The sequence below is a fragment of the Magallana gigas genome, chromosome 1 (genome assembly GCF_963853765.1).
Source record: "Magallana gigas chromosome 1, xbMagGiga1.1, whole genome shotgun sequence".
Lineage (NCBI taxonomy): Eukaryota > Metazoa > Mollusca > Bivalvia > Ostreida > Ostreidae > Magallana > Magallana gigas.
In genome coordinates, this window is record NC_088853.1 from 57,288,441 (window position 1) to 57,360,529 (window position 72,089).

A 72,089-nucleotide genomic window follows, 5' to 3' on the forward strand; every position below is an offset into this window, starting at 1 on the left:
TTTTACTGATATTACCCACTTTGAGCTGTAATTTTGGAAGATACTTCTGGTGGTATATCCATATATACGGATTTATATTCATAACGGGAAAGAAGATGTGCGGTGCGTCGTACTTTTTTTCAAAATTTTGTTCTTTGTCATTTTATTTCAGTTTTTAATTGGCAAAAATCGTGTTTTGAAAAAAAAGGGCAAAAAACTAAATCACATTACACATTTAATATCACCTGATCTGAAAATCAGTGGCCCAACGAGAACACTATGGGTGAATACGTCATGACATGGCGTTTTGTCACTAGTATAATGGATGATTACGATTTACCATTCTACTTGAAATTAGAAATTCAAAAACTTATGTTAATGAACTATATATTATAGTAGTCACATTTGGCCCCAATTACTCGCTGTTTTTAAAATGATTCAGGTACATTAATTTGTTGTGCTATTTTATAACATAGTTGACATAAAATATGTTTTTTGCCTATTTATTTGATTTATATGCACTCACTGGAAGTATATGACGTCAGAAGTGACGCTATTTTGATAATTCAATCAAAATCAGTCAAAATTTGACATTTTTCTTATCTTTTTTTAAATTGGAAATATAGAGCGACTCTTTGAACAAGAACAAACTTTTTGCCACTTATAAGTATTGGAGAGATACATCTTTGGTGAAAATATTTTGTTTGTTCAAGCAGTCGCTCAATGTTTCCTTTAAGAAAAACTGCTTCAAAACAAGCCGTTTTATGCTAAAAAGGAGAAAATGGCGGGAAAAGGTAAATTTTATGATGTCATATTTTTAAATTGTGGGCACTAGCATCAAAATGAAAATTATGAAAAAACTTCAAATGTATATTTGTACAAATAAAACAAAGAATTACAGTAAAATGACAGTGTTCATTTAAGGGGGCCATTTTAGGCTCAAACCATATATAGTCCTTTAGTATAATTTTCAAGTGGAGGGAGTGAACATTCGCTATGGCGTTTGTGGAGTCTTATTTTGTAAAATAATACACAGACGCATACTTAGGAATGCGCCATCTACACATTGAAAAGCACATTCTAATTAACAGTCAAGTAAACAGCATTTTTTATCAAACTATTTACAATGTATATATGGTATTGTATTTAACATGTTTTAATATTAACACTAAAACCTTGCTAATCAGTTACAGTTCCATTGGAGCTTGCATTTGGTAAACCTGCTGAACAATCGTCAACGTATTTATTACATGGGCCCGAGTATGCAGTAGATGGTAACAATGGTACAAACCTTATCCTAGACAACTGTGCACACACAGGTGATGGCGACACCAATCCGTGGTGGATGGTGGATCTGCAGGCTGTGTATTCCATCAAATCTGTCAGAATACTCAACAGAGGAATGGATGAGTACGGAACGGGTAAGCGTACTGAGGAATGACAATGCAAAATTGAAATATCTTGTGTATAGACATTTTTGTTTAATGTTATCTTCATTTAATATGCTGTTGTGATCTCAAATAAAACTTATTAAGAAATTATTGCAATCGTTTTCGTTTTGAAGAAGTAAATATTCTATATAAGTAATGTATTAACATGTAATTTTTGTTTTAAAATACTGCAGTTTTCTAAATTAGTTTTTTTTTATTTTTTTCATTGACATCTATAAATTGACTAATTTAAGATGTGTCATTCCGGCTGCAAGATGTCACCGTCACTGTAGGACTGACAGAATCTGATGTGAACACTCCGTGTGGTTTCTTTGCTGGTCCTGGTACTCTGTCACAGCTGGTCGTCATCGACTGTCCGACGTCACCACAGGGGAGATTCGTTAAGATCTCCAAGACAACTGAGTATCTCACTCTTTGTGACGTTGACGTGTTTGGATTCTCCCTTTAATCCTTATCACAGCATAAGTCATAGATTTAGGATATCGTTTACTCATAGCATAAGTCATAGATTTAGGATAACGTTTACTCAGCATAAGTCATAGATTTAGGATAACATTTACTCAGAATTTGAGATTTAAAATTTTTTTTTTTCAAAATTCAATATATGTAGTCAATTTTAAAAAAAAAAATTAAAAAAATCGGTAATAAAAACAATTATGTCCAAATTTTGTTTCAATTAAAATGTACCTTCGCCATGTTTGGTATTTTTTACAAACACAGGACCACAGACATAAAAAAAAATGTCAGTGTTGCAGCATGTTACTGTTATGAGTTAAGGGGAAGTGGGGGGGGGGGGGGGGTTAAAGTTTGTTTTGGAGATATACATGTAACCCCAGATTTTAAGTAGTGAAAAGAGAGGACATGCAGTTATATATCCATACGACAAATGATATAGGAGGAAGAAGTTGGACTATAACAGCAGAGTGCAATAGAAGCTTGTAAGAGGGTAACATATTCAACTTGTGTAATGTAAATATTTGTCCCAGAAAATTCGTCTTAACTTATGCTTGATTGTTCCTAAATAAAAACAACATTTGCAGGTTTTATACGAAAACCCAGAACCCAAGAATGCATATTTATGGAAAAACTTCCCAAATCAACCTTTTACAGAAGAATGTGGACAATATTTTTAATAAAATGTTCTACATGATGCAAGACATGACTATGACCATCCGTCCGATAAGACCACATAAATAAGGGATAGGGGTGTGATCTGTCGTCTATTGTGTCTATATGTTATCATGATCTACTTTTGTCAAAACATAAAAAGATGCGGAGGAAACAGTGTTTAATGACTTTGTCAAAATTTGCCATGAGAGATGTACATCAAAATGTTTTGCTAGATTTGGTAGATTGGTTAAAATATTTTTGTGAACGGAGCTTTAAACGATTATGTTTGTCTATTATTATTATTATTATTAGTTTAAACAAGATATGTTTGTGAAACACTTATGCCCCCCCCCCCCCCCCCGAAAACATTCAGAAAGAAAATGAATATAAACTGCAAATATTTGGAATTTTTGGAAGTCCAAGGGGCTTAATTTTTTCAAAAACATTCCAAAATCACACTTGACCTAGAAATTATATAGATAAACCTAGATCTACCAATTTTTATATCAACATGTGCAAGAAAAAAAATTAAAGCCCGTTACAATACTTAGTGGAATAGCGTTAATTCCAAAGGACATAAAAACTAATGTCTCTGTACGTCAATAAATTCCCGCGGAGCGAAGATATCTTTAAGCGAATCTGCGTTAAAAAAATATTCTTTGTAATTTTGTATAAATACTGTTCTTCACATTAAACGTAATCTTAAATTCAATTTAAATCTTGTGCTTTTTACTTGCACATTTCACCAGCCACTTGGTCATTCACTGGTTGAAACTGAAACACAGTGTTTGTCGCACCACAGTATCCGTCTACCGGATATGCCCCCACACGCTTATCGCGACCGGTGTTCATTTTGTGTTGTATCTGGACACCCAACGCATGCGCAACCCAATTTAACCAGTTATATTGGGCCATGTATTCCTCTCTCACCACCGGGCGAAAATTGTTTTCCTGAAGCCGTCATAATGTTTGAAATTAAAACACTTTGACGACGAACAGATATTAACCACTTAATTGTGCCAGCTCGTATAAATCATGCCTGAACGACATCTCTTACAATCTAATCAGATAATACTTTTATTATTTTAACATTTCGCTATTCTTTTCGTAATTGACACAAAGAAAAAAGGCAGATCTTATTCTTTTTCCCGTTCGATTCAAGCGTAGACATTTAAACTCGCCTGTTCCAGTAAATATGATTTTAATTAAACACGCAGTGAAAATTATTTAAAATATATAAGTTCTAAATAAATTCCTTCTTAACAGTCACAAGTCAATATTCAGCACATTTGTGTCTATTTTGTTTTTGTTTTTTTTAGTCATTTTTTCTTCACTGGTTAAACATCCCGTTTCCACTCATTATTTCATTTCTAACGTCCGTAAGTAAATATCCCAGCTTGTTCTTCCCTCTCCAGGTCTTGCTGCTGTTGATTTGGGGTTTATCTTGTAGTCCGAGCCCGATCCCCCACAGGCGATCAGACGGGGATGCCTCGGCCAGTATATTTGAAAAAGTTTCTATCAAGGCTCTCTCCAAGTGTGAATTTCGCTTGAACTTAAAAAAAAGAATATTTAAATCAAATCTCTATATTCAAGTCTAACTAGTATTTAAAATGTTTGGTTTACTTACATGTACTGTATGTATTAAGGTCTTGCCTTGGCTGTTACACCTCGCTTGACAATATTGACACATTGACTTGACCATACTTTTGCATCAAAACCGTTGACTTTTCTTCCAAGTCTTTTTATTGTTTATTGTTAGAGGGTCATTGGTCGACAAAATTTGCTGGGCTTTTCCATCGTCTTTAAACATCTATAAAATAAAAAAAATTTAAGAATTCAATCGTTTTTGCTCTTTAAATTATTGCTTGAATATATCGCTTATGCATATTTATAATAGTACCTGCTTTTTTGTGCATCATATACTGTTCACTACATCTGTATTCCACTCCTTCCAGAATAAACTTTGCTGGGCGGAAATTGGTAAATGATGATTCTTTTTGATAGAAATGATAATTTTTTGACTGGATTTCTTGTTACCAAAAAAGTGCTAAATTTCTTGATTTTTACCGAAACGTGCAATTAGCTCATCATTCGGGTTTTTCTCTGAACACTCCTTCAACGACACCGAATCTATCGCCAAAACCGTGCATTCTCTCGGTATGGTGATCTCCATGCATGGCAATTCATCATCACTTCAACAAAATAAAATAATGCTAAAAGTTCAAAAAGAAGCACTAATAAACATTTCTACTAACATATTATATATATATATATATATATATATATATATATATATATATATATATATATATATATATATATATATATATATATAAACACTTGCCTAATTTCTACCTTCTTCGCTCTTAAATTTAATTTTTCTCCAACCAGCGGGTGACTATTCAAACCATTTTTCTTGGTCCACCCTTAAACGGACACCACGAATTTAGATCTCTCAAGGACATCTTGATTTCCTCCTCTTCGTAGAACAAAACATATGAAGACAGCATTGTGATGTAGTCTCTAAGCGTGAAGTAATCGCACCTTCAAATTGTCTCCCTTTTTAGTGGTTCTCCCCTCTTCATCGGTAATGACTTGTTACTAAACTACGCCTTTAATATGTCATCACACAGTTAATTATAATTAATGCATGCCGGTTTCTTATTTATATTATTTCTCCCCATAATTGGTAAATGACTTTCACGCATATCCGAACCCGACAAATACACATGTTCGGACCTTAAACAAATCGCAGTCAGGATCCTGATTATCTCAGATTAAGATAATTCACTTGTCATGCTAGCCTTTTAAATCAGCTGTATGGTCAGTTCCATCATTCTGTTTTTCTCCTGTAACTCTGAAATCGAGTTTTCGGCCTCAACTGTTTGATCTTGGACTTTCTCAAGTCTCTAATTGATTCCAACTCTCGCTCTTATCTTCAGTGTGAGATCGTCTAGATGTTTACCTTGGCCGTCCACACATACTAAAATGTTCGCGTAAGTATTTTGTATACTAGCAATACCTTGCATGATATCCATGCTCTGGGAGATTTCACCTTTGTCTATAAGTCTTGGTTTCACTTTTTAGCTCACCTTAGCTGAAAGCTCAAATGAGCTATTCTGATCACATTTTGTCTGTCATCCGTCTGTCTGTCCGTCTGTCTGTAAACTTTTCACATTTTCAACATCTTCTCAAGAACCACTAGACCAATTTCAACCAAACTTGGCACAAAGCATCCTTAGCCTACGGGAATTCAAAGTTGTGAAAATTAAGGACCACGCCCTTTTGCAAAGGGAGATAATTAGGAATTTATGAAAATTTTCGAGAAATTTTCAAAAATCTTCTTCTCATGAATCAAAAAACCAGGAAAGCTGAAACTTGTGTGGAAGCATCATCAGGTAATGTGGATACAAAATTGTAAAAATCATGACCCCCGGGGGTAGGGTCGGGCCACAATGGGGGTCGAAGTTTTACATAGGAATATATAGAGTAAATCTTTAAAAATCTTCTTCTCAGAAACTAATCGGCCAGGATAGTTGACACTTGTGTGGAAGCATCCTCAGGTAATGTAGATTCCAAGTTGTGAAAATCATGACCCCCGGGGGTAGGAAGGGGCCACAATGGGGGTCGAAGTTTTACATATGAATATATAGAGTAAATCTTTAAAAATCTTCTCAGAAACTAATCAGCCAGGAAAGCTGACACTTGTGTGGAAGCATCCTCAGGTAATGTAGATACGAAGTTGTAAAAATCATGACCCCCAGGTGTAGGATGCGGCCCAATGGGAGATCGAAGTTTTACATAGGAATATATAGAGTAAATCTTTAAAAATCTTTTTCTCAGAAACTAATCAGCCAGGAAAACTGAAACTTGTGTTGAAGAATCCTCAGGTAGTGTAGATTCAAAGTTGTGAAAATCATGGTCCCCGGGGGTAGGGTTGGGCCACAATGGGGGGTCGAAGTTTTACATAGGAGTATATAGAGTAAACCTTTAAAAATATTCTTCTCAAAACTAATCAGCTGGCAAAGCTGAAACTCGTGTGGAAGCATCCTCAGGTAGTGTAGATTCAAGGTTGTGAAAATCATCATCCCCGGGGGTAGGGTAGGGCCACAATGGGGGGTCGAAGTTTTACATAGGAATATATAGAGTAAATCTTTAAAAATCTTCTTCTCAGAAACTAATCAGCCAGGAAAGCTGAAACTTGTATGAAAGCATCATGAGGTAGTGTAGATTCAAAGTTGTGAAAATCATGACATCGCGGTTGTAGGGTGGGGCCACAATGGGGGATCGAAGTTTTACATAGGAATATATAGAGTAAATCTTTAAAAATCTTCTTCTCAGAAACTAATCAGCCAAGAAAGCTTAAACTTGTATGAAAGCATCATGAGGTAGTGTAGATTCAAAGTTGTGAAAATCATGGCTAACTGAAACTTGTATGGAAGCATCCTCAGGTAGTGCACATTCCAAGTTGTGAAAATTATGAACAATGGGGGTAGGGTAGGGCCACAATGGAGGATCAAAGTTTAACATATGAATATATAGAGTATATCTTTAAAAATCTTCTTCTCAGACACTAATCGGCCAGGAAAGCTGAAACTTGTGTGAAAGCGTCCTCAGGTAGCGTAGATACAAAGTTGTGAAAATCATGACCCCCGGTGGTAGGGTGGGGCCACAATGGGGGGTCGAAATTTCAGATAGGAATATATAGAGTAAATCTTTAAAAATCTTCTTCTCATGAACCATATGACCAGGAAAGCTGAAACTTGTGTGGAAGCATCCTCAGTTAATGTAAATTCAAAGTTGTGAAAATCATGACCCCTGGGGGTAGGGTAGGGCCACAATGGGGGGTCGAAGTTTAACATATGAATATATAGGGTATATCTTTAAAAATCTTTCTCTCAGAAACTAATCAGCCAGGAAAGCTGACACTTGTGTGGAAGCATCCTCAGGTAGTGTATGATGCATTATTGTACATTGTCCAGATAGTTTGTACTATGACTCCATTAAGCTGATTTTATCATACCTGTTGTTTCTCATGTGAGCGATGTGGCCCATGGGCCTCTTGTTAAATGCCATAATGCAAAACAAGTTCTGAATATCGCTCACTGGTCCCCACAGCTTTAAGACACGTAATGTTTCGTTCTTCACGTTTTTGCCAGATGTAAATATTCCAGTCCGCTAAAACACTTTTAACTGTTATCTACCACTGTAGATTCGATATTGTTCATGAATTATACTTACATTGACGGTTTTCCCCTACTACAAACTACTGGGTATACAAGTGCATCACCCAGAATTAATGATGGAACCAAACTTATAAAAGGTTAACTCCATTGATAGGTTGATAACCATGCCGAATGTAACAGCCATTTACAGAAGCCAGTAAAGGCTAACGGCCAATAATGAAATTCATCAAAACACTGAAAGTACTTAAACAGATAGTATTATATTTTACTCTACTAGACTTTGAATAATTTTTTTTTTTTTTCAAATTCTTTTATTGATTTTATATAAAACAATTTACAAGATTGTGGTCAAAGATAGCTTATACATAGATATGAATTTCAATTGAAATCATTATTCATTATTATGCACACAGTGATAAATATAATAAAACATACATACTAACATACAATGTATCGTCCGAAAACATAATCATACATGCATATATTGAAATGTTACATTCATTGGTATACGTAGTAAAAAAAAAGTTGAACCCCTGGCTTACCCGGTGGACATAACACATACATATGCATACAGTCCATCACTACGTCCCCGGGTAAAGCGCTAATACACATAGACAGTCCCTATGTGTATCGGGTATATTATTGTTTTGAAAAGAATAACAAATATCAAAGCTTAGATATCAACAGTTGAAAAATTTTGTCTGTCATCCGTCTGTCTGTCCGTCTGTCTGTAAACTTTTCACATTTTCAACATCTTCTCAAGAACCACTAGGCCAATTTCAACCAAACTTGGCACAAAGCATCATTAGCCTACGGGAATTCAAAGTTGTGAAAATTAAGGACCACGCCCTTTTGCAAAGGGAGATAATTAGGAATTTATGAAAATTTTCGAGAAATTTTCAAAAATCTTCTCCTCATGAATCAAAAAACCAGGAAAGCTGAAACTTGTGTGGAAGCATCATCAGGTAATGTAGATACAAAATTGTAAAAATCATGACCCCCGGGGGTAGGGTAGGGCCACAATGGGGGGTCGAAGTTTTACATAGGAATATATAGAGTATATCTTTAAAAATCATCTTCTCAGAAACTAATCGGCCAGGAAAGCTGACACTTGTGTGGAAGCATCCTCAGGTAGTGTATGATGCATTATTGTACATTGTCCAGATAGTTTGTACTATGACTCCATTAAGCTGATTTTATCATACCTATTGTTTCTCAGGTGAGCGATGTGGCCCATGGGCCTCTTGTTAAATGCCATAATGCAAAACAAGTTCTGAATATCGCTCACTGGTCCCCACAGCTTTAAGACACGTAATGTTTCGTTCTTCACGTTTTTGCCAGATGTAAATATTCCAGTCCGCTAAAACACTTTTAACTGTTATCTACCACTGTAGATTCGATATTGTTCATGAATTATACTTACATTGACGGTTTTTTCCCTACTACAAACTACTGGGTATACAAGTGCATCACCCAGAATTAATGATGGAACCAAAATTATAAAAGGTTCAACTCCATTGATAGGCTGATAACCATGCCGAATGTAACAGCCATTTACAGAAGCCAGTAAAGGCTAACGGCCAATAATGAAATTCATCAAAACACTGAAAGTACTTAAACAGATAGTATTATATTTTACTCTACTAGACTTTGAATATTTTTTTTTTTTTCAAATTCTTTTATTGATTTTATATAAAACAATTTACAAGATTGTGGTCAAAGATAGCTTATACATAGATATGAATTTCAATTGAAATCATTATTCATTATTATGCACACAGTGATAAATATAATAAAACATACATACTAACATACAATGTATCGTCCGAAAACATAATCATACATGCATATATTGAAATGTTACATTCATTGGTATACGTAGTAAAAAAAAAGTTGAACCCCTGGCTTACCCGGTGGACATAACACATACATATGCATACAGTCCATCACTACGTCCCCGGGTAAAGCGCTAATACACATAGACAGTCCCTATGTGTATCGGGTATATTATTGTTTTGAAAAGAATAACAAATATCAAAGCTTAGATATCAACAGTTGAAAAATTTTGTCTGTCATCCGTCTGTCTGTCCGTCTGTCTGTAAACTTTTCACATTTTCAACATCTTCTCAAGAACCACTAGGCCAATTTCAACCAAACTTGGCACAAAGCATCATTAGCCTACGGGAATTCAAAGTTGTGAAAATTAAGGACCACGCCCTTTTGCAAAGGGAGATAATTAGGAATTTATGAAAATTTTCGAGAAATTTTCAAAAATCTTCTCCTCATGAATCAAAAAACCAGGAAAGCTGAAACTTGTGTGGAAGCATCATCAGGTAATGTAGATACAAAATTGTAAAAATCATGACCCCCGGGGGTAGGGTCGGGCCACAATGGGGGTCGAAGTTTTACATAGGAATATATAGAGTATATCTTTAAAAATCTTCTTCTCAGAAACTAATCGGCCAGGATAGTTGACACTTGTGTGGAAACATCCTCAGGTAATGTAGATTCCAAGTTGTGAAAATCATGACCCCCGGGGTAGGGTGGGGCCACAATGGGGGTCGAAGTTTTACATATGAATATATAGAGTAAATCTTTAAAAATCTTCTCAGAAACTAATCAGCCAGGAAAGCTGACACTTGTGTGGAAGCATCCTCAGGTAGTGTAGATACGAAGTTGTAAAAATCATGACCCCCAGGTGTAGGATGCGGCCCAATGGAAGATCGAAGTTTTACATAGGAATATATAGAGTAAATCTTTAAAAATCTTCTTCTCAGAAACTAATCAGCCAGGAAAACTGAAACTTGTGTTGAAGAATCCTCAGGTAGTGTAGATTCAAAGTCGTGAAAATCATGGTCCCCGGGGGTAGGGTTGGGCCACAATGGGGGGTCGAAGTTTTACATAGGAGTATATAGAGTAAACCTTTAAAAATATTCTTCTCAAAACTAATCAGCTGGCAAAGCTGAAACTCGTGTGGAAGCATCCTCAGGTAGTGTAGATTCAAGGTTGTGAAAATCATCATCCCCGGGGGTAGGGTAGGGCCACAATGGGGGGTCGAAGTTTTATATAGGAATATATAGAGTAAATCTTTAAAAATCTTCTTCTCAGAAACTAATCAGCCAGGAAAACTGAAACTTGTGTTGAAGAATCCTCAGGTAGTGTAGATTCAAAGTTGTGAAAATCATGGTCCCCGGGGGTAGGGTTGGGCCACAATGGGGGGTCGAAGTTTTACATAGGAGTATATAGAGTAAACCTTTAAAAATATTCTTCTCAAAACTAATCAGCTGGCAAAGCTGAAACTCGTGTGGAAGCATCCTCAGGTAGTGTTAATTCCAAGTTGTGAAAATTATGAACAATGGGGGTAGGGTAGGGCCACAATGGAGGATCAAAGTTTAACATATGAATATATAGAGTATATCTTTAAAAATCTTCTTCTCAGAAACTAATCGGCCAGGAAAGCTGAAACTTGTGTGAAAGCATCATGAGGTAGTGTAGATTCAAAGTTGTGAAAATCATGGCTACCAGGGGTAGGGTGGGGCCACCATGGGGTGTCGAACTTTAACATAGGAATATATAGAGTAAATCTTTAAAAATCTTCTTCTCAGAAACTTATCAGCCAGAAAAACTGAAACTTGTATGGAAGCATCCTCAGGTAGTGTAAATTCCAAGTTGTGAAAATTATGAACAATGGGGATAGGGTAGGGCCACATGGAGGATCAAAGTTTAACATATGAATGTATAGAGTATATCTTTAAAAATCTTCTTCTCAGAAACTAATCGGCCAGGAAAGCTGAAACTTGTGTGAAAGCGTCCTCAGGTAGCGTAGATATAAAGTTGTGAAAATCATGACCCCCGGTGGTAGGGTGGGGCCACAATGGGGGGTCGAAATTTCAGATAGGAATATACAGAGTAAATCTTTAAAAATCTTCTTCTCATGAACCATATGACCAGGAAAGCTGAAACTTGTGTGGAAACATCCTCAGTTAATGTAAATTCAAGGTTGTGAAAATCATGACCCCTGGGGGTAGGGTAGGGCCACAATGGGGGGTCGAAGTTTAACATATGAATATATAGGGTATATCTTTAAAAATCTTTCTCTCAGAAACTAATCAGCCAGGAAAGCTGACACTTGTGTAGAAGCCTCCTCAGGTAGTGTATATTCAAAGTTGTGAAAATCATGACCCCCGGGGGTAGGGTCGGGCCACAATGGGGGTCGAAGTTTTACATATGAATATATAGAGTAAATCTTTAAAAATCTTCTCCTCAGAAACTAATCAGCCAGGAAAGCTGACACTTGTGTGGAAGCATCCTCAGGTAGTGTATGATGCATTATTGTACATTGTCCAGATAGTTTGTACTATGACTCCATTAAGCTGATTTTATCATACCTATTGTTTCTCAGGTGAGCGATGTGGCCCATGGGCCTCTTGTTAAATGCCATAATGCAAAACAAGTTCTGAATATCGCTCACTGGTCCCCACAGCTTTAAGACACGTAATGTTTCGTTCTTCACGTTTTTGCCAGATGTAAATATTCCAGTCCGCTAAAACACTTTAAGTGGACAGGAATACTGACACTTGCGTGGAAGCATCATGAGGTAGTGTAGATTCAAAGTTGTGAAAATCATGACCCCTGGGGGTAGGGTGGGCCCACAATGGGGGATCGAAGTTTTACATAGGAATATATAAAGTAAATCTTTAAAAATCTTCTTCTCAGAAACTGATCAGCCAGCAAAGCTGACACTTGTGTAGAAGCATCCTCAGGTAGTGTATATTCAAAGTTGTGAAAATCATGACCCCTGGGGGTAGGGTGGGGCCACAATGGGGGATCGATGTTTTACATATGAATATATAGAGTAAATCTTTAAAAATCTTCTCCTCAGAAACTAATCAGCCAGGAAAGCTGAAACTTGTGTGAAAGCATCCTCAGGTAGTGTATGATGCATTATTGTACATTGTCCAGATAGTTTGTACTATGACTCCATTAAGCTGATTTTATGTAAATATTCCAGTCCGCTAAAACACTTTTAACTGTTATCTACCACTGTAGATTCGATATTGTTCATGAATTATACTTACATTGACGGTTTTTTCCCTACTACAAACTACTGGGTATACAAGTGCATCACCCAGAATTAATGATGGAACCAAAATTATAAAAGGTTCAACTCCATTGATAGGCTGATAACCATGCCGAATGTAACAGCCATTTACAGAAGCCAGTAAAGGCTAACGGCCAATAATGAAATTCATCAAAACACTGAAAGTACTTAAACATATATTATTATATTTTACTCTACTAGACTTTGAATAATTTTTTTTTTTTTTTTCAAATTCTTTTATTGATTTTATATAAAACAATTTACAAGATTGTGGTCAAAGATAGCTTATACATAGATATGAATTTCAATTGAAATCATTATTCATTATTATGCACACAGTGATAAATATAATAAAACATACATACTAACATACAATGTATCGTCCGAAAACATAATCATACATGCATATATTGAAATGTTACATTCATTGGTATACGTAGTAAAAAAAAAGTTGAACCCCTGGCTTACCCGGTGGACATAACACATACATATGCATACAGTCCATCACTACGTCCCCGGGTAAAGCGCTAATACACATAGACAGTCCCTATGTGTATCGGGTATATTATTGTTTTGAAAAGAATAACAAATATCAAAGCTTAGATATCAACAGTTGAAAAATTTTGTCTGTCATCCGTCTGTCTGTCCGTCTGTCTGTAAACTTTTCACATTTTCAACATCTTCTCAAGAACCACTAGGCCAATTTCAACCAAACTTGGCACAAAGCATCATTAGCCTACGGGAATTCAAAGTTGTGAAAATTAAGGACCACGCCCTTTTGCAAAGGGAGATAATTAGGAATTTATGAAAATTTTCGAGAAATTTTCAAAAATCTTCTCCTCATGAATCAAAAAACCAGGAAAGCTGAAACTTGTGTGGAAGCATCATCAGGTAATGTAGATACAAAATTGTAAAAATCATGACCCCCGGGGGTAGGGTAGGGCCACAATGGGGGGTCGAAGTTTTACATAGGAATATATAGAGTATATCTTTAAAAATCATCTTCTCAGAAACTAATCGGCCAGGAAAGCTGACACTTGTGTGGAAGCATCCTCAGGTAGTGTATGATGCATTATTGTACATTGTCCAGATAGTTTGTACTATGACTCCATTAAGCTGATTTTATCATACCTATTGTTTCTCAGGTGAGCGATGTGGCCCATGGGCCTCTTGTTAAATGCCATAATGCAAAACAAGTTCTGAATATCGCTCACTGGTCCCCACAGCTTTAAGACACGTAATGTTTCGTTCTTCACGTTTTTGCCAGATGTAAATATTCCAGTCCGCTAAAACACTTTTAACTGTTATCTACCACTGTAGATTCGATATTGTTCATGAATTATACTTACATTGACGGTTTTTTCCCTACTACAAACTACTGGGTATACAAGTGCATCACCCAGAATTAATGATGGAACCAAAATTATAAAAGGTTCAACTCCATTGATAGGCTGATAACCATGCCGAATGTAACAGCCATTTACAGAAGCCAGTAAAGGCTAACGGCCAATAATGAAATTCATCAAAACACTGAAAGTACTTAAACAGATAGTATTATATTTTACTCTACTAGACTTTGAATATTTTTTTTTTTTTTCAAATTCTTTTATTGATTTTATATAAAACAATTTACAAGATTGTGGTCAAAGATAGCTTATACATAGATATGAATTTCAATTGAAATCATTATTCATTATTATGCACACAGTGATAAATATAATAAAACATACATACTAACATACAATGTATCGTCCGAAAACATAATCATACATGCATATATTGAAATGTTACATTCATTGGTATACGTAGTAAAAAAAAAGTTGAACCCCTGGCTTACCCGGTGGACATAACACATACATATGCATACAGTCCATCACTACGTCCCCGGGTAAAGCGCTAATACACATAGACAGTCCCTATGTGTATCGGGTATATTATTGTTTTGAAAAGAATAACAAATATCAAAGCTTAGATATCAACAGTTGAAAAATTTTGTCTGTCATCCGTCTGTCTGTCCGTCTGTCTGTAAACTTTTCACATTTTCAACATCTTCTCAAGAACCACTAGGCCAATTTCAACCAAACTTGGCACAAAGCATCATTAGCCTACGGGAATTCAAAGTTGTGAAAATTAAGGACCACGCCCTTTTGCAAAGGGAGATAATTAGGAATTTATGAAAATTTTCGAGAAATTTTCAAAAATCTTCTCCTCATGAATCAAAAAACCAGGAAAGCTGAAACTTGTGTGGAAGCATCATCAGGTAATGTAGATACAAAATTGTAAAAATCATGACCCCCGGGGGTAGGGTAGGGCCACAATGGGGGGTCGAAGTTTTACATAGGAATATATAGAGTATATCTTTAAAAATCATCTTCTCAGAAACTAATCGGCCAGGAAAGCTGACACTTGTGTGGAAGCATCCTCAGGTAGTGTATGATGCATTATTGTACATTGTCCAGATAGTTTGTACTATGACTCCATTAAGCTGATTTTATCATACCTATTGTTTCTCAGGTGAGCGATGTGGCCCATGGGCCTCTTGTTAAATGCCATAATGCAAAACAAGTTCTGAATATCGCTCACTGGTCCCCACAGCTTTAAGACACGTAATGTTTCGTTCTTCACGTTTTTGCCAGATGTAAATATTCCAGTCCGCTAAAACACTTTTAACTGTTATCTACCACTGTAGATTCGATATTGTTCATGAATTATACTTACATTGACGGTTTTTTCCCTACTACAAACTACTGGGTATACAAGTGCATCACCCAGAATTAATGATGGAACCAAAATTATAAAAGGTTCAACTCCATTGATAGGCTGATAACCATGCCGAATGTAACAGCCATTTACAGAAGCCAGTAAAGGCTAACGGCCAATAATGAAATTCATCAAAACACTGAAAGTACTTAAACAGATAGTATTATATTTTACTCTACTAGACTTTGAATATTTTTTTTTTTTTTCAAATTCTTTTATTGATTTTATATAAAACAATTTACAAGATTGTGGTCAAAGATAGCTTATACATAGATATGAATTTCAATTGAAATCATTATTCATTATTATGCACACAGTGATAAATATAATAAAACATACATACTAACATACAATGTATCGTCCGAAAACATAATCATACATGCATATATTGAAATGTTACATTCATTGGTATACGTAGTAAAAAAAAAGTTGAACCCCTGGCTTACCCGGTGGACATAACACATACATATGCATACAGTCCATCACTACGTCCCCGGGTAAAGCGCTAATACACATAGACAGTCCCTATGTGTATCGGGTATATTATTGTTTTGAAAAGAATAACAAATATCAAAGCTTAGATATCAACAGTTGAAAAATTTTGTCTGTCATCCGTCTGTCTGTCCGTCTGTCTGTAAACTTTTCACATTTTCAACATCTTCTCAAGAACCACTAGGCCAATTTCAACCAAACTTGGCACAAAGCATCATTAGCCTACGGGAATTCAAAGTTGTGAAAATTAAGGACCACGCCCTTTTGCAAAGGGAGATAATTAGGAATTTATGAAAATTTTCGAGAAATTTTCAAAAATCTTCTCCTCATGAATCAAAAAACCAGGAAAGCTGAAACTTGTGTGGAAGCATCATCAGGTAATGTAGATACAAAATTGTAAAAATCATGACCCCCGGGGGTAGGGTCGGGCCACAATGGGGGTCGAAGTTTTACATAGGAATATATAGAGTATATCTTTAAAAATCTTCTTCTCAGAAACTAATCGGCCAGGATAGTTGACACTTGTGTGGAAACATCCTCAGGTAATGTAGATTCCAAGTTGTGAAAATCATGACCCCCGGGGTAGGGTGGGGCCACAATGGGGGTCGAAGTTTTACATATGAATATATAGAGTAAATCATTAAAAATCTTCTCAGAAACTAATCAGCCAGGAAAGCTGACACTTGTGTAGAAGCATCCTCAGGTAGTGTAGATACGAAGTTGTAAAAATCATGACCCCCAGGTGTAGGATGCGGCCCAATGGAAGATCGAAGTTTTACATAGGAATATATAGAGTAAATCTTTAAAAATCTTCTTCTCAGAAACTAATCAGCCAGGAAAACTGAAACTTGTGTTGAAGAATCCTCAGGTAGTGTAGATTCAAAGTCGTGAAAATCATGGTCCCCGGGGGTAGGGTTGGGCCACAATGGGGGGTCGAAGTTTTACATAGGAGTATATAGAGTAAACCTTTAAAAATATTCTTCTCAAAACTAATCAGCTGGCAAAGCTGAAACTCGTGTGGAAGCATCCTCAGGTAGTGTAGATTCAAGGTTGTGAAAATCATCATCCCCGGGGGTAGGGTAGGGCCACAATGGGGGGTCGAAGTTTTATATAGGAATATATAGAGTAAATCTTTAAAAATCTTCTTCTCAGAAACTAATCAGCCAGGAAAACTGAAACTTGTGTTGAAGAATCCTCAGGTAGTGTAGATTCAAAGTTGTGAAAATCATGGTCCCCGGGGGTAGGGTTGGGCCACAATGGGGGGTCGAAGTTTTACATAGGAGTATATAGAGTAAACCTTTAAAAATATTCTTCTCAAAACTAATCAGCTGGCAAAGCTGAAACTCGTGTGGAAGCATCCTCAGGTAGTGTTAATTCCAAGTTGTGAAAATTATGAACAATGGGGGTAGGGTAGGGCCACAATGGAGGATCAAAGTTTAACATATGAATATATAGAGTATATCTTTAAAAATCTTCTTCTCAGAAACTAATCGGCCAGGAAAGCTGAAACTTGTGTGAAAGCATCATGAGGTAGTGTAGATTCAAAGTTGTGAAAATCATGGCTACCAGGGGTAGGGTGGGGCCACCATGGGGTGTCGAACTTTAACATAGGAATATATAGAGTAAATCTTTAAAAATCTTCTTCTCAGAAACTTATCAGCCAGAAAAACTGAAACTTGTATGGAAGCATCCTCAGGTAGTGTAAATTCCAAGTTGTGAAAATTATGAACAATGGGGATAGGGTAGGGCCACATGGAGGATCAAAGTTTAACATATGAATGTATAGAGTATATCTTTAAAAATCTTCTTCCCAGAAACTAATCGGCCAGGAAAGCTGAAACTTGTGTGAAAGCGTCCTCAGGTAGCGTAGATATAAAGTTGTGAAAATCATGACCCCCGGTGGTAGGGTGGGGCCACAATGGGGGGTCGAAATTTCAGATAGGAATATACAGAGTAAATCTTTAAAAATCTTCTTCTCATGAACCATATGACCAGGAAAGCTGAAACTTGTGTGGAAACATCCTCAGTTAATGTAAATTCAAGGTTGTGAAAATCATGACCCCTGGGGGTAGGGTAGGGCCACAATGGGGGGTCGAAGTTTAACATATGAATATATAGGGTATATCTTTAAAAATCTTTCTCTCAGAAACTAATCAGCCAGGAAAGCTGACACTTGTGTAGAAGCCTCCTCAGGTAGTGTATATTCAAAGTTGTGAAAATCATGACCCCCGGGGGTAGGGTCGGGCCACAATGGGGGTCGAAGTTTTACATATGAATATATAGAGTAAATCTTTAAAAATCTTCTCCTCAGAAACTAATCAGCCAGGAAAGCTGACACTTGTGTGGAAGTATCCTCAGGTAGTGTATGATGCATTATTGTACATTGTCCAGATAGTTTGTACTATGACTCCATTAAGCTGATTTTATCATACCTATTGTTTCTCAGGTGAGCGATGTGGCCCATGGGCCTCTTGTTAAATGCCATAATGCAAAACAAGTTCTGAATATCGCTCACTGGTCCCCACAGCTTTAAGACACGTAATGTTTCGTTCTTCACGTTTTTGCCAGATGTAAATATTCCAGTCCGCTAAAACACTTTAAGTGGACAGGAATACTGACACTTGCGTGGAAGCATCATGAGGTAGTGTAGATTCAAAGTTGTGAAAATCATGACCCCTGGGGGTAGGGTGGGCCCACAATGGGGGATCGAAGTTTTACATAGGAATATATAAAGTAAATCTTTAAAAATCTTCTTCTCAGAAACTGATCAGCCAGCAAAGCTGACACTTGTGTAGAAGCATCCTCAGGTAGTGTATATTCAAAGTTGTGAAAATCATGACCCCTGGGGGTAGGGTGGGGCCACAATGGGGGATCGATGTTTTACATATGAATATATAGAGTAAATCTTTAAAAATCTTCTCCTCAGAAACTAATCAGCCAGGAAAGCTGAAACTTGTGTGAAAGCATCCTCAGGTAGTGTATGATGCATTATTGTACATTGTCCAGATAGTTTGTACTATGACTCCATTAAGCTGATTTTATGTAAATATTCCAGTCCGCTAAAACACTTTTAACTGTTATCTACCACTGTAGATTCGATATTGTTCATGAATTATACTTACATTGACGGTTTTTTCCCTACTACAAACTACTGGGTATACAAGTGCATCACCCAGAATTAATGATGGAACCAAAATTATAAAAGGTTCAACTCCATTGATAGGCTGATAACCATGCCGAATGTAACAGCCATTTACAGAAGCCAGTAAAGGCTAACGGCCAATAATGAAATTCATCAAAACACTGAAAGTACTTAAACATATATTATTATATTTTACTCTACTAGACTTTGAATAATTTTTTTTTTTTTTTTTCAAATTCTTTTATTGATTTTATATAAAACAATTTACAAGATTGTGGTCAAAGATAGCTTATACATAGATATGAATTTCAATTGAAATCATTATTCATTATTATGCACACAGTGATAAATATAATAAAACATACATACTAACATACAATGTATCGTCCGAAAACATAATCATACATGCATATATTGAAATGTTACATTCATTGGTATACGTAGTAAAAAAAAAGTTGAACCCCTGGCTTACCCGGTGGACATAACACATACATATGCATACAGTCCATCACTACGTCCCCGGGTAAAGCGCTAATACACATAGACAGTCCCTATGTGTATCGGGTATATTATTGTTTTGAAAAGAATAACAAATATCAAAGCTTAGATATCAACAGTTGAAAAAGCTCATTTTCTTTTGTATTTTTTAGCATTTTCAGAACTGCACAGTGTGTCGTAATATACTCTTTGAATGAGTTTTTTATCAATAAAATTGATTCGGGTAAATTTTCAAGTCTACAATACATTTTACATTTGTATATTCTATATGCAATGAATGACAAAAAATAATTATATAATTTGGTGACTTGTGTTTCTTCCAGGTAGAAACCCAAAACAATATGCTTCCAATTAATATCAAAATTTAAGCACTCGCTGGCCACTTTCCAAATTTTTACTACATTAACACAATCAAAAATAAGATGTTTTGAATTTTCAATTTCGTTACATTGTTTGCATTTAGCAGTGATATTTTTATTCCATTTGCTCACTAAAAGATTGTTACATAACAGATTGTTCAGTAGTTTGTAATTAAACTCAGCTAAGGCTTTGTCTTTAGTATTTTTTATTTTCTGTGTATATATTGATTTCCATACATTTTTGCTTTCCAACTTAAATTCTTTTTCTAATTTAGATTGTGTACAAGGTGCTTGAAATTTACGTTTTATTAATCTTGAATAAAAAGTTTTGGTGTTGTGTTGATCGGAAATTATTTGTATTTGTTTTGTTTGTAAGTATGGAATTTTTGAAAAATCGTATTTGAGTTCAAATTTGGTAAAAATTTGTTTTATTATTTTGTATTCACATAACCAGTTTGTTCTTTTGCGTAATGTACCGAATATATCCGACGAACTTTTTAAAGTTCCATTCTCTTCAAAAATATCTTTTACATATAGAATTCCGCTTTTAATCCAATTTTCAAAGCAGATTGTCTTACCTTTAAAATTGAATATTTTATTTGACCAAATAGGTTGTAATAAAAAAGCTTCGGTAGAAAAGGTATTTTGGTTTGGGTATCATCTTTACATAAATTATAGCATACAAAAGCTTGCTTGTAGAAATCTGGGAAGTTGTTTATTATACCATAGTCTTTGGCAACCGTCTCATTTGTTTTCATCAGATATTCAATATCAATTTTTGTATCCTTACAGAAACTGTTAAAAAAATATTTAATATTGTGTTCTGTACTAAGTAAACGTGGAATCCACATAGCTTTTAGGGCCGTAAATTTAGATTCTATATCAACAAGACCTATTCCTCCCTCATATACTTCACCTATGATGGTATTTCTTTTGATCCTATCAGTTTTATTCCACATGAAATTAAATATAAGCCTTTTAACATTTTTTATGAAATCATTGTCGGGTATTTCCAAAATGCTAGCTACATATATAAGTTTAGAGATTGCTAATGTGTTTATTATTGTGCATTTTCCAAATATTGATAGTTTTCTTTTTTTCCAAGATTCAAATAACGTTTCCATTTCATGATATATTTTCATCCAGTTTTTATTGTAACACTCAATCTTATCATGACCAATGTGTATACCTAAGCATTTCACTGATTGGTTCGTTACATGTATTCCTTCAACATTGTTATATTGGTTTTTAAGAGTGCCAAGAAGGATGCATTCTGTTTTAGATTAATTTATTTTTGATCCCGCGAGTTTGCAAAAGATGTCAATGGTTTTAATGGCTTGTTTGAGAGAATCTATATTCTTCAGTGATAATGTCATATCATCTGCATGTTGGATGTTTTTAATTTCTTTTTCTGAGTTTTTAACTGTAAATCCGTTTATTAACCCATTATTTTTTATTTTATCGGATAAGATTTCAGCGACGAAAAGATATAATAATGCTGAAATAGGACAGCCTTGTCTAATTCCTCTATGCATTTGACATGTTCTTGAAATCCATCCATTATTTTTTAATCGAAATATTGGGTTTTTATATAAAATTTTAATCCAGTGAATAAAATTAGTTCCGAAATTAAAAGTCTCTAACGTTTTGAATAAAAAATTCCATTCAACAGAATCGAAAGCCTTTTCAAAATCTAAAAAGAGGAGTAGCCCTTCTTGATTATTGTTTTCGCAATATTCAAAAATGTCTAGAATTAGTCTAGCATTTGTACCTATAAATCTTCCCTTTATGTACGCTGTTTGCTCATTTCTTATATATTCATCTATCACTTTTTGCAATCTGCGTGCAAATATAACCGCAATGATTTTATAATCCGTGTTAGTCAAGCTGATAGGTCTGTAATTTTTCAATAGATATTTTTCACCTTTTTTGTGGATAAGAGAGATTACTGCTAGGCGTTGAGAGAAAGACATTTCATTTAACTGGAAAATTTCTTTCAACATATTAATAAAAAGTGAAGAAAGTTGATCCCAAAAACATTGATAGAATTCTGCTGGCAATCCATCAAGCCCGGGAGCTTTATTACTTTTCATACTCATTACTGTATCTTTACAATCATTTAATTAGGTTGGAAATTTATCACAATTGTCTTTAGCTGTAGTAGAAAGCGTTTTAATATTACTAGTTTCTAAATAATTTTCAATGTCTACGTCGTTTACATTTTTTGTATCATATAAATTCTCATAGAAATGACACATTTCACCTAAAATTTCGTCATCTGTTGTTAAGTTTTCCTGTTTTTCATTCTGTAGTTCATAAATTACGTTTTGTGTTTGATGTTTTTTTTCTAAACATAAAAAATATTTCGTGTTCTTTTCACCTTCATTAATACATTTTGCACGTGATCTTATCTGAGCACCTTTAGACTTTTTATCATAAAATTCGTTTAACTGAGTCTCTAAGTTTCTTTTCCTAATCATATCAATTTCATTGTAAGGCAAAGATTCTATATATTCAATTTCTTTTTCTATATTAAATATTTTCTTTTTAAATCTGTTTGATTGTTTAACGGAGAAAATTATAGAGAATTTTTTAACCTCGTCCTTCAAAATTTCCCATTTTTGTATAAATGTTTCATGCGTGTTGGAAATATTTTTTATGATTTCAGAAATTTGCTCTTTGTATTCTTTATTTTCTAAAAGAGACGTGTTAAGCTTCCAATAACCCCCCCCCCCCCCTTTTTGTTATCAAAAATATTTAGATCAAATTGTATCGATTCATGATCGGACATTCTATTGCCGTTATAATGGGTGCCGGGAATTTTTTGTAATGCTAAATTATTAGTTTTTAAATATAAGTTTTCACTCATAAATACAAAATAAATCCTACTTCTTGGTGTGTTATTTGCATCGCACCAAGTAAATCCATCGGAGTGTTTATTTTTTTCTTCCCATAGATCTAAACATTTCATTTGCTTAATAATTTCTTTCAAAAGTTTTGAACTCTTATCAGTAGTACTATTCAGCTTACAGTTGAAGTCACCACACAAGATAGTATTTGATATATTATTCGAGTTATTATTAATAAATGTTTTCATTCTTTTAAAGAATTGAATACGGTGTGATTCATTATTAGGGGCATAAATATTTACCAAAGTTAAATCAGTTTCGCCTATTTTTACATTAATCAAGATTTTACGTCCATCATTAGAACTGTGCCTATTAATAATATCTATATCTAAATCTTTCTTAAATAGAACTGATACACCTTTACTATAAGTAGAGTCTGAAAAACAATGAATAGATTTTCCTCGCCAGTTACAATTGTAATTAAACTCGTTCTTTTGGGTAAAATGAGTCTCTTGGATGAGAGCTATATCTATCTTTGAATCATGTAACCAATTATAGAACTTTAATCTTTTTTCTTTAGTATTAAGGCCTCTTGCATTAATAGATATAAAATTGATCAATGCCATGTTACTCATGAAACAATCGATAATAAACAAAAGTCTAAGGTAGTTTTAGTTTACCGTATAATCTGAGTCCTTAAATCACAATAGTGGTCAGAGTTCCTGTAAGAGTCCGAAAGGGATCGAGTCCAGCGTTAACCTTCGGCGGTGCGCGCGTGCGAATCGCGAACCTGGCTTGTCGTAGCTGTTTTTTGGTAACTGAGCCGCCAGAGTTTTGAGTCTTGCGAATGTCCTGGATCATGCTTGCACGGGTTGACATTGCTTATGATACCGAACATTTACAAAATAGATACATCGAGCTTTCAGCCGAGAATAATGCTATTTATTTCACTAAGCTCTGCTTAGTTAAAACGTTAGAATAATCCGTGTCTCGGGACAGGCCTTCACAGAATTAAAATGCCTGCGATATACCGGTTATGTAGCAAAAAATAGCAGAATCGCTCCGAAACGATTTTGGAGAAAATTAATGAAGCTGGATTGAAAATAGCAGTTGAATTTTTCATAACAAACCATTTTGAGGCCGTTCAGCTTCAACTTTAATTCATATTAATAAAGAATTAAACACTTTTTTACTAACGCTAACATGTAGCTGCTTCGAATTTACACATCATGCTGACATTTGGAACTCTTGGGATTTTTCGTATCAAATGCACTGAGTTAGAGTTGTCTCCCGTATTTCCTTTGATGAACAGAATATATGACAAATTTTCAATGAAAATTTACACGTATTTGTATTATCGATTCTGTATCATTGGAAATGATATACATTTGGCTGAAGATTTGTTCAACAGGATTCGTTTTGTCATCCGCTTCAACGCGTCATTATAGAATTTTAATCTAAGGACACGATCCAAAAGTTATATTAGAATCTCTTTTCTGGGTAAATGATTACCATGTCGTCTCCACTGTCCTATTTTAAAGAAAACGAAAAAAAACCGCAGTTGTTTTTATTGACACAACATTGCTAACACATAACAAAAACAAACAGGAATTGATTCGAATGAATTTTGTAAATGTTGATATATATAAAGGTACATGATAGATTCACAGTCAATATATACAGTGTACGTGGTATAAATGAGATAATAAGATAGAGTCATCACGCAACATAACTATACTCTGTCCAAAGATATCCTGGGTTCACATTTTGCTTAATTTTTTGATATTTATAAATACCTCAGGGTTCCAAGATTTCACTGTCGAAACGCCCCTGTTAGCTTATCAGGTTCCAATACAATGCCAAAAATGTGATGTCTACGGGGATTTTGTATTGCAGCGAGCCCTGATGATTACGTTGAAAAATTACGCGATGTATTCCGAATGGAGAAAAAATGTAAACATTCCTCATTAAAATTCTAAAGGAATCTGTTTTCGCTCCTGTGTATTTTTCCAAATGAAAGATGATAATGTGTCAATAAAATAATCTTGGAAATTATCCCTTTCAATTATTTCAACTGCACTTATTTCACATGTATGTGTATTTTTATAAAAAAAGAAAAGAAAAATCGGCCAAATGTGCTGCTGAAGTATCTTGGGACAGACTCTAACAAATACATGTAAATAATCATTTCATGCATGTCTTTTATAATTCTGCTGTGAATATTTGGAATAAAAGGCTTAATGATACAATGGTATGCAATGAAATCTGACTAAAAACTCGCAGTGTACAGAAGAGTTCAGAACATTTGAACTAAACTGATAAGAAGCTTAAGTGTACCACTGATCTGTAATAATAAACCTTTTAAATAATAAAATAAAATCATTTAAAAGAGAGTTAAATCATGCTGTATGCTATGTTATGAATGGCAATCAGGAGATTATATGTTACGGTATCGGATTCCAAAGCAAGCAGTGGTATAAGATTACAGTGCTATGTCACATTGTATGCTGTGGTATATGTTGTAAAAGATACATGTATGCTTGAACTGACTGAAGGCATGAGTAAGACTTGTACAGCTGAATAAAAAAAGATACACAATAAATTATCCGGGATAATCAAACAAATGCATGTATTTTTATACGGTAACTTTTCATCTATGACACCAATTAATTTGATGATTAGACGGGGACGCCAAACACGTCAACTTCACAAAGAGTGAGATACTCAGTTATCTTGGAGATCTTTACGTATCTCCCCTGTGGTAATGTCGGACAATCGATGACGACCAGCTGTGACGCAGTACCGGGACCAGCAAAGAAACCACAGGGAGTGTTCACATTTGATCCTGTCAGACCAACAGTGACGGTAACATTCCGCAGTCGGTATGACCAATCTAAAAAAAAGTAAAATTATGGTCATTTAAGATATGTACAGAACACAACAACATGCTACTATACCAGTTGCACGGATCGGGTCAGTATTCGTTTTAAACAGTACAGGTTTGTTTAAAAAATACAGCTGCAAGCTTTGTGAATGGCGTGCTTGCTTTTGTAATGATATGGTTGTGTTCTGAAGACTTTTACTTATTGCGATAATGATTTTAAAAGCAACAGAAACCATTACAGGGTAATATAATAAAAAAAATGTGATATAACTTGCATTTCACTCCTAAAGTCTAGACAGTTATCAACTGTTATAAAGTTATTTAACACTTTTTTATCATTTCAGGTATTAATTCTATGTGTTCTATACGCAAGTCTAACCGAACACGCCATCGGATCCCTTATCTGTAACGACATCTTGTGTACAGTCAGACATTTCGTTTTCATAACTTATTCTGTTAAGAATCTTTGACAGTAACATTTTAACAGTTTAAATGGTTTAGTTTTTTTTAAATGTATAACCCAATAAAAACTGCAGCATGCAAAATAAAGAAAAATGCATCATTGAAAAAAAATGATACAACCCCTGTACCAAACCAGGAGCTATAGTTCTCCGATGCATAATAAACTCGAACTACAATTTCCTTTATTAGCCATCCCGCGTTCTTAGTTCTCCGTTTTTATGTTTAACATTGGAACGGACATCTTCCGAATGGACATACGATGCAAACATACTATCGACCAAAGTTTACTAGTATCAAACGATGGAATCTTCTAAATTCTAAATTATTTCATGGGAAACCCAAAAACATATTTCGAGTTATTTCTTTTTTTCAGATATTTGAATTTAAAAGTTCTAACCCATGGGATTTTAGTTTGGAAAAATATACCCCACCAAAGAAATTTCATGCAAACCCCATCAGTTTTTGCGATAAACCCCATGCAACAATTAATAACATGAAATTGCATATGAAAAACACCCACATTTTCCTAAATATATCAGATGAGGTTATTATGCCCAAAAATAATGCAAGTGTATATGCTTTTCCAGTATCTACTTAAGAAATTGTTATGGGTATTTTCCCCATAAAAAAATTAATCTAAAGTGAAGTAATAAAATCTGCTTAATGTCTGATATAAGGCACAGATGAATAGTATACATGTATATACCGTACACAATTTTACTAGGCAAGTTACAAAAAAAGTTTAATTTACTCATCACATGTATGATAAATCTTAATATTTAGATGTTTATTTTAATGCTTAAAATTATTATTTATAAAACCAAAGAGAATACATAACTGCCCAAGAGAAAATTAGGCATGCCTAATGTCAATTGTTGACAAGTACCTGTTAATGTATTTTAAAATCTACGTAATTTCATACCTTAGCTTAGATCAATTGTTACCTTAAAATTTCAATGGCAAAATCAATTGAAATGAGCACTTATCAAGATTGGTCAGCTAGAACAGTATAAGATGTACTCTGTAACGTTGCAATCATAATTTGTGCTTGCAATGAAGTTTTAGAACAACGGAAATATTTCAACCGCAAAAATGAATTAGAAAAAAATGTCAAACAGCGAACTTTGCAATGTCAAAATACAGCGTACATATATGGTATGCGGTGTTATGTCTGTCAAGATGACGAACTCGTGATAATATCAGAGCAAGTTTGACACGCAAAAATCTACAATCCCTTATTCCAAATAGTATGCATGTACTCACAACAATTGATTCTTTGAAGGTAATGTTTAGTGAACTGGTTCACGAAATAAAAATTATATTCCCGGACAACTAGCAACACGAAAAACAATTAAGAAATGCATAATTTAGTCCTTAAAGTGAGACAAGACATGATGTCCGGAGAATGAAAATTCCTCAAAATGTTTTGGATGGGACAATTATGGTGGTTGTGGAAAAAGTTTTGACAGTTAAAGTGCTACCTGTGTACGTATGACATTATATGCCTATCAGAATGTTGAATTCGTAAAGACTTCGTAAAGGCGAAGGCTATAAAACATCCTTTTTCAAATATTTAAAACTTATTTCACAGAGAATCTCCGTCCATAGAGGAGGAATTATTTGACTTAAACAAACTTGAATATAATCTGACCAAGGATGCTTTCATACACGTTATGTCTTTTCTGGCTGACTGGTTTTAAACAACGAGTTTTTTTTTAAAGTTTTATATCTTTAAATACATAACTATATAAATTTCGACCCCCATTGTGGCTAAAACTCTACCACGGTACCATGATTTGAACTAAGTTAAATGTGCACAACATGAGAATGCTTCTACACAAGTAACAGCATGTATGGCCGATTGTTGTTTGATAAGAAGGTTTTTGAACAAATTATCTTTGTATTCCTATCTTAAAGTTTGACCCTCTAATTGATGCATACCCCTACACAGGAAAAAGTGCCTCGCACGATTTTCATGCGTGTTACTTTTCGTTAGAAAATCATGCGAAAATCCGATGAAAAGTTTCTAATGCGAATATGTTCGCATGATATTGATATTTGCAGGAAAGTTGTATAATTTTAAAGCGATTTTTGGAGCATGTTTTACATGCAATAAGATATTTTGTGTTAAAATTATATAAAATTATGCTAAATTCACATGAAAATTGCATGTTTTTTCATATAAATATTAATAATGACAAATCAATCCATAACACTTTGAAAACATTCTTTTATTCATATATATTTACTTAGTAGCATTTTTTCAAACAATTATTAATATAAAAGTTAACATTATGGCAATAAAAAAATTATCATGTGTTCGACTTAATAGAGGTATAAATCGAACATTAGAGTGAAGTTAACTTTACATTTTATCAGAATATACATGTGTTCAATACCTTTCATGTAAACATGTAAAACTTTGTCATAACAGTAGTCATTCTCCCCACTGAGATATATCCCCATTTTTAGAAGGTCGGTAAACATTAGGATTTTATTATATGTAGGTAAATACTAATTGGATTGGTAATCATTGTAGATACATACTTTAAGTCTTATGTATTTTAAGTACAATTAAAGAGTTTGCGTGTACATGTATCAAACCTTTCAAATGCAGTTACTGAATTATATATAGTTAAATGTACAGCTAAGAGGTGCATTTATTTATAGGCTAGACAATGAAAATTCGCTTAAAAATCTTAACAATGTGATACACGTTTTCCATGATTCCAAGTGAGAAATGCACAGACCTGTCATACTATTTCAGAAGGAAGGAGATTAACATTAGTAGTACTTTACCTGTAGGCATCATTAGTATTATAACCATAAAACTGTGGTTACTTTTAGAAAAATCACTGTTAAAGTACATGTACATATGTATTGTCATTTTAAAGACAAAAACTATTACATACTAATCACCGCTTTAAAATTATTTCTCTGTTTTTGACTGAACCCCCACATGTATGTGGTTTTATTCACCACATTCAATAGTACAGTATAAAATAAAGGTGGCTAGAGCCTAAGGAATCTCGAATTCCTTATAACATATTATAAAAAACTACATTTAGTGTTATAATTTTCGAGCGTAACCAAAATCTCATTTAATCCTATCAGAATATTCTGACTCTATAAACTGAGCTGATATATTGTCCCATTCATGTATGTCATCCTCATTTGGATGAACATGCCACTCAATGGGTTTTAAAAAGTTTATAAGACATTGCAAGTCATATTTATAGCAGTGTTTTGTAGTAAAACACATCGTCGTTTTTTGTAGTTTTCACCAAACCTGATTAAAAAACAGCCTATGTACAGGTCAACGAAAGCTTACTCTGTTACTGCTAAAGATTCCGCAATTACTAGTGATTTCCGAACGCAGATAAACGACAAAAATATTGAAATCGGAACAAAATTTTCCTACCGCGAGAAATTTCACATTCTACTGATTATGCAATTTTGTTTAATAAGCAGCGCTAGGTCCGACAAATATTTTTTTGGGTGTTGCCTAACATACGCATAGTTGAATTCTGTGCAAAGGTATTAGAGTTTCGTTAACACCCTCAATCCCTGGGGGGGGGGGGGGGCATATATTCACTGTATTTATTAAAGAATAGATTATTCAATGATGAAAATGTTTCCGGCAAAATAATAATAGCAAATTACAACTACTTCTTGCAAACAATACAAAAGAACAAATCAACATGCTTTCTCTTTTTATTTGGGGGGGGGGGGGGGGGTGACCATTTTAATTTCATTAAGTTGATCAAAGGTATGAACATAAAAACCAAAATCAAAACTTCAGTGCTCTCTTGATTTTCTATAGTTCGATATAATTTGCAATGTTGTTACTTTTTACACTTACCTCCGTTTATATCTACTCCTCTGTTGAGTATTCTGATAGATGTGATGGAGTACACAGCCTGCAGATCCACACTCCACCAGGGATTTCTGTCGCCATCATCTGTGTGTGCACACTTGTCTACAGCAACATTTGTTCCTCTGTTGCCATCCACTGCATACGCGGCGATATAGTCAAGATGTGTTGATGATTGTTTGGCAGGTTTACCTAATGCGATGTTCGGCAGAACTGTCAACGAAATTACAATAAATAATAATATTTGCGTGATAAAGAGATGAGGATACCATTAACTTCAATAGAGAAATAGCTTTGACAGTTGATATTAAACTGAACTGTAAATGTAATATCTAAGCAATTTATTGTCACATTGGGCCCATATATTGAATAGTACGACGACGACTGTTTGGCATATTTACCTAATGCGAAGGTCGGAAGAACTATCGACAATTTTACAGAGAAAAATGTCGATGTCTAGTGATTACGTAACGAAAATACAATACAATTTAAATATGGAATGAAGAAACAGTTTGTTAATCAAAAATGAAGCCGATCTGCAAAATTTTGTTTCATTTCATTTCTTTGGAGATATTCAGCTACAGACTTAATATGAAGTCTTTCATAAATGACTTCATATTAAATATGATTTTAGACATTATTAAAATACACATACAAAATTATTTAGCATCAAAACTATGTCAACATCTATTTTACAATTTACTGCCATTAGAGTGAAAACTTTATGAATCTGGGTTTTTTTAATGGAGGGTAATCGTGTTCAAATATCCAGATATGTAAACTTGTTAATCCTAATATGCAATCATGTTGGTGTGTGAGCCTGAGTATGAATGAGTGTAATTTTGATCATGTCACCTATTAAACACAGGAATAAACACTTTAGAGTTGACCGCGCAGGCCTTCAATCGAATGATTCCTACAGATGCTTAATTGTAGCTGTAAAATGCTGTCTGTTATTTACATGTAACCTGCCACTATAATACACACTATCCATCTGTAGTCTCTGCATTTGTATATCAGTTTTCCGAAATTGCATGGCTGACATGTTACAAATCAACAAATGTAAAGTCTACAAGTTTGTCGAATATTGACATGATCATATTTGGAAACAGTGACGTCAACGATAGGAGGCTAGGTGCAGGTAAAGGCATGCTGTTATCGCCGGAATGGGGACAGAATAAATAAAATAAATTATATATTACGTAGGCCTAAAATTGGTATTATCTCTGGATAACATCCTTTCTTGGGAAGTATGGTTTTTCGGAAAAATAAATTATGAGCTTGGTGTACATTTTGACAAGAGAATGTATAAAAAAAAATGCGAGTAAAGAATTCGATCGGCTTCAGATATCTTCTAAGAACTAGAAAAAAATAAATATAATGACTTTGTTTGAATATACATGTATATAGATATAGAAACATGCAACAAATTGTTAAAGTCTAGAGCTAGGTTGAATTAAGAAAATATCTCCAAAAGCTTCTAATCGCTACCAAAAAGTTCGGACAAGACCCCTCTCCCTCGAAAAATTACACGGAGTCGGCCAACTAGTCAATTAAATAACTTAGTTGCAAAGTACTCGACAAGAAAAACAAAATATTTAAAGACATTGGTTTTAAATTTTGATTACTATGAGAAATAATAAGCAAACCCCCTCTTTGAAAAATAAATAAAAATTCTAAAGTAAAGGTTAACTGTCGTGATATTAAAAATGTGTATGAATTATTTTTAAAAATTATTCATTTTGCATTGTTAGCAATACATAGGGAAAAAGCGTATTTTGCTGGTGAATATTGGCATTTTTTTCAAGCAATTATTACGGGAAAAGAGTATGACGTTCTGAATGTCAGTTCGATACAAACTCACTTATTGATGTTTTTTGATAAAAAATTTCCGGAGAGCTATTATAATACAACTTTACAGCCACTTGTGAACATGAACTGTTTACCATAAAGCAGCTACTTAATTGTGAAAAATATCGTCAAAACAGTATATATTTTAAAATATCTTATAATTAAAACTCTACCAGTTCATATACGCTCTAATTCATCTGACCAACCCCGTTCCATACTTTTAGAATACCAATTTCCGAAGAAAACAAAATCATCATTACAGAAACGTAAACATGCTAGTAGTAGTATACTCTGGCTTTGAGCTGAAATTAACTAATATAAAACTTTTATAAAACCCTGACTCTTTTTTTTTTTTTTTTTTTTTTTACAGTTTTAGATTCTCTTATTATATATCTTTCACTTGCACAATAAAATCATTTTGATATTTAAAAAGTATAAATACATGTATAGTTACATAACGTTTTCAGCGAAAATTTACCAAGTCTTTGCAAGTCGTTTAGTTTTAACTAATTCAGAAAAAAAAAACAAAAAAAAACAATAAAAGAAAAACTGTCAATGTAACAGCAAACCGGGTTTTAATTTTGTGTGAACAGTATCCATAATCCATTTGTCCATACTGAATTTATACAAACTACCTATCCAGAAAAATTGGGTCCTTATATGCAACGTTTTTGCCAAAAGTGACCAAGTTAAACAGCTGATATTTTTTTTATAATCCCAGCAATTTGCATACCTCTGATATATGTTTAAAAAGAACAACTTGCTATCTTAATCAAAGAACTGAAAGTACTGATAGACGGAGGAGGCATTTCGGGGGAAATTAAACTAATAAAAATTTATATGATTTTTTTATTTAAGGAAAAACAGCGCGCATACTGCTTATCATGTTGGAATATTTGCGAAGCGGTTTATTATTATGGCAGTTTAAGGTCGCGAGGATATTTTTCAGGTTGACATCAGAGTTAGATAGATAATGTTAAAATAATTAGTGTTGTTCTCTTATTTTAACCTTATACGCTTGTTATATTACTACTTTTTGCATCACAAAACAACATGGGAAACTGTACATGTTATTAAATGCATACAATCGAACTTAAAAAATACAATGCAAACTATTTATGTACACATTTCTTTTCTTGTGTATATTAAATTTAAGTCGATATTATTTCCTGTGTATAGTGATTTGCAAACCCAAGGTAGAAAACGCCATAGCCTAGAGGTTTCCACACCTGTTCAAGACAAAAGATAAACTCTAAATTGCAAACTACTTTGTCTAACTGTACAACACCCCCCCTCTCCTTTTTAATCTTACAGAAGGGGTTTCTTGATTAATGAGTGTCGTCGATCTATATGTTCTCTTATTATGATCGTGATGAGAGAGAGAAAGAGAGCGTTTAAGGCGTAATTTTACGTACGTTCATTTGAAATATACTAAAATATAATATATTTATAAAATTAGTATCCACAAAAGAATATAGTATAATGTGATTTATTCCAGCATGCAGTTTCAGTCCGAGTCCACGTTTAACCCCTGTTAATCAAATCAACACGCGAGGTGCAACACGTATTCCTTCCAATTATATTCTACACTGTTTGTGATTTTTGATTTCAAGTAAAGGGAAAGGAAGCATGCCTAACAATGAAGTACAAGTATTATACACTGTTTGATCTAAAGATTGATATAATGTGTTTGTGAAGTAAAGTTCGTATACTTCTTTTTTCTCAACAGAACTCACCCACTCTCTCTCTCTCTCTCACTCTTTCTCTCTTTCTCTCTCTCGTTCGTTAAGACTATGGACACAGTAAACATATGTACTTTATTTTGCTATTTTAATGATACATATAACGGCTATTGTTTGCATCATATAAAAGATTTTTTTGTCAATTCTATCAGCTTGTAAAATACACTGACTTCCCAAATCACTTTCCGGGGGGGGGGGGGGGGGGGGGGGGGGGTAAAGAGAGATACGTCTCCGCGGGAGATTAATTGATAATATGCGAACGATATACGACAAAGACAAAGAAGCACACCATGTTTATTCATCGAATCTTATATTCATTATTTCGTCCACCGCTAGATGGTGCTTAAGGAATCCTCATTATTTGACGTCACGGGCAAGCCAATCACAATATACGGAGGCTGTTAATCAGCTTCCGTCTAAAAAACTGTACGAGGAGTTATCCTGTACGAGGAGTTATCCTGTACGAGGAGTTATCCTGTACGAGGAGTTATCGATACAATAAGGAAACCTTTATGGCAGCCTCTCCCCCGCCCGCCGTTTTCACTTTTTTAATAACCGGAAAACCGAGTTAAAAATTTTCTCTCAAAATTTTTAGAACACAGTAGAAGCAATCGAACTACATGGGACCTCACGGCGGTCTCCGCACCCCATGCCGATCAAAACATTTCACCCCCTTATGAAACCTATTGATCCGTCTCATCTCTAGAAAGGAGTACACATTAACATTTGTTATATAATTGATTAATTCCTAGCTTTCTGATTGGCTCATATCCAACTTTATCGAAAAAACAAAACGTTATTTCACCTGCACGTAACCAAGAAGGTCAATACAACATTTCATTTTCTCTACATTGGACTAAAAAAGATAGCCAAATGAAACATCACATTTCTCAATTTGTTCTGCTTTGGCTTTAAACTAAAACTTTGCTTGATGACATTCAATTAATATATGTCTATATCAATTCGTCGATGAACTATATAAAACATAATTAATGCTCGTTTTTTTCGATCAACACGATGATTTAGCTACCTGAGAAGTACAATATTCACCTTGCCTCCGGCTCGGTGAATATCGTACTCGGGCTCGGTGAATATTGTACTTCTCGGATAGTTAAATCATCGTATTGACCTAAAAAACAGCAAAATATAATATTCAAGTCTACATGTCAATTTTTTTTTAAGAAATAAGATATTAAATATTTCTTTTTAACCCTTATCGTACAGTACCATGATAATTACATTACAGAAATCAGCACATTCGTCATATCGAAACGAATTTTAAATACATGAACCTCTTCTTGTTTGGTTCAGTTTTAATTATACCTCAAATATTTTCTCAAAATAATGCCGGTATTTTCAATAGAAAAATTGTCGTTCATTAATTTAGTGCAAAAGTTTAGCTGAATATCATGTTTTTCGTCCATTCTGGCGATTACGGCATGCCTTTTTCCCGCAGCAAGGCAAATGCCATGTACGGTTATGTCAAAATTCGACAAACCTGTAGACTTTACATTTTTCAACTTGTATCACGTCTGATGTGCTATTGCCAAGCATGAAGTTTCAAATGCAGAAACTACGGATTAAATGTGTGCAGAGTAAAAGGTTTAATTAACTAATGAAAACAATTAAGCTGCGAAATGTGCATCTTACGAAGGAACCGAGTCAAATCTTACATGTGTATATGTCCGAGTTTTATAGGTTACACGATTAGAATTATACACATTCATACTCAGGTTCACACACCAACACGATTGCATATTCGGATTTACAAGATTACATGTCTGGATTTTTGAACACGATTACCCTCCATATTATTTTAACAAAGCCCGGGTTATAATAAAATGTGTTCAGTTTAAATACATGTGTACTTATAATAAAATTTATGCATGACAGTTAATTAAGGAAACAATTGAACAAAATTGATATATAGTTTGAAGTGTTAGATTAAATGATTTAAATAATTTATAGAGCGAATGATCTTCGTAGAGGTCAAAGTTACGGTCAAATTATTCTGAAGTAATTCCGAGTAATTAAATTCATGTGTTGACAAGATTTGTGTTTAAACAATGAAATGTCTTCTGTGTTGTTGATTACAGTGTGTTGTTGATTACTTTCTACTTCCCCAATTTTTTGTGCGTTTAGAGTGCGCTCACCGTGCGTTCACTAGCGCTCCGCTCCATTCGCGCTCACTTTGCGCTCACTGTGCGTTCACTTATCGTTTGGTCCGTTTCCATTTATTCTCAATCGGAACTCCAAAATGATAGGATCGGTCTTTGCTAGTCATAGCAAATGAGAAAAGAGCACGGGCGAAAAGGTGGAAACTTACATTAGACATACAACATCATTTTAAAGAAGATTTTAGTCCGTAGAATTTAATTTAAAGTACACATTTCTGAGCAGGCAATGTCCGTTTTTAGTTGTTATTTTCTATGACTTCAAGAATTAATACCGTAATATGTTTTTTATCATTCCAGTTATGATTAACATGAATTTATAATTCATGATATGATTGATTTTATATTTTGGATTAACTCTAATATTCAATTAGGATTTTCCTCATGTATGAGTAAATTTTATTTTATTTTACTTAAATAATATCTACTATTTCGCACAATTTCCTTTAAGAATTTTTCGGAGAAACTAATTTTTTCTTTCATCTTTTTGTTAGCTAATTTATTCGCACATCTTTTGTAAACTTAGGATGACATTCTCAATCAGAAGAGATTTTGACAAGCTGTTAGATACTAAGAACAACATTCTTATTTCGGTTTCTATGGAGGTAAATTCCTTTGCGCTTTTTGCTTGACACTTCGAAATTCAGGATAGATAAACTTATTTATTTCATTTCGGCCTCAAATAAAAACGTATTTACTTTGTTTTGGCTTCGAGTTAATCCTGTCTTTGTTACAGGCTTTCTCCGCGGAAATACGAGTAATTGTTGTAACACCTTCTTTGGCTTAGCTTATAGTGTCAAGCATCAAAGAAATTTTGCCGAAATTTGGCGTAAATCTTTTTAAAACAAGTTACCTGATTGGTCAAAACTAAAGTCCGTGGATTGACTGCAATGGTAAGTGACTTTTACAAAGTCACTTTCCATCTTGCGGCAATCAAATAAAGACAGTTTTTTTTAATTTACGGATTTTATTTTGATTCAATCAGGTAAGCTTAAAATTACTGTTTTATTCTTTTTATTACATGTATTTAAGCTGAATTTCATTTAAGGTTTTTATTACTTATTTTTAAATTAAGGATATTTTTGAAATAGTTTTTGACACCTTAATCCAAATAATTAGATAGTTTTAAAATTTCTTTCATTACTTCAATGTTAATATGCTTTTCGCTAATGATTGTCCGCCTTAATTAAATAACTTTGTAATATTTTAAATCTAAACTTTAAATTATGCTTATTGTGTATTAATTTTTGCTCTAAAATTCATTCCTTAAAGATTTAACTTTTCGTCTATTTAAACTTTACCGCGCCTTGCTAAATAGAACTCTTCTGCGCGAGGAGATAAATAAGTTAGAGTAAACAAAAACGAAAATAGAAAATGTTTCCGCTAAATTTACAAAACAAGTTTAAGTCATTATTTTATCACATTTTTCGATATTTTATTATTAATCGGCAATGTTCATACTTAGGAATCATGTTTTAGGTAAGCGCTATGCTCGATATTGTTTTGATTTCATTTTATGTCTATTGTTTATCTGTTTTAATTGTGTTTCGGAACTTTTGTTATCTCTTTGATTTTATAACATGCTTTTATAATTTGTGTATTTCATTCATTTTCTTTATAACACACTTTCTATCTTGCGGCAATTGAATAAAGACAGTTTATATTTTAATTTACGGATTTTATTTTGATTCAATCAGGTATTGTGAACGTGAGTTCCTCACATACATGTAGCCACAAATCTGCTGAGCTATTCCCCAAACATCACGACGGTGAAAACCAGAGTGTGATATATCTTTGAGAAATATGATGCGAATAAATGATAAAAAAAAAGGCAGGAACGTTTTAAAATGGCGTATGTATGTAGACAGTTACTGTAAAAATTTTAAGTTACACAATACATCGATAAATTACTACACATATATATTTATTGATTCATTTAAAAGCTTCAGTCGTTTAAAACGGAAGATTTTAATCAACGAATTATTCGATACATATATAAATAGACAAAATTATGAATAAGAATATTCGTGGATTAAATTATTATTGTCTTAAATTTGGTTTTATTTAACTATTTTATTCCTTAACATAAATGGTATCATGGTATAAGATAAAGTAGGATAGATATTATTTGCAGGATAAGATGTAAGATACAGGATATAGGATATGGTAAGATTGTTTTGTCAACAAGATGTAACATGAGCAGCACTGTACTCATAGTTTTCCTGATTACCGACGAGATTCAATATAAGGATACCCACGAGGCACTCCGAAAAAATAGTTCATCTTGCTTTCACAAAGCGTTAATAACATAACGTCCACCGTTCCCTTGCGCTCCGTTTGCACTTTGCATTCGCTCGTTGTTCACCGTTATTAGTGCTCACTGAATTCCGTTTACCGTTCGCTCAGAGTGAGCTAACTGTTCATCCACCGTTCAAGTGAGAAAGTTTCAGGGACTGTAACGGTCTTTGATTTTACCATTGTTCGAAAACCCTTAATTATCCAGATTTTTTTTATTTGTGCCATAAATCTGCCTTTTATATAAACTGACTTTGTTAGTATTCTAGTGTTAATAATACGATTAGTTATTCAACGAAATGATTGGCAGTTGTTCCAGATCGGAGATCTACTACAAAATGATAAAGGAATCCGAGCCGCCGATGCATTTATGTACTATGTCTTTATTTGTTTTATATGATGGCATTATATCAATTGAGAAAATTGCAAACACTTTCTAAAATGCTTATGTACCATTTATATATATATACTTTTTATTTCAAATTCAGTTATAAAGTGTGAAGGAAAAATAAAAAACATTAAGATGAAAAGATACTGTGGCTAAGGATCTATCAATGTAGTGACAGAAGAGGTAAAAACGATTATTTATTAATTTTATTTAACATTTTACTGAAAGATTATTTTGGCATCGCATTCAGAACCATTTGACAGAGGGTAATGATTTTGACAATTAAGGTTAAGGGCTTTATGGTATTTCTAATTATAAAGTATATTTAACGCAAACGTAATGTAAAAAAATAAGCATTGTTTACATTAACCTTATCTTCATATTAGCCCTGCCCCGGAATTAGAATCCCTATCCCGAGGATAATCAAGTTTATAATTATTATGATTGCTGTATAGTCTTTCTTGATATAATGTCAGTTTCTAGTTAGTGTCAGCAGAAAAAGAACGATATTTTGAACATTTAATACATGTATGTATAAAATCATTCTATATCACCATATCTATATCACCATATGCCCCTGTCCTGGATTAGTAACCCTATACCCAAAGGTCATAAAATGTTATAGTTTAAGTAAAAAGCTTTATAGTCTTTTTAATATACAGTCAGTTTCTACTCAGTGTCAGCACGTGAAAAAAATATTTTTTAACATATGCAACGATACTAAACTAGCATTTTTGCATCAACCTAGAGATAAAACCCTTTAATACATAGAATTTACAATTTTGGTAGAAATATGAATTCACTTTTTAAATTAAATTTTCTTAGATACGCAGTGAAAAAGTAAAATATTAGAAAAAAATGTTCAAATTTAGCAAATTTGGTCCTGCCCATAGACAATCTCAGCAAAAAGTCATAAAATGTACAATTTATGATGCATCATGTCACATTTTAAAAGAAACGGCCAAACTAATTATTCATTACGCGGTAATTAATGGGCAAATGTTAACGCACGACGAGCGTCGCATTAACACGGACGACGACGGTAAAATACAAATTGCAATAATTAATCTAAGTGACTCAAGTTAACTAAAATTTAAATACCTTGATGTTTTTACAACAGTTCCTTTAATATGAGTCTTTGAAAATTAGATATAATTTCAAATACAACAGCGTCAATTAAAGCTTATAAATTTGTAAAACATTTAAAAATTAGATCTCACTTCTTTAAAAAGAATATAAACGTTACACATCCCTGTATTGATATAATAATGAAACTATATAAAACAAAAAGAAGCTCCAACGAACAGTGTATTTCTTCACTCAAATAGAAAAAATAAAGTTGAAATAATATGACAGTGTTTACAAGTAGAAAACTGTATAGATAGGTATCGATTTAGAGAGGTAATGACAAACATAAGAGAGGAAGACAAATACACAGAAATAACAATCAGAGAGTTGATAAGCATCAACTTAAATTAAGAGGCGGAAAGAAAGACAGAAACAGAAGAGCAAGACATTTTTATTGACAGAGAGAGGAAGAGAAATATACATGTACCTTCATTACAGAGTGCCCCTGTGAATCCACCTGTGCATGTACACGTGAAAGATCCAGCGTTGTTACTGCATGTTCCTCCGTTGTGACAAGGGTTGTCCAGACATTTATTGATATCTTAAAGTTTATTATAATTTTTAGCTGTTTATCTCAGCCATAACATACACTAGAAAAACAATAAAAAAAAGACACCCCACAAAGCAACATCAATACATAATCAAAGTACTGAGAGTAGTGAAAGACGGGGTCTTGAAATTTTGAATTTGTAATTGTCCTGGATTTCCTCGAATATGCATCCAAAATGTATGAGTTTTAATTATTTGTTACAATCTATGTTAAATCGGCTTTTTTGCCCTTGTCTGGTACATTGTCTAAATTTGACTCTATACCGGTCTTCATAATTGTAGAAAATTGACACAACGGTATATTATGTAAATTAAGACCCCAAGGAGAATGTCTAAAAATTACTAAAAACCGGGATCATCTAACAACTATATCAAAGTAGATAATTTTAATCATTAGATTTATTCAATTTTCTGATCCAAGGGAAAATCCACAAGTCGGACGGTATCCGTAATAAAAGTTTTATGAAAACCCCGAAAACTCTAAAACTGCTGAATTAACAAACAAAGTGAACATTTGTATACCGATAACAAATACAGGCAGCTGACGTTAGAAATGTTTTTTTTACAATAAAATTCCAAGAACTTGATAACAAAAAGGTTTGTCACGGTCGCCATTTTGATTTTTAAGACCGACTTATCTGACACGATTTTCTTCATTTGCGATTCATGCAAAATTAATAGGTAAAAATAAATCCGTTCGCCATTTACTACTTTTTGTGTAAACTCGTGCATCACCTACACGAATTACGATACAACTGTTCCTTTAATTAAAAATCATACTCCGAAAATCAGAGACATAAATAACAGAGATTCTCAACTCCGCCAAGTGCGTGTAAATGTTACGGGACCAACCTTACTTTGAGAACTACAAGTGCAACAGCAATATTGTATAAGTCTTTTAATTTGAACCTGATAGTGAACATGAACATGAACCTGTAAATATTTTATGCATGTTTTATTTATGAAATATTTAGAAAAACTCTTTATTTAGTTTTTAAATTACTTTTTTAAAACTTATTGACTTTTCACAAAGTAATGGTAATGCATTACTTTACTCATCTAATGGTAAGATAATGTATTACTTCAAGAAAATTAAGCAATGGTAATGATAATTTAATGCCCTAATTCATGAAGTAATGGTAATGTAATGCATTATTTTACAGTGTAATTCACCCCAAGCCTGATTCCAACTAAACCGGAAAACATGAACATTAACATTTAACTTGGTTCTTCAATCGATAAGATTGTATATATTATATGATGTATAAGTCTTCCAAAATGTATAATCTATAATAGATTTTGCTTACAATGCATTGTTTAAAATTTGAATTCAGTTTAATCAACTAAAGACCCAACGAACGAGAAGGCAAATTCAGATTTGTTTTTATTTTCTTTGTACAAAATCCCTTTAGAGACGAACAGCAGTCATACCGCAAGTAGACTGGAAGCCAATGAAACACCTATTTAATTTGTTAAACATCTGTGTATAACCTGTCCCGATTTTAACTTCGGCTTGAGCATGCAGTTTGGTAGTATTATGGTGAAAGATTGTCAAAATAAAATTCACAACTTTTCAAAAATGGCACATTGCGTTTGGGAACTTTAATTTCGATTCCACCATCAACATCTTCTATTGATTAAAGCTGACATGAATTCATATATACGCATTATTTCCCTTTTAGCTTCGACTACCGCCATATTAGTTGTCGATTTCTATTGTTCTGGTCATCGCTACACACCCCCTATATAAGGCCTAGAGCACTATTCATGCTTCACCGCATTCAGAAATTTCATACACCCGAACACGTTACCTTGGACGAAAAGACTTGTAAAAACGCGTTTTGAACAAAAATAATATGACAACCACTGCACTGGCAAGATATATTCAATAAACGACGAAACAAGACAGACTGAAATCCAGGCGAAGATATTTCGAAAATTCTTCGATAATTGTAGACCGTTTTCCTGTGTACGTTATAACATCGCACATGCGCGAACCACACACTGTGGCAGATCGAGCAATGTCAATTATCGCATGGATTTTAGAAAGGGGGCGTTTTAGCTACTGTGTTGGATGTAGTGTCGCCGGGGTTTTCAAGAAGATGCAGACGTTATGCACTTTGTATGAACGACACACGTGTTCGATGTGCATGCGAAGTAAGGCAGCACTGTCTGTGCAAAATAATACGGATACCTTGGACATCCTTTCAAAGAATAAATATATTTATTAGGGTCTTCCGTTTCCAACGGAAGACCCTTTTGTTTTTCTTCGGTTTCTTTTTATTAGGGTCTTCCGTTTTCAACGGAAGACCCTCTTGTTATTCTTCGGTTTCTTTTTAGGGTCTTCCGTTTCCAACGGAAGACCCTCTTGTTATTCTTCGGTTTCTTTTTATTATTATTTTTTTTCTTTTTCTTTTTTTTCTGACTCCTTTTCGGCTTCATAACTCAAAAAGTTTTCAAATTATTTGAAGGAAACTTTCAAGGATTATGTGCAATTATGATGCCTCAAAGATGTTAAAGTTTCCATAACAACGTCAATTCCGTTTTGACGTTACGTCATTTTTAAACTTAAAAAAAAGTCATTTTGTCCGCGACATTTCTCAAAAATGCTTTAAGATAGAGTCTTGAAATTCTCTGTGGTTATGAATTTGGCAATTTACATGTGCAATAAGGCTGGAAATGAAAATCCGTCACTTCCGGTCGAAATCGGAAGTGAAACAAATTTTTCGAAAAAATGAATTTTCTGATCAAATCAAAAATGAATATGTGTTTAATAGAGCTTATCAAGCTGAATCTAACACTGAAATCCGTTTTAAAATCGGACAATGCATTACAGAGATATCGGGGCTTAAAAATTGATTTTTCCGGAAATTTTGTTTCCGCGTCCTTGGTTTAAAAAATAGCGTAATGTTCGAATTAAAGTTAACTCGTACCAAAAATAATTGTTAAGTCGTACTTGAACACATTCGGATTTTTTTTGTTAAGTCGTTCTTGAAATCAGGAAGGGTTTTGTTAAGTCGTACTTAAAATCATTCGGATTTTGTTAAGTCGTACCAGGAATATTCGATTTTTTTCATCTTTTTATTTTAGTTACTCTTGTTATCGGTTTATGAGCTCTGCTTCTTACAGGAACTTCCAGCTTTACTTCCGACATTAACGGAAGACCCACTCGTTGCTTTGCAACGAGCTTTGCTCTAGTTATTATTATTATACTTTTTCTTTTTTTTTCTGACTCCTTTTCGACTTTATAACTAAAAAAGTTTCCAACCGATTTTAATGAAACTTTCAGAGATAATGTGAAACTATTATCTCTCAAAGATGTTAAAGTTTTCTTGACAACGTCAATTCCGTTTTGACGTTACGTCATTTTTAAAATTTTCAAAAAGTCATTTTGTCCGCGGCGTTTCTCAAAAACGCTTTAAGATAGAGGCTTGAAATTTTCAATGCTAATGATTTGGTCGATTTACCTCTGTAATAAGGCCGGAAATGAAAATCTGTCACTTCCGGTCGAAATAGGAAGTGAAACAAATTTTTCGAAAAAATGAATTTTCTGATCAAATCAAAAATGAATATGTGTTTTATAGAGCTTATGAAGCTGAATCTAACACTGAAAACTGTTTTAAAATCGGACGATGCATTACAGAGATATCGGGGTTTAAAAATTGATTTATCCGGAAATTTTCATTCCGCGTCCTTGGTTTAAAAAATAGCGTAGTGTTCAAAGTAAAATTAACTCGTACCAAAAATAATTGTTAAGTCGTACTTAAACACATTCGGATTTTTTTGTTAAGTCGTTCTTGAGATCGGAATGTTTTTGTTAAGTCGTTCTTAAAATCATTCGTATTTTGTTAAGTCGTACAAGGAATATTTCGATTTTTTCCATCTTTTTATTTTAGTTACTCTTGTTGTTGCTTTAAGAGCTCTGCTTCTTACAGGAACTTCCAGCTTTACTTCCGACATTAACGGAAGACCCACTCGTTGCTTTGCAACGAGCTTTGCTTTAGTTATTATTTTATTTTTTATTTTTTTTCTGACTCCTTCTCGGCTTTATATCTCAAAAACTTTTCGTCCGATTTCAATGAAATTTTCAGAGCTTTTGTAAAGTTACCGTTCCTCAAAGATGTTAAAGTTTCAGCATTTACATCACTTCCGTTCAAATTTGGCGGCCATTTTTAAATTTTAAAAAAGTGATTTTGTCCGGAAGAAATCTCCGTAAACTTTAAAGATATCGCTTTGAAATTTTTACTGATGATAGATGTATCAATTCTATAATGTACTGGGGGGTTTAAAATTTGGTTCATCAATTTTGCTCAAAACTGGAAGCAGTTCCAATTTTTTAAAATTTTCATTTTTTTGAAAATAATAAGACAATCTACAGTCTTATAGAACTTGCCATGGTGAATTCAAATCTGAAATCCGTTTGAAAATCAAACGATGCATTACAGAGATATCGGGGTTTAAAAATTGATTTTTCCGGAAATTTTGATTCCGCGTCCTTGGTTTTAAAAAAAGCTTTATGTTCAAAGTAAAATTAATTCGTACCAAAAATAATTGTTTAAGTCGTGCTTGAACACATTCGGATTTTTTTTTGTCAAGTCGTTCTTGAAATCAGAAAGGTTTTTGTTGGTTCGTACTTAAAATCATTCGGATTTTGTTAAGTCGTACCAGGAATAATTCGATTTTTTCATCTTTTTATTTTAGTTACTCTTGTTGTTGGTTTAAGGGCTCTGCTTCTTACAGGAACTTCCGGCCTTACTTCCGACATTAACGGAAGACCCACTCGTTGCTTTGCAACGAGCTTTGCTCTAGTTTATTCTTTATTACTACAATGTGTAGTTCATGCATTTAGAAGTCCGTGCAACGTGAATGCCTCGATCGGAAAGCAACCGACCGTAACTTTCTCAACCGGTATATATACCCCAGTGGCAGTAAAGGAGCGATCGAAACTAATATGGCGACCAAATGCTTTTATGAATTCATGTCAGCTTTAATGAGCTCGTACACCATCTGAATCGTCAACGGCGCTGTGCATTAAGTTACGTATTTCATTCCACATATGAACCCGAGCAAGAATATTTTGATCAATAAAACTATTTGTTTATTTTCTAAATAGAATTCTGTTTATACACAGAGGACTAAAAAAGATTTAATGCGTGTTTTATAATACATATTTATTGAAATGCATGAAAACTTTCTGCACTATTTTCTTACGCGTAGACTCAATTCATGTTTTCTAAGCGTGCCTTCCGGTTTGAGACTTCGGCTGACAGTAAACCAATAGACGGGGTCACGTGACTCAGTCTAAAAATCCATGTAATAGTCCTCGTTCTTAAAGCTGACGTAATTTCATCAATACGCATTACTTCCCTTTTTCTCCGACTACCGCCATATTAGTTATGGATTTTTTGCTTATCGCTACACACCCCCTATATAAGGCCGAGCTCGCTCTATTCATGTTTAAACGCTTTCAGGTATTTCATACACCAGAACACGTTGCCTTGGACGAAAAGACGGGTAGAAACGCGGGTTGAACAAAAATAATATGACAACCAATAAACCGGCAAGGTATAACAAATAAAAGACGAAACAAAATACACTGAGAACAAGGCACTGAAGCCGTTTTCCTGTGTAATTACTGTTATAACTTATACTAATTTTAACGGAAGTAACATTTTAACATTGACAACCTCCACAACTATAAACAAGCTCATTTTGCATTTGATGAAAATAAACATAAAAATTGACGCATGCCATTGTCTTTTACCTTCATTACAAATTATCCCGGTCCATCCGGCGTCACATGTACAATTGAATGAGCCGGGTGTGTTTGTACATGTGGCTCCGTTAAGACATGGATCATTCTGGCACTCATCAGTATCTTGAAATGTATAAAAGGTAAAACAAAAAACTGAGGGAGATTTATTGTAACCATTTTAATTTGTCTCGTTTTAAAGAAAAGGAAACCCTGAAAAAAGTATGGCTGGTAAATCAAAAAATTAAGCCATTTGCATATAGACAAAAAATAAAATGTCTGAACCAGGGTAATATCTCACACCTTTGGCTTTTCAACACACAGAATATGATGTTCTTAGACTGTAACTGGATTTTTTTCCAGACAAGTTATTTTTGTACAATAAATGAAAAATCCTTTCACTTTCAAAGGATTTTGAATTGATCAACACGAGATTGTTTCAATAAAAGCGGTATATCAAAATTAGAGAGAGGTGAACTATAAACTATAAGTACACCTAAAACCTCAAAACCATGAAGTCGTCGGAAACACGACAGTTTAGTAATGAGTTAAGATAAGTTTCAACCATATAAAATACAGACACAATATACATTTTTTTGCATGATGGTGAGGAAAATATGAAGATTTATTCCCCCAAGAAAAATAAGATTCCCCGAGGGCTATGCCCGAGGGAAATATAATTTTTCTGGGGGAATAAATCTTCATATTTTCCTCACCATCATGCAATAAAAGTTTTATTATACCGAACAACAAATGATTATACAACAAACGTCGATTTTGGATAGTTTTTCGACGTCTCAAAATTAAAAACGTTGTGATTTTTTGTTTTTTTTCTGATTTTCTATCTTTGTTTTTATAGATTCAAATCAAAAATAGTAAAATTGATTTTTGTAGCGTAAAGAAAATTTAAATAAATGATTAAATATTTTTGATTTTATCATATTTGTTAACATCGTATGCTCATATTGGCTTTTTCTTACCTTTGGGATGAAAAACCCCGAGATTTCCGAAAAGGTGAGACATGATATTTTTTCCCCGGGAGACACGACGTTTTGTCGCCCGGTCACGTGATTGTCTATAACCAATCAGATGTTGCGTTATATAGAATAATCATATTGAGGTATAATAAAGTTTATTATTGAGTAAAGATATATTTTCACCATATAAAATACAGACACGTAGTTTTTATTGAGTTAAAATATATCTTCACAATAAAGAATACAGACACATAGTTTTATTATGATGCCGTTACCTTGTCACATCAACTTACTGATCTCACACGGTCCTTGAGCTCCTAAGAGTGCTCCATTGTGGCAGTTTTTGTTCTGCAAATAAGAACAAAAAACATAATAATGTACAGAAGAACATAACAACATGAACAAATGAGTTCATGACAACTAGAATATTATACATTGATGATGTGGTGACCATATTAAGGGATAAACTTTAAGCAGAAGCTTTTAACAAGTGAAATCGAACGGATTAATTTCAAGAGATTTACTGCTATACTAATACAAATTACATACATACAATAAACAATATAACACAAATCAAATGTAATGATTTCTAAATGTGATAAATTGAAAAGGAGTAAAATGGGTAAAATGTTTAAAGAAAAAATTAGTCGAGTAAAAGTACAAAAAAAATACAATTTAGTGGAATATTCTTCAACTGTAAAAGGCAGAAAAAACAACCATAGATATCTTTATAATAAATCATCTAAGCTGCGATTATTCCCTTTTTGTGAGAGGGCTACACATCCATAAGATATACATAACAGCTCAAGTGCGGTAGTGATTTATATTTATTTAATCGTAAATAATGCAAAGACCTTTGTATTTAATACACAAGCTAAAACAATGTAGCTGTGAAATTTTATTAAAAAATATATTAGGAGCAGTCCATTAAAAGGTATTTTTTTCGTGCGTCAACATCACGTATTGAATTTGAACGACATATTTATGAATGGATTCAGTCGAACACTGTCCAACAGAGCTCAGAAAACGCATCCAATTTAAAATGGAGTATCTTTTCATTGTTAAAGAATTCGATAGGCAACCTTGAATGTCTCACTTATGGCATATTTTAGTTTTAACCACTGAGTATAGTTGTAGTTCAGATACAACATACATGTATGATAAACTGCCCTAAAATTTAAATAAATATAAGACCCTTTTCCGAGCTCTGTAATAAGCTCAGGGAAGTGCTATTGAACTTTATTGCTTTCCTTCGAGCAATTCAATGAAAATCAAGGAGTGTTTGTTTAACTGAATATAGAAATTCCCTTTTTGAAACAGTAGAAATAAAATCTTAATAAGTTGAAAACACTTGATTATTTCATGCAGATTTACACTTGCTTTTAACACAATAATATGATGTGCATATTTACATTTGCTTTAAACAAAATATGATTTGAATGTCTTATATCTGGAGGTAAAAAATACACTTATTTATCGTCATTTGGAAAAGATTAACTAATGTTTAATTTATAATTTAGCACACGTTATAATTTCTAAAATGTTACATACTGTATTTGGTAAAAAATTGTTTAAAGTTATAAAGAAATTTACAAGAAATGTCGTTTCACTTGCCCCCCCCCCCCCCCCTTCTTTGAAAAAGGTTTGGCAAACTTGTAAGTAAAACCTTTTAGGGTGGAATAACGCACCTGGAAAAAGTCACTCAAATTAACATGAATTTTTTTTAATAATAACAGATGTAATGATAAATAAACTGTACAAATGTCAAATAAGTGAACAATTTGCAGTTAGGGGATAAAAAATGAATATCTAAAATAATTATTCCAGAAAGTAACAACAAATGCCCTTGTGGGATTCAAACTCGGGATGTACGGATTACAAGTCCGACACTTTATCCACTCAACTATGGAGTAGGTTACAGGTTTCAGTCCATAACCTCCTTTTAATAAAACGAAATGTCGTTTCGATCAACGGTCAGCCATTTTGTGCTAATGTGTTATTCCACATTAAAAGCTTTGTATATTCAAATACCATTATATTTAAACGTCCATTATAAAGGGAAAATGATTGAATTTTAGATTTTTAGAGTAAATTTTTTTTTCAAAATAGGGAGTAGACACAATTTTAACTTATGATATCTTTTTTTGTTTAAAATATGGAAATCTACCTGTCAATGACTATTCTGAAAATGATCAAAAACAATTTATTTCGTAACTTTACACTGAAATAAAATTTCTTGGTCAAAAATTGAAGCAGGATTCGGCTACGTTTTATATCAAAACGCTATGCTACATGTACAAGGTTTAAAGTTCGTTAAAAACTGTACTTACAGTTGTATTTTCATAAAGTTCACATTGTGTAGTGGTATTAGAAAGGTTTGCCTGTCCACTGCGAAATCGACAAGTGTACAAACCGTCACGAAAACAAAGGTCAAAAGCATTACAAAGTAATTTCGTTCCACACTGCAATGCACACTCTACAAGAGACTGAATTTCGAGTTTGTGAACCGCGAAAACACCTAGATCCGTGGTATCGGAAACATACCCTTGTTTGGTGAAGTACGAAGAAGAAAGTATATATTGTCCAGAAGAATATATCAATGTAAAACAATGAATACATGAAATGACTGCCAACAATTTCATTTTAGGTCCTCGTCATCTAGTCACTTAATGGATACTCATATATTGTGAAGGTATTTGACATGAACTTAGAATTTATACAACAGTTCAAACATTCACTCTTAACCAATCAGTAAACATTTGCCCTATTCAAAATCGCTGCCAATAATTTCAATTCCATTTTTTTCCTCATCTGCAGATAGTCCATGGATAATTATTAATTTTTAAAACGAGTATGTCATAATTCCCAGAATTTAAACAATAGTTGGATCGTTATCTTTATTTATATGAATATATTTTAAATATTCATTTAATTAAATCGATAGTCGATCTATTTTTTTTATTTCAGATGTAAAATTGATTTTATATATGAATAATTTACTGCTTTTTAATATTGATTCTAATATAAAACCAAAACAAGTAAAAAGCTGTCAATGTGGCAGTAAACTGGGTTTTCTTTTATGTGAACTGTATCCATAATCCATGTCAACCCTGAATTGATAATCACTACCTACCGTATCAAGTGAAATGGAGTACCCTCTATGCAATATTTGCCAAAAAGTGACTAAGTTCAAAAGATGGTATTTTTTTTCATTACTTATCAGAAATCAAACTCCTAGCAATATGCACACCTCTGATATATGTACAATTGATATGCAAAAGAGCAATTTGCTATCTTGAAAACTGTAGGAGGAGTTATCTGTACAATGAGGGTACAATTTTGGCAGCCGCCCGCCCGACCGACATTTTCACCAATAACCGGAATTTTTCCGTTGGAAAACTCGGTTTAAAACGATAAACACATACCCAATTTGCCTTCGTCCGGCAGTTGACGTGGAATCTTCTCTAAGGTTCGAGTCAACTCACTTCCCCGGGTATATTGGTGGGCCCCAGTCTCCACTTCCCGTCTCGGGCATTGCTTCGCTAAATGTTTTGTTTATTGTCCCGTTAATTTCCATTGTGCAGCATGCTAGGCGTTTAGTCCATGCTAAGTGGGTGGGCACAAAAATTTTTTGAAAATTTTGGTAATGTTATATGTGTAGATTTAAAAAAAAAACTTAACATGTAAGCCGAATTGTAAAACTTTTTAAACAAATTATGATGTTACACACTAAGTTCTACATGAAGTAAAGTGAGTTTCAATATGTAAATGTAGAAAAATATATATGTAATATGCAAATATCAGCACAGTATTTGATTTGAGGTGATTGTCCTTTGAGAGTCTTTGATTTACGTAAGCAAATGTATATTGATTAAAATAATTGGAAATTTACATATAATACATATTGATTATCTGTTATATGCAAAAAAAAACCACTCAATTAGAGGTGATTGATTTCCCTTCAAGGACTTCTGTTTAAGCTTAGCAAATGCATATTGATTAAATTATTGGAAATGTATCTTTTCGATTTTTATAACATAATTAACTTATCAAATATTCACTTTAGTAATCCTATGCATATTGATTACCCATTAGGATATAAATTCAGAATGTGAATTAAGGTAAACGTTTACTCAGAATGAAAAAAAATCCACTGATGTTAATAAAAAACCCATCTATTGTGTGTTTAAGACCTATCCCGGTAGGGCTATTATTCACTTTCAAAAAAGTAGGTCAGTTACCTACTTTTTGAGATAATGGCCATTGCATATTTTTTTATTTTTTAAAAATTTAAGAAAAGTCCCTAAAAATTTTACACTATGATTTGAATTTTCTTAATTGTGAAAATAGTACAAATTGTTTGACTCTTTTAAAAATGAAATGCACTATATGAATGGCAGTGCCACTAAACGGACACAGAACATTACGTTTTCATTTAAAAGTCAAGTCCGAATTTTCTCTATCAGTTTTCAAATTCCTAACATTTTTTTATTCAATTTTACAAAAAACTGAATGATGATTATACTTAAACATTTATAACATTAAACTAGGTATATTGACCTTAATCTGCAGGCATAAAAGTTATGTGAGGTCAATGATCAAAATTTTGAGATATAGTGTCTTCTATCTTTTTGTTCAAAATTTTTGTAGTGTGTGCCATTCGAATATCTAAACAAAAAAGTGAGATAAAACCAAAAAAAATATGCAAAATTAAGTTGACTAACAAATAAAATCTTAACTTTGAATATTACAATACTATCAGAAAAGTTTCAGTGAAAACAAAATCTGAAAATGTTAGTCCCATTTTCCACTGTTTTGCTAAAAGTTCAACTTTGTTTGAGCCTAATTCCATAACTAAGTAACATACGAAATGGTTTGTCAATAATAATTTTTCATAAATACTTTTAGTGTTTAGAAAAAAATGTACTCATGACACTGAACTTTATAACTGTACAATCCGCGTTTGAGAACTCAACCCCTGCGTAAACAACGTCCTTAATGTGAATTACAAATTCTAGCAAAAAAGACAAGCTAATACCGTCGACGTTGTTATTTACACAAGATGAATCTCTGCCATTCACTTAACTGAAATGTGACTGATAGGTACTGTACCCGCAAAGTCATTTTTTTACAATCCTATCCTATCCTATCGTGTATAAATCCTTTCTTATCGTGCGTGCTTATTGTCCTATCGTGCGTTAATCCTAACCTATCGTGCGTTAATCCTTTAAGGTTTATCGTTCAATGTTAAAAGTTTTTCCGTTTATCCTATCGTGTTAATCATTTCGTGCCTTTTCATAAGCAAGTAAATTTATTTCAAAGTTGCAAGTCGTTCAGTGCGCAGTATACGAAAATTTATGGAACCAGAATTGTAGAATCCTATCAAGCATACAATCATGATACCAATTTCTTAATTTTTTTATACCCAAATTAACCTTACATGTAAATCATATCTGTAAGCAATGGAAATGAAACAGTAATGGAAGTTCTTAGGAACAAGGTAACATATTTACCTGGAGCTCTTAACATAAAGCGTGCTAAGATTTTGACTTAGGTAGGGCCATAGGTAGTATTTATGCGGTATCTTAGGTCATGCATAAGTCCCACTTAAGTATGTCTTATACCGTAACATAAAGCAAACTTAGTAGGCTAGGTCAAATTTATGTTCAAAGTAAAAACGAATTGTTAATTTAAAATATAGTAAATGCAAAATATAAACGGTACTAAAATCCATAGCAAATACAATTATCAATTATCATTTGACTAAATGTTACAGGTATGTGTATTACGGGAAAATTTTATTTAAAAAAAGTAAATCATTTAGCGTATTTTTGTTTGTTATACATGTGTTGCTATTTAGTATGAAAGGCGAAAAACTCAGTATCAACACTGGGAGCCATTGTATACATTATCATTCATGACAACAATAGACACATTTCAAATATCCGGACGCTTCACCTATCCGGACGATTGGACTCGTAAACGAAAGCGTCCGGATAACTGAGGCTCCACTGTAATTGTTTCTGTATCTTCAACTTTTTATCTTTTTAAATAAATGCAATATTATTATTAGTGGGAAAGGCAATTGCAAGAATGCAAGAACACATTTACAACATAATTACAATGTATGTGCAAACAGTTGTTGCTTTAAATTGATCATTTTTTAAAATAAACACGTAAACGGGTATTACAGGGATTGACTTTGTAAGGTACAAAGAAAATAAATGGTGTGCATTAACTCTCATTTTGTAGAGAGTTTTTCTTCGGCGGTTTCATCCTTTAGATTTGTATCTAAAATGCGTCCCCCAAACACGTTGTACAAATCATCTTCCATGTTAGAGATTTTTTTTTCAAATCAAAATTTAAAGTAGTAGGTTCATTGTCAATACTCTTAAAACCTTCTTGATTTCAAAATTGCCATACCAATACATTTAACAATGGGTTTTGCTACAAGTAACATACACAATCAAAAGTGTCGTTTCATCGTAAGAAATTATGTATGATATATCTGGAACTTTAACACGTGAAAAAGAGCATAAACAAGAAAGTCATGTTTTTTCATTGTTGTGAAACACAATAATAAAATATTCATTTTTGCCTTATTGATTTCACATAGAATCTTGCAAATCACCATTGTCACCTCTTCTCCCTCTGTATCTTTTATTATTTTACACAGTCATATATAATGCATGAATTACTGTTTCTGTTGAAAGCTTGCACAAGTACTCAGCCTTTTATTTATTTACACGATCTTTCTGCGTATGATTGTTTTGAATCTATTTTTTTATTTCGATACAAACTATAGTTTAAATGGAAAATTATTTATTTAAAGGGACTTGGACACGATTAGACTTAAAATGTTCAAATTTTGTTTTTCCATTTTCAATGTTTATACTAGAAGTTTATAATGCTATGTCAAAATTTGAAAGTCAAATATCAAGTTATAAGCAGGATACAGAGTTCATAGTTCTTTGTTTTGTAAACAAAGCTCTAATATTGTCATTTTTTCATATGTGTTGTATTGGTGTAAGTTTCGATCAATGCATTTTTCTTTTGTTGATAATAGTATTTATTAAGGTATTGAGTTAGTGTTTAAATTGTCTAAGAAATGGCAATTCTCTACATTACATTTTTTGTAAACAACTATAAACTCGAGCTTTGTTTACATAACAACCAATTCTTACCTCTGTATCTCGCTTGTAACTTGACTTTAACATTCAGTATTTTGGTCAATCATTTAAAATGCTCCAGTTAATCATTTTATACATAAAAAGGAAAAATAAAAAATTTGATCTCAAATCGTGTCCAAGTCCCTTTAAAAGACAATGTTCATAACGATGTTCATTGAAAACAGGAGCTCGTAACATAAAGGATGCTAAGATTTTGACTTAGTAGGGTCTAAAACAGGACTTACGCAGAATCTTAGGACCTACATAAGTCATATTAAAGTATGTCTTATACCGTAACATAAAGCAAACTTAGCAATGTTTTAGCTAAGTAATGCTGATGTTAAAAAGTAAAAACGAATTCTTCATTTCTTTTATCGAACTTAAATGTACTGGTAATAAATCGTTATCTTCGGTTGATATCTTTATTCATAGATACAAGTGCTTGGTACTTTTTGGTAGAAGTAAATGTACTGACACAAAAATTCAAGGTGGGATGAGTGTAAATATATGTACCTAAAATTTTTAAAAAGCTCAAAACAATAGATCTCAGGGAATGTATTCAGCCTACTGTTATATCCCCGCTTCGAAGGAGAGGGGGTATACTGTTTTACCATTCTGTGTCTGTCTGTCCGTCCGTCCGTAACAAAAATTTCTGTCGCATTTGTCTCAGCAACTATTTATCGCAGATGCTTGAAATTTTTACACAGCGTTTGTTAAAGCATGCTTTATCGTATGATATATTTTTGTACCAATCGGACGTCAACTTCCTGTTAAATGATGACTTTACTTATTTTTAACCAAAATTTTCTTCAAAGATTTTTCTCAGCAACTATTTATCGCATATGCTTGAAATTTTTACACAATATCTGTATAGGCATGCCATATCGTGGGATATATTTTTGTACCAATCAGACGTCAACTTCCTGTTAAATGACGACTGTTTATTTTTTACAAAAAATTTCAAACGAATTTTTGTCATAGAATTCTCAGCAACTGTTTATCTCAGATGCTTGAAATTTTTACTCAGTATTTGTATAGGCATGCTTTATCGTGGGATGTATTTTTGTACCAATCGAACGTCAACCTCATGTTTAATGAGTACTTTGTTATACCCCCGGCAAACAAAGTGTGTGTGTGTGTGCGGGGGGGGGGGGGTATATAGGAATCACCTTGCTTCATCAAAATCATATTAACAGGCAATTAAAAAAGGGTGAATTCTCAAATTTATGAAAAAAACATAACTAAAACTTCAATTCAATTAGAATTCCATTTTTGCAGTTTCATTTATTGCATGTTCCCACGAAAGTGGAGGGGGGGGGGGTGCAAATCCATGATAGTTGCATTTATCCTATAACGTTAAGAAAAGTGCCAGCTGCCAAAAAAGTGGGGAGGGGGAAGCAGTCTCCCTCACCCCAACTCCCGATGCTACGTGCCTTTGATGTAAACACATGGTGTGCTCTGGGGTATTCGCATGATCCCAATTAACGGACTCGTCAACTCGCGCGCAAAAACTATGAATGAGACATTATGGCGCGAAATTCTGCTATTACCGTTCACACAACGAATGAACTCATCCATTGGCTGAGATGTAGGGGAAAGGGTCAGATGAATTTTTTGACATTTGTTTTGTAACAGCTACATACATGTATATTATACTTTGGATAGGATGTTTTGGAAGAAATCTATCGAATTAAGAATCACATTTGATTAGTAATTGTTAAATGTAGTAATGTACATTTAGAAAAACACGCGAGTTATGATCCCTTTTCAAGATAAATGAAATCGCCCAACTGAACGAAAATTGGGTCACATCCCGCTTTGGCGATTTAGTTCCTCCAGTAATCATTCCAGCTATATGAATATATATTTGTTTTAATCCAAACTGATGACTCTCTTGTGATAATGATAATCCAACACCAATTATTACTTACATTGTACCGTAATAGACAATATGTTACAACTTATAGCGATGACCCCCTCCCCCATTTTCACCGTTCAAATATGGTGGAATGCTGATCTATTTTTAAATCAGGATTACACACGTGTACTGCATGGTGAACTTCCCTTTTACTTGAAAACTCTTGCTCGCTGTTGTTATTACATGCCATATTAACATTTTCATCAATTGTGAATGTAAATGCTGACATCTTAAACATGCATCGGTTAATCTTTTTGGTGAAATATCATGATATTGCTTGTCCTATTGTCTGCACTGTTTCGGAGATTGCAACTTTTAAACCTTAGATATGCCTGACGTCATGACGTCAGGCAATCATAAATGTTTCAGTGAAAACAAAATCTGAAAATTTTAGTCCAAATTTCCACTGTTTTGCTAAAAGTCCAACTTTGTTTGAGCCTAATTCCATAATTAAGTAACATACCTAATGGTTTGTCAATAATAATTCATTTCATAAATATTTTTAGTGTTTAGAAAAAAAAATTACTCATGATACTGGACTTTATAACTGTACAATCGGCGTTTGAGAACTAAACCCCTGCGTAAACAACGTCCTTAATGTGAATTACAAAATCTAGTAAAAAAGACAAGCTAATACCGTCCACGTTGTTATTTACACAAGATGAATCTCTGCCATTCACTTAACTGAAATGTGACCGATAGGTACTGTACCCGCAAAGTCATTTTTTACAATCCTATCCTATCCTATCGTGTATCATTCCTATCGTATCGTGCGTTAATCCTTTCTTATCGTGCATGCTTACTGTTCTATCGTGCGTTAATCCTATCCTATCGTACGTTAATCCTATAAGGTTAATCGTTCAATGTTTAAAGTTTTTCCGTTTATCCTATCGTGTAAATCATTTAGTGACTTTTCATAAGGAAGTAAATTTATTTCAAAGTTGCAAGTCGTTCAGTGCGCAGTATACAAAAATTTATGGAACAAGAATTGTAGAATCCTATCAAGCATTTTATCATGATACCAATTTCTTAATTTTTTTTATTCCCAAATCAACCAATAGTACATGTAAATCATATCTGTAAGCATTGGAAATGAAACAGTAATAGAAGTTCTTAGGAACAAGGTAACATATTTACCTGGGGCTCTTAACATACAGCGTGCTAAGATTTTGACTTAGGTAGGGCCATAGGTAATACTTATGCTGAATCTTAGGACATGCATAAGTCCCACTTAAGTATGTCTTATACCGTAAAATAAAGCAAACTTAGTAGGCTAGGTCAAATTTATGTTCAAAATAAAAACGAATTGTTAATTTAAAATATAGTAAATGCAAAATATAAACGGTACTAAAATTCATAGCAAATACAATTATCAATTGACTAAATGTTACAGGTATGTGTATTACGGGAAAATTTTATTTAAAAAAAGTAAAACATTTAGCTTATTTTTTGTTTGTTATACACGTGTTGCTATATAGTATGAAAGGCGAAAAACTCAGTATCAACACTGGGAGCCATTGTATACATTATCATTCATGACAACAATAGACACATTTCAAATATCCGGACGCTTCACCTATCCGGACGATTGGACTCGGAAACGAAAGCGTCCGGATAACTGAGGCTCCACTGTAATTGTTTCTGTATCTTCAACTTTTTATCTTTTTAAATAAATGCAATATTATTATTAGTGGGAAAGGCAATTGCAAGAATGCAAGAACACATTTACAACATAATTACAATGTATGTGCAAACAGTTGTTGCTTTAAATTGATCATTTTTAAAATAAACACGTAAACGGGTATTTCAGGGATTGACTTTGTAAGATGCAAAGAAAATAAATGGTGTGCATTAACTCTCATTTTGTAGAGAGTTTTTCTTCGGCGGTTTCATCCTTTAGATTTGTATCTTAAATGCGTCGCCCAAATACGTTGTACAAATCATCTTCCATTTTAGAGTTGTTTTTTTTTCAAATTAAAATTTAAAGTACTAGGTTTATTGTCAATACTCTTAAAGCCTTCTTGATTTCAAAATTGCCGTACCAATACATTTAACAATAAGTTTAGCTACAAGTAACTTACACAATCAAAAGTGTCGTTTCATCGTAAGAAATAATGCATGATATATCTGAATGAGGAAAAAGAGCATAAACAACAAAGTCATGTTTTTTTTCATTGTTGTGAAACACAATAATAAAATATTCATTTTTGCCTTATTGATTTCACATAGAATCTTGCAAATCACCATTGTCATCCTTCTCCCTCTGTATCTTTTATTATTTTACACAGTCATATATAATGCATGAATTACTGTTTTCTGTTGAAAGCTTGCACAAGTACTGAGCCTTTTATTTTATTTATACGATCTTTCTGCGTATGATTGTTTTGAATCTATTTTTTTTCGAATATAAACTATAGTTTAAATGGAAAATTATTTATTTAAAGGGACTTGGACACGATTTGACTTAAAATGTTCAAATTTTGTTTTTCCATTTTCAATGTTTATACTGATAATTAATAAATTTGAAAATCAAATATCAAGTTATAAGCAAAAAACAGAGTTCATAGTTCTTTGTTTTGTAAACAAAGCTCGAATATTGTCATTTTTTCATATGTGAAGTATTGGTGTAAGTTTCAATCAAATATATCTTTCTTTTGTTGATAATAGTATTTATTAAGGTATTAAGTTAGTTTAAATTGTTTTTACATGTCATTTTGTCTAAGAAATGGTAATTATCTACATAACATTTTTTGTAAACAACTATAAACTCAAGCTTTGTTTACTTAACAACCAATTCTTACCTCTGTATCTCGCTTGTAACTTGACTTTCAAAATTCAGTATTTTGGTCAATCATTTAAAATGCTCCAGTAAATCATTTTATACATAAAAAGGAAAAATAAAAAATTTGATCTCAAATCGTGTCCAAGTCCCTTTAAAAGACAATGTTCATAACGATGTTCATTGAAAACAGGAGCTCGTAACATAAAGGATGCTAAGATTTTGACTTAGTAGGGTTATAAGTAGGACTTACGCGGAATCTTAGGACTTACGTAAGTCATATTTAAGTATGTCTTATACCGTAACATAAAGCAAATTTAGCAATGTTTTAGCTAAGTCATGCTAATGTTAAAAAGTAAAAACGAATTCTTCATTGCTTTTATCCAACTTAAATGTACTTATAATAAATCGTTATCTTCGGTTGATTCTTTATTCACAGACACAAGTGCTTGGTACTTTTTGGTAGAAGTAATTGTACTGACACAAAAATTCAAGGTGGCATGAGTGTAAATATATGTACCTAAAATTTTTAAAAAGCTCAAAACAATAGATCTCAGGGAATGTATTCAGCTTATTGTTGTTACTTCTTTGTTTTGATGAATACTCAATACTCAAAGACTGCCTGTGGCGTAATGTCGCGATGCCGTTAAAACTTGATAAAAATATATAGTGGATTTCTTTTTATCGTTTGTTCTACATCTTACCTCACCAATAAAGGTGATTTCCCTACTCTGAGTATAATTTCTTCATTTAGTAAATATATTGAATTGAGGCAATCGTCGTCTTTAAAATCACTGAGGGTTTTTTGTCCAAAAACGTCCTTTTCATAATTTCTCAGGTTTTAAGTCTACGTATATAGTCACAAGTACTTCTTGTAAACTAACTATTACGTGTTTACAATCTATTCAGCAGCCCATTTGCATACTATGTGTGTGTTGTTACTTGTTTTGATAATTTTCCAATATTATCCGGTTTGAGATTGTTTGGGTTTGTCCAATATCCGGAGGGATATTTTTGTAACGAGAATGGCTAATAAATCCTCATTATTTGACGTCACGGGCAAGACAATCACAATATACGGAGGCTGTTATACAGCCTCCGTCTAAAAACGCGTCTACCCACGTTTGAATAGAAGTTATTGGCTTCGCCTTTGACTCTTGAGACATCGAGACAGTGCCATTACTACATGTCAAGAATTGAACATCATCATTGGGGTCTTGGTTGTTGATCAATAATTTGCCTAAATTGAGATACTGATCATTTGCAATTTGTACTTTTAGATTGTTAGGAACACTATAGCCTAAATGGTCATCAATGCTCGAAATGCCCTTTGCAGGTTGTGACAAATGCTCTACATTCATTATATCAACGAATGAATTACCTGGCTCTGGCTCAAAGGGGTCACTTTGGTTTGCGGGGATGTTAACCATCGAGGGGATGTTGCCTGCTGAGGGGGCACCGATTCTTGGCTCAATTCTCGAGGCAACTTCCTCAGCTAAGTGACGAAGTTGTTCATCGGTGAGGCCGAGCGCTGGGACCGGAGGCTCTGCTGGTGCCGGCGTTGTCGCCTGCTTCCGCTTGGGCCTATCGCCACGTGCTGGGCCAACATGTGCATGTGTTCCTTTTCTCTTAGGCATGGCTCTCACAAATGAAACAGAAATGAAAATTAATTAATCTGGTTAAGTTGAGATTATGATATAATAATGTCAATTCCAGAAAAAGTTGGGGTTTATCCGATCCGCCATTGCTCTCGCATGGGCTTAACGACGGAATTAAATCCACCCAGCATCCACCGATAAAACGTGCATCGAGTAAAACAAATATCATAGGGAATAAAACCTGTACTTAAAGTTTACTATTAAAGCACTATAAAAAAATTATTCGAAAAATAAGTCCTTATGTCCTTATTTACTATCTATGGAGTGCAATTGCATTATTACAAAAAAAAATACAAAGAATGCAATACCCTATGACCAAAATAATATATTTTGACTATCAAACTGTAAATTTATGAGATATTTTTATACCCGCACTTTCTAAAGAAAGTTCGGGTATATTGTTGTTACCCTGTTCCGTCCGTCCGTCCGTCCGTCCGTCTGTCACGTTTTACTTTCTCAAACTGCTCTTACATCTTATAAACCAGCAAACTGACATCTTGGAGTATGATTTGGGGTATCATGTTGTTTTGTAAAAAGGTTTCAAAAATTCTCTGTTAGTCCTGGGGGTCAAATAATTGGTAAAAAAATGACGTTTTTTCACAAAAAACCTTCTTCCTCGAACTCCTCCTACATTTTCAACAGTAGACAATTCATCTTTTGGAATATGTTTTAGGGTATCCTATAGATGCGCAATAAGGTTTCGGAATTTTCAATTTTGTCCTGGGGGTCATTTAATCGCTGAAAAATGACGTTTTTTTCTTTTACAAAAAAAATGGTTTCAAAAACGTCATTTTTTTTGGGCAGTAGCCAAATGATCTTCTAGAATATGATTGGGGGTGTCATATTGAGGTGTGATCAGGTTCCAGAATTTTTTTTTTTTATTAAGGGGATCAGTGGGCAACAAAAAATGACGTTTTTTTGCAAAAAAAGTATGGTTCCCAGAACTCCTCTTACAACTTTTGGAGTACATACGTCATCTCTTGGGATATAATTGGGGCTGTCCTATAGATGTGCAATAAGGTTTTAAAAATTTAAATTTCATCCAGGGAGTCAAATTGTAGCAGAAAATTGACGTTTATCACTTCAAAAAAACAATAGATCCTAAAACTCCTTTTGATTTAATGGATAGACACATCATATCTTGGGATATGATAGGAACTGTTCCATAGATGTGCATTACAGTTTTGAAAAATTAATGTTAACCCTGAGGCCCATTACCTACATACCTTTTGATGCCCTTTAAGGATCAAGAATATATATGGTTAAGGGGTGGGGATCTCCACCGTTTTCGAGATATTTGTGCACTTCCTGTTCGAGGAGGGTCATGACCACCCCAGGGGCCCATGACCTACGTACCGTTTGATGCCCCTTGACACAAGGAACAAGAATATATATGGTTAAGGGGTGGGGATCTCCACCGTTTTCGAGATATTCGTGCACTTCCTGTTCGAGGAGGGTCATGACAACCCCCGGGGCCCATGACCTACGTACCGTTTGATGCCCCTTGACACAAGGAACAAGAATATATATGGTTTAAGGGTGGGGATCTCAACTGTTTTGAAGATATTAAGGGACTTGCTGTTTGGGGGGTCAGGACCACCCACAGGGCCCATGACCTACATAACATTTGATGCCCCTTGACATCAGAAACATGAATATATATGGTTTAGGGGTCATGATTATAACAGTTTCTGAGATATATGGTAATTTCAAATTCCTGGGGGATGGGGATGACACCAGGGGTCAGATCTAATAAACCCTATATATTGCCAGTAACAGTCAATATATGATTATGAAAACCCTATATTATTATCTTGTCCTTTTTCAAGTTACCATTTACAGTAGAGTCTACGATTCCTCCTACAAGGTAACTGTTCAATGTTAGACCCCACACCCTTTTGACACCCCCCCCCCCCCAAAGATATGCAGGCCTATCATATCCTAGAATTTTTTACAATTCTGTTCAACCATCTCTGAGAAACAAGTTCAGAGCGGGAAAGAAGAAAAAGAAGAAGACGAAGAATAATAATACATGTATTAAGAACCGTACAAAAACAATAAGTCTCCAAATTTCATTCGGGAGACTTAATTAATAATAAAGGTTAAATAGAGATAGGATCATCAAACATCAATAATTTAAAGATAATTGACAATTTCTGATTCTAAGGGGGTCAGGATGACCCCTTAGGTTCATGACTTACATGCCATAATGATCTGATGCGCCATGACCTAAGGAGGAATAATATCTTTGGATTAAGGTGGGGATCTCAATGGTTTTTATGATATTTGATAATTTCAGGAAGAGCACCATGTACATGATATATGATTCAATTTAAGAACCCAGATATAGATCAATCATCTATGTTTTGTAATACTTCCTATGTATATATACATGTATTAGTTTGTGTTTTGTTCTATACTATTCATGTTCATGCATGACTTTAGTATGGCTTAGTCTTATTTTAAATTACATTAAAAAATTGTCAAATATATTACTTGGAACCCCCACCCCCAAACAAACTCAAATATAAACTGTTCTCTCCCCCCCCCCCCCTTAATTGTCGAATGATCTATTAAAATCAAAATATAATTTGGGTGTCTAAAAACTTTTATAAACTGGTAAAAAGTGTTATTCTTAAAAAAAATTACATTATACCTTGCATATTTGACAAATGATCTATTGAGATATGATCAGAGTTCATATTTCTACCTTGGGATCAATAACTCGTATTCATTGACAAGTGAGAATTAATAACAATTAATGATTCAAATTATAAATGTTTATACTCCACATTCAACCCCCCCCCCCCCAATCTAACCTGGTTCTAAAGATTTGGTCTTCTTTATACATTCTTACATGTGTACAGTAACAAAACAAATTTTAAATCATTTCTTGATTGCCTTTTCTCTCCGGATGCACATTAACATTTTGGAAATTGCTTAATTCAATTTTTCGTGGGGTCAGAACAGTCCCATAAGGTCATGACATACATTGTATTTGATGCATTATAATACATTAAGAAAGAAATACCCCTTCCTTCCTATTATTACTCATATAAAAATGATAAGTGTCTACACTTACTTACATGTAATACACAAATTTAATAAGAAGTTGTTTATACAGGGTCAATATGGGGTCATCTCAATAGTGCAAGTCTGACAAATGAAAAAAATAACTTTTGCAACTAAAATGATAGAAACTTTACAAATGCGATAGGATATGTAACGATGATAAGCTTATTTAAATATTAAAAGATGATGATACAGTATTCTGGCAAAGGGAGATCACATTTAGAAAGTGAAAGTAGAACTTATGTATATGCTGGCATCTCATTATATTGTGCTACTGCTACTACATGTATTATGGTTACCTATATTGATCAACATCATAATGATAATCCAATTAAAACACAATAATGAATTCCTTTAGCTGATCTTAACTAATCCTTTTCTGCATATGGAAAACACGTACTGCGAGACATGTATGTATACAATCGAAGAGCTGGGTAAAACTAGTACCCGCTAATGAGACCAGCAGACCTGTGTTGTGTACGTAACTTCAGACAAGATCAGTCATTTGTTACTTATGACCTATTCTTCAAATCCACTTGCACTATTTTATTAGGTAAATAACAGCTTTAAGATGGTGCAGGACACCTGCATATTGTGATGTATACTTCCTATTGAGATAAACAATAAAGTATATTAAATATTAATTAAATATTTACACCCCCCCCCCCAAAAAAAAAAAATAATAATGTTACCTAACATTGAAATGCAATGGCTTAGAGCGTTTACATGTCTGTAAGAGCATTGGGGCCCACGGTGTATTTTTGGTAATTCTACAATTGATATAAATGAATTTTCATGGGGGGGGGGGGGTCTGGACCCCTCACTCCAACCCCTTCTCTAAGTACATGTAGGCACACAGAAGCAAATCTAAAACCGGCAACCGCCGCGGGGAGGGGGCATAATTTAAATTTTAATTCTGTTTGTAATAATTTTATACACCGTTATACTTTCTATGACATGAAATGTTAAGATTATTGATTAACTGAAAATTTACTGCAAACAGTTCAACCCCAAATTGCACATAACGTTCTGCTCATGTGTATTATCATATGGAAAGGGATCTCATCCTTCAGTTATGAAAATTATAATTTTTAAATGTATTACCGGAGCTTGCATGTGGCCTTCATTTTTAATTAAACTGGTACAAAACAGTGTTATTTAGGGGCAAACACTTGGTGCGGGTATTACTGTCTAATGACAGCATCTAGTTGAATTTACAATAGATCAATATAAATCGGTTTGTGGTCTGAGTAAAAAGATTTCAAGATCCTTCATTTAGAAATGCTTTTGGTGTGCAAATTGGTATATTTAGGTCTATTAATGAGTTGTTGTGCACTCGTTTTGATCTGCCTTCACAAATACTTCTAGTAAACAAATTCACTCAAAGTTTCTTAACTGTAATTAAAATCACCCATTATTATTGTTGGAATCTGTACATAATCACACTTTTGATAGTTTTTCGAATACTTTTTTGAAAATGTACATTGCAGAAATTTTCAGTGAACAATATATAAAATTATTTTTTGTTTTTGTTTTTAAAAAGCAAGTTCCCAAGTACAATGTCTACTCAAAAGAATGCTAAATTTTTGAAAGTCATGGAGTGTTTGTAACATACATATGGCCTATTATTAATATCATCTTTTTTTATCATATCTAAGCAAGCTGTACCTATCGATTTCATACAAAGCTGGAATATCTGTCTCTGTTAAACGTTAAACGAATATTTGCGTTTTTACAGAGAACATGCCTTTTTTCATCATCAACATGCTTGTGCAAGGATCGAACATTGAGATAAATTATCTGATATTTAGTTAAATCGTAAAAAACTGGTACTGATAACTGGACATTAGCACTGTGTCTTAATCTTCTACAGCACTTGAAACCTTTATAAATAAATCCAGAGAAGGTTGCGCGTTTTGCACAAGGCACGCAACCTCGGACTATATTATCGATTGCTGGACGTTAGAGCGGTCATTTTTAAAATGGCGGTTAGAGTGGTTACATCGACGAGTAAATGGTTAGGTTGCGACGAATACTGGGTTTTTTTTGTGTTAAACAGGACGTATGTTGTATTCCAATGAGAGACTGTTCAAGTGTCAGCGTTTAATCACTGATTTGCACACAGTCCAGTGAACAAACCAATGGCCCGACGCCGTATTCTGATTGCTGACGATCGGCTTGATTCCAGACTTCCAAAGCAGTCGCCTGTATTGTTGCTTGTCGACAATGCATGCGATTATAAGGAACTTATCGTTTTTCCTAACTTTTCTTTTATAATTTTTTAAAAACTTGAATCAGGTAATGGGGAAGTCGACACTGTTGTATGCATTAATTTAAGAAAAAAGAGAGATGAGAAATAATCAGGCGATCTTGTTGATTCTGGATCGTTGATTCTCGCTAACAACACAACAAACTCACGAATGTCTGATTTTAGTGTGTTTGTAACTGTTATAGAAATTGATATTAATAGATAAATTCTAAGTTGCAATTTATTTCTGTATACATATGTATAAATTGGACATCAAGTGGGCAACTCTAATTAAGAGCTGATATGTTTTACCAGATATTGCAACGTTTTTTATGATTCACTAGTTTTAAATTTTGCAAATTTTCTGTTTCAGTTTGACAAAGAAAAAGCTGGGGGACTTTTCTGCAGTGGTGAAGAATGATGAGCAGTCATGGTTTACTCCTTTATTGCTGTACCTGGGACCCACTACACAGTAGAACCACAACAAACAAATGCTGTTGACTTCCAGGAATGCCTGCCATTGAAAAACCATCATGTTTGTGTTGTGTCCTAAGTAGAGGGACCTTTCATCTGGCTGTCGCGTCTGAACCAAATGAAGAATCGAGTGATGAATGCGAACAAAATTCCGAAGATGATGGGGAATCATCTGAGCTTTTCACACCAGCATTTGCTGTGAAGGGGTCAACCTATGAAGAAAGTTACCAGTCAAACTTAACAACTGTGCACTCTGCTATTCGTTCTCAACAAGAGATTGTGGTGAATTTGGTGCCGGAGAGAGACAATCCAAAAGATGCTAATGTCATACGTGTAGTCGTAAGTGTGGAAGACCAGTCGCTACCTATTGGCTACATAGTAGTAAGGAAAATTACAAAAGTGACTTCTGTAAAATATATGGCCTAGACATGAATTACGCAATATTTTGGAGTGACCTTCAACTTGCACAAACAACCTTGGGACAAAATCATGACACACCCTCAGGTCATTTGCAATCTTTTTGTAGAATAGGAACTTACCTTGTTTTTTCATAACAAAGATAAAGACCGGACACAAACTAGTGGGTATTGTTTTTTTAACAAAAAAACACATGTCTCCCCTTCTCCCCAAGGATTGTAATATGGGGCAAATTAAACAATTGAAAATGAATGATGTCAGCTATATGTTACCCAGACCCAGACAACATTTTATTATTTTTTTCTTAATTTGACCTTGACTAAAACAAGGTCAAGGTCAAATATTATTCAATAGTACACCTTAGTGTATTATTATTGTTCTTTGTTTAAAGTTTGAAGTTCTTCTGTCAAAGTATATTCAGGAGTTGAACAATGAAGTTTTTTTTTCTAATTTGGCCTTGAAATACAATTTTTAGGTCGAGGTCAAAAATTTTGGTAAGGTTCAACTAGGTTATATACCATCTATCCATGATACAAGTTAAAAGTCTGTATGTTAAAGGAGTCTTGTGTTATGGTCCGGACATTATTTTTTATGAAAAGGTTGACCTTGAAGAACAAAATAGGTCAAGGTCAAAACTTTTGGTGGCGTGCACTCCTTCTCAATACCATCTACCTATGTTCCAAGTTTGAAGTCTGAATGTCAAAGGGTATTAAAGTTATGACCCAGACAAAATTTTATTATTTTTTTCTTAATTTGACCTTGAGTAAAACAAGGTCAAGGTCAAATATTATTCAATAGTACACCTAAGTGTATTATTATTGTTCTTTGTTCAAAGTTTGAAGTCCTTCTGTCAAAGTATATTCAAGAGCTGAACAATGAAGTTTTTTCTAATATGACCTTGAAATAAAATTTTTAGGTCAAGGTCAAAAATGTTGGTAAGGTTCAACTAGGTTATATACCATCTATCCATGATACAAGTTAAAAGTTTGTATGTTAAAGGAGTCTTGTGTTATGGTCCAGACAATATTTTTTATGAAAAGCTTGACCTTGAAGTACAAAATAGGTCAAGGTCAAAACTTTTGGTGGCGAGCACTCCTTCTCGATACCATCTACCTATGTTTCAAGTTTGAAGTCTTAATGTCAAAGGGTATTTAAGTTACGGCCTGGACAAATTTAGATGAAGAAGAATAAGAAGAATAAGAAGAAGAAGAATAAGAAGAATAAGAAAGTCGACAAAAACAATATGTCTCCCCTTTGAAAGGGGAGACATAATTGTACAATTTTCCTTTCAGTGATCTTTAATTTGCACAAATGACCTAGAGTCAAGATCACGAAACGCCCTCAGGTTGTAAGCAATCTTTGTGTGAAGTGGGAAATTGTAATGTTCCTCCATTAGAAAGATATGGACCGGACATGTTTGCTCAGACAGACAAGGTGATTCCTATATCCCCAAAACGTTATTATACCTAAAATAAATTATAAATAAATGCATTTCTTTACTAGTTTTAAAAAGAATGACCTAAAAAGAAATGTTAATTAACAATAGCTTATTCAACAACATCCTTGCTGCTATCATTCCAAATACACCTTCATTTTAACTTCATGTACATGCAAAACAGAACATGAAATGGTTAAATCCTTAAAGGGGAAGGAAAGTCAAAAACATTATTTATTTTAATAAAATGGTGTAAATTATCACAGGTGTCATGCTGTTTTGAAAATAAAATACGTAATTAAGCTTTAATGAACGTTGAAGTTGGAGAAATCGTATTTACTGTAGGCTGACATGATGTAGAACTCTTTTGTATTAAAAACCAAAAAATTAATTTTTTTGACGTCACACCATCTATTCCAGTTTGGTTTACATATACAAATGAATGTACACAGTGCTCTGACTATAATTAACGCTGGTGTATACCTTTCTGTTACTCAAATAATCGACTAAACAAAATAGATAATGTTTGTGTTCACACGTCAATCTAAAGAATAAATACATGTATCATTGTAAGCATAAATATATGCATTTTTATAAGTAAATGAAAGATGTTAATCTGCTATCATTCAAAGTTGAAAACGACCTCGATTAAATTTTTTATCCCAAGTCAAGTTCTTCACTAACTGAATAAATGTTATAATTGTAATCGGGATGTTTAAAATTCATTCTTTAAAGTCGGAATTACCATGTCGAAATAACGACGGCAGACATTTTCTATGATACTTGGCATCTGTTGACAATTTCCACATTTACGCGGAGATTTCTCCGACACTAACCTCCGCTTTTAGATTTCAACGAATATGCTCCATTTAACGTTAGTTTGTAGTTTGCAAAGGTAAAAGAACGGTCTCAAATCAATATTGTTTCAAATTTTCCAGAACTTGTCATTTAGAGCGAATATTATGATGTTATTTTGATAAGACAAACCGGAATAGATGGTGTGACGTCATGGATTAAAGTTCAATGGCAGCCCCCATGGCGGTGGGGAATTTAAATTAAGCGATCTATTTTCTTGATTTATTCATTGTTCCGGGGTTTTTAATGAAAATAAATACGATTTACAATTACAGTAGATGGTAATTAATTGATTTATTGTACAACAGATTTTTAGTTTCCTTCCCCTTTAAGGATATAGTACATATATGTAGTAAAGATTTCATATGGAAAGATCAGTAAATACATGTATATAACAACTTAGATCTGGCATTATTTTCATCAATTTTTTAGCATTTATGTCACCAGGCAGTTCAACATAATATACATGAGACATCAAGTCTGTGTCACTATAAAAAGGCTTTTATCAGGTTTATGTGTATCATGAAGGCTTAACAGGAGCTTACAGCTTTATTTTACTTGTCATAAAAAAATTCTTCATAAGACAACCACTATTACAATGAATTCAAAATCATTATAAAGATAATCAAATTACTTTTACAGCAAGATCTCTCTCTCCTGTTTCTCTCTCTCTCTCTCAAGAAAACAAGTAAATCAATGCACATATACTACATTTCTGATCTGTCTCTAGTTCTGAATATTATAAAATTTCTTTGCATTATAGAAACAAATTTACAGTACACACTTCATACAATGCATTTTTGAATCTTGCTGTTTAAGTATCTTCAAGTTTGTATTTCTAACAAAGTCTGACTTGTTTCCAGGTTCGAGTTTTCAAACTCTCTTCTGTTTGAAGAGCCAGGTCACAGTCGTGTGTTTTTGGCAGGGTCCGTAGATTTAAAAACTGGCCCATTAGCCTCTTATCTGCTGCTTTCTCCGCTGCTGTTCAAAGTTTTCATTTCCACTTATTCTTTTAAAACCTGGAAGTAACACAACAAATTACAACTTACAAGTTCAACTGCCTTAATCAAATAACATATTGACATAAAATCCAGCTTCAAAAATACATAAACATGCATTACTCTCTGCGTGGCTATTTTGTATGGAAGGAGCTTATACTTTAGTTTTTTGTTTACTTTCTGGTTAAATTCAGACAAATACCTCTTTGCTTTTTAAGTTCTTTGCTTGGGGGATCTCCAGTTCCGAACACCATTTCAAGACAATCAGAATTCTAGACACCATATCCCCTGACCCAGGGGCCATGAAATTCATAATTTTGGAAGAGGCACTCTTCCTCCTCATAACTATGTACTTAATTCATCGGATTAATACACAGGAACATAGAATTTTTTGAAGGAATTACTGCAATCATTTAGAGCCCCGTCCTAACACCAGAACCTCTGACCCAGGGACCATGAACTTCACAATTTTGGAAGAGTCACTCTTTCTCATCATAACTATGTACTTATAGTTCATCTGCTTAATATTATGGAGCAAATAAGAAGATTTTCAAGGATTAGGAATTAATTGATTTTCACTATATAATCAGTTGAGCCCCATCCTATTACCAGAACCATTACCAATGGGGCAATGAAATTCACAATTTTGGAAGAGGTCTTCTTCCTCATTATAACAATATAATTAGTTTATTCGCTCAATACCTAGGAGCAGAGGAGAAGATTTTCAAAGAATTAATGCAGTTTCACTATATAATCAGTTGAGCCTCATCCTACCACCAGAACCCATGACCCAGGGGCCATAGAATTCACAAATTTAGTAGGGAGCTCAATGCTTTTAATATTCATGCCATCAGTTTGACTGCTTGATGTCCAGGAGTAAAGAAGATTTTTTTTATTCAAGATTGCATTAATTTTGAATGCTTTAGCCTAACCCCTCAGGCCCCAGAGGGGCAAGGGTCATGAATTTCACAATTCAAACTTCCCTTCACCATTAGATGCTATTTATCAAATCTGGTTGAAATAGGGTTAGTGGTTTCATAGAAGATTAAGAAGCTAAAAATGTTCAAAAGTTTACGACCAACGACAGATAAAAACAGATACAATAGGCCACCTGAGTAACTCAGGTGATGTAATGAGGGATAGAGTCCAGGATCCCAGAGAAAATTTTTACTGTGATTGTATAGATGATAAAGCAAAGGTCTTTCATATGTTACAATATATGCCTCGAATAATATTCATGAGTAGTATAGGCGTACGTTTACCCCCTGAACACAATGGGCTATGTTAAAAAAGAACAATAGAAGAACAATGGGGGAGTATTGATTGGGGGACAGGTGGGGACCACCTGCCCCCCCCCCCTAAGATTTTAACCCCTCATCACAATGGGGTATTGTACGGGAGGGGGGGTACGGTCACCCGACCCAATATGTTTTGAGACCCCTAAACGTAATGGGGTATTGTATGGAGAGGACAAAAGCAAGTATTTGTCAATGACCTTAACAAAGAGGAAAGGGGAAGGAGACCTGAGTGTAGTAAAACTGAACGAGTACTTTTAAAAACAGGGGTAGAGTAAGGACACGGTCCTATGAATGAAAATGGAGCAGATTGATTACCCGAGCGTAGTAATAAAAAATTGATATGGAGTGAAAGGTGTCCTTTTAAATATACAGCGAGGAAACTATGAATGGAGATCGGCTAGATTTGAATATCGGTGTTGTTTGAGTAATGATACGGAGATTGGGTAGATTTAAATCTCGTTGTCGCTTGAGTAAAGATACCTTAACGTAAATATTTTTCTATCCATCTTTTTCTTTCATTCTTTATCAGATTTTTTAATCTAAGGGACACTGTTGCGTGAGAAAACTCCACCTTCTGTCAGTTTGAAGCAATCTCGACGAATCGCAATATTGTAGAAAATACTTCTAGCTACAAGGAATGTGTTTTCTGTCTATCTTTTCTTTCATTCTCTAACAGGTGGTTAATCCTGAGGGACTCTACTGCGTGAGAAAACACCGCCCCCTGTCAGTTTGAAGCAATCTCGACCAATCGCAATATCGTAAAAT

The 72,089-nt window shown here is 33.7% G+C and overlaps 3 protein-coding genes across 3 annotated transcripts in view; 2 read left to right on the plus strand and 1 right to left on the minus strand.

Annotated features, from left to right (window-relative positions):
• LOC117685103 (uncharacterized) overlaps nucleotides 1-1,985 on the plus strand; it is an 8,337-nt gene extending 6,352 nt beyond the window's left edge. The window contains exons 4-5 of the mRNA XM_066079842.1: nucleotides 1,173-1,400; nucleotides 1,664-1,985. Of these exons, the coding sequence (XP_065935914.1) occupies nucleotides 1,173-1,400; nucleotides 1,664-1,878 (443 nt within the window). The 3' untranslated portion in view covers nucleotides 1,879-1,985. The remainder of the gene's footprint in view (nucleotides 1-1,172; nucleotides 1,401-1,663) is intronic.
• A 22,495-nt stretch (nucleotides 1,986-24,480) lies between these two features.
• LOC105343980 (neurogenic locus notch homolog protein 2-like) lies at nucleotides 24,481-49,739 on the minus strand. Its single transcript, XM_066075408.1, has 6 exons — nucleotides 49,334-49,739; nucleotides 47,297-47,351; nucleotides 46,039-46,152; nucleotides 40,153-40,266; nucleotides 30,136-30,360; nucleotides 24,481-25,820 (listed from the first exon to the last, which is right to left on the minus strand). The coding sequence occupies exons 1-6, from the start codon at nucleotides 49,643-49,645 to the stop codon at nucleotides 25,606-25,608; spliced, it is 1,035 nt and encodes a 344-aa protein (XP_065931480.1). The 5' UTR covers nucleotides 49,646-49,739; the 3' UTR covers nucleotides 24,481-25,605.
• A 21,749-nt stretch (nucleotides 49,740-71,488) lies between these two features.
• Nucleotides 71,489-72,089, plus strand: part of LOC105329880 (uncharacterized) — a 2,485-nt gene continuing 1,884 nt past the window's right edge. Inside the window, exon 1 of the mRNA XM_066079846.1 lies at nucleotides 71,489-72,089. This exon is cut by the window's right edge and continues 99 nt beyond it. The gene's annotated coding sequence lies outside the window, so the exon portion shown is untranslated.

Coding starts and splice junctions, on each gene's coding strand:
- LOC105343980 (XM_066075408.1), bottom strand. CDS start 49,645: ATGAAATTGTTGGCAGTCATTTCATGTATTCATTGTTTTACATTGATA. Junction 30,361..40,152: donor AGGGGCACTCTGTAATGAAG/GTACATGTATAT, acceptor TTTCGTTGACAG/TTCTGCCGAACATCGCATTA. Junction 25,821..30,135: donor AGGAGTAGATATAAACGGAG/GTAAGTGTAAAA, acceptor ACTTTTTTTTAG/ATTGGTCATACCGACTGCGG.